At 40.5% G+C, this 62,257-nt stretch overlaps 3 protein-coding genes across 4 annotated transcripts in view; 2 read left to right on the top strand and 1 right to left on the bottom strand.

Annotated features, from left to right (window-relative positions):
* The first annotated feature begins 11,982 nt into the window (after nucleotides 1-11,982).
* Nucleotides 11,983-21,474, top strand: slc39a7 (solute carrier family 39 member 7). Its single transcript, XM_080442245.1, has 8 exons — nucleotides 11,983-12,131; nucleotides 13,603-14,051; nucleotides 14,412-14,580; nucleotides 15,490-15,570; nucleotides 15,867-15,995; nucleotides 16,320-16,442; nucleotides 17,063-17,265; nucleotides 17,926-21,474. Exons 2-8 carry the CDS (start codon nucleotides 13,614-13,616, stop codon nucleotides 18,178-18,180), a joined length of 1,398 nt encoding a protein of 465 aa, XP_080298371.1. The 5' UTR covers nucleotides 11,983-12,131; nucleotides 13,603-13,613; the 3' UTR covers nucleotides 18,181-21,474.
* A 7,779-nt stretch (nucleotides 21,475-29,253) lies between these two features.
* Nucleotides 29,254-50,550, top strand: LOC308095880 (chitin synthase chs-2-like). Of its 2 annotated transcripts, none has more exons than XM_080443014.1 (24): nucleotides 29,254-29,472; nucleotides 32,216-32,266; nucleotides 33,008-33,140; nucleotides 33,734-33,922; nucleotides 35,012-35,918; nucleotides 37,064-37,247; nucleotides 37,785-37,874; nucleotides 38,087-38,248; nucleotides 38,366-38,540; nucleotides 38,711-38,803; nucleotides 39,102-39,243; nucleotides 39,804-40,004; nucleotides 41,591-41,706; nucleotides 42,128-42,296; nucleotides 42,856-43,035; nucleotides 43,221-43,475; nucleotides 44,456-44,636; nucleotides 45,305-45,339; nucleotides 45,497-45,561; nucleotides 46,989-47,099; nucleotides 47,428-47,636; nucleotides 48,610-48,709; nucleotides 49,209-49,298; nucleotides 49,662-50,550. In XM_080443014.1, the coding sequence occupies exons 2-24, from the start codon at nucleotides 32,241-32,243 to the stop codon at nucleotides 49,767-49,769; spliced, it is 3,921 nt and encodes a 1,306-aa protein (XP_080299140.1). In that variant the 5' UTR covers nucleotides 29,254-29,472; nucleotides 32,216-32,240; the 3' UTR covers nucleotides 49,770-50,550. The 2 variants fall into 2 exon arrangements, with proteins under 2 accessions (XP_080299140.1, XP_080299139.1); XM_080443013.1 differs by having other exon boundaries at nucleotides 33,005-33,140.
* A 6,642-nt stretch (nucleotides 50,551-57,192) lies between these two features.
* LOC308095490 (uncharacterized protein) overlaps nucleotides 57,193-62,257 on the bottom strand; it is a 66,836-nt gene continuing 61,771 nt past the window's right edge. The window contains exons 14-15 of the mRNA XM_080442547.1: nucleotides 58,860-58,908; nucleotides 57,193-58,235 (exon numbers count right to left, since the gene is read on the bottom strand). Of these exons, the coding sequence (XP_080298673.1) occupies nucleotide 58,235; nucleotides 58,860-58,908 (50 nt within the window). The 3' untranslated portion in view covers nucleotides 57,193-58,234. The remainder of the gene's footprint in view (nucleotides 58,236-58,859; nucleotides 58,909-62,257) is intronic.

The following is a 62,257-nucleotide window of genomic DNA, read 5'->3' as shown; positions in this document are numbered from 1 at the left end:
TCCTACTCTCCTCCACAGTAATAGGATTAGGCACTGCCTCAGGAGAACATGGCAGGCCAAGTCCAATGCTCCATTTGACACCTTTTGTGTCCTGGCCCTGAGACGCCTGCACGCAGCAATAGGATGAGGGACAAAGGCTTTTTAACATTGTGTTGTAGCTACAAATATACCCTGATGGGAGAATGCTGAGCTCACCGGTTCCACAACAGATACAATTAACAGAGACCAAATTTGACGACTCAATCGGTTTTAAATTCATCTGCTTTGTCCTCGGATTGGAGTGTGTGTATTGCAGTGGTATATGGCCGTTTTAGAAGTCTCCTCCTTCACATGGTTGATGTTTTTCTGTCTATCTTGCATACTGCAGATAACTTCCAGAATCTGTCTGGAGTATTAATATTAGTCAAGTGAAACATCGGGACAATCAGAACGTGTTATTTTTTTATGTTCACTTTCACAATTTAAAATGTAGGCATTTAGCAGATGCTCTTATCCAGAGCAACTTACAAATGAATGAATCACCAGATAAACAATGATCCTATCATCTGTCTAAACAACATGCTATCTAAATAACATTGTGTACATTAAAACTAACTAACTAAGATACCAGGTAATCAATGAACCTATAGCATCCGTCTAAATAGCATGCTATCTAAATGAAGACATGAGAACGAGTGCCCAAGATATGTTTTGAAGGTGAGTCTTCAAATTATGGCAGAAGAATTGGGAGTGAGTCTGCACTTCTGGCTTTCACTCCAGAGCAAAACCCTGAATTTAAATAAGAGGAATTGTCTGAAATATCGGATTTATTCACTTTTTTCCCCCTCACTCCAGTGTAATGCAGGTAGTTCTGTGGTTTGAGAGCAGTCTGTATACACAGCAAAAACCCTTTTAGGTCCATTTTTGAACACTCATATTTGAAGTGACTCTCTCACTCGCTCTTTCTGAGTTATTGACATTTCTTTGTTCTGTATTCTTTCGTCTTTAGCGAAATGTACACCATCTTTGGTATTCTGCATGTATTGCCTGTTCAGCGCATCCCGTATTGGAAATGTGCTACCAATGAAGTTGGAACTTTTAACCACTTTAACCAGGGGTCTATACTCGGCAAACTTTCTTTTTTCCCCTCTACACCAAATGTCTTCACTGGAAATAGCTGATCTACAAGCTCACAATGCGTCGCAACTCAACCGTTTGTGAGCTTATAGATTGGATATCTTTTAACTAATGTTCACCTATTATAAATGTAGATGGGTGTAGAACGGCACAAAGTCAGTAAAAAATCACACCCTGTGTGAAGTGGGCGGTGTCTTGCTAGCTAATCACAATACTGAATGGAGTCAACCAATCATGTACAAAAGATAAATACATTTATTGAAACACTCTTTATGATGGACGAAACCATAACTTAAAACTAGAAAAAGTGCTCCTCGGAGCACAGGTCTCCGCCAGGTCAGGTAAGTTATTGTGGCCTCCTGGTGGCGCTATAATAGGCCAATGTGAAAAGGGTGGCATTTCTTCCTCGGCCTAGTGGGAATGTGCATGCAAATTTTCACGGAAATCGCACGCCGCGTTCATGATTTCAGACATTTTGTTCAAAACGGACCAATCCTGCAAACTTTGGAAGTCAACCTTAGTCAATCAGGATGGAATATGAAATATCGGACAGATGCGTCTTGATCACATGACTATAGAGATACTGTGTACCGATTTGTGTGATGTTTGGATAAAATCTGAAGGATTAATATCCCAAAATGTATTTGACATAAGTCGGCCTCCTGGTGGCGCTGTAAAAAGCAGATGTGAAAAATGCAGTGCAGATGTTTTTCCTTGGCCTCTAGGGAGTAGGCGTGCAAAGTTTCACGCAGATCGGTGCAGTTATAGTTAAAAATGCAAATCGGCCTGTTATAGCGCCACCATGAGGCTGATGTGAAAAGTTTTAAGTGCCATTTCTTCCTCGGCCTAGTGGGAATGTGCGTGTGCAATTTTATGCAAATGGCAAGCTGCGTTCATGATTTGAGGCAGTTTGTTCAAAACGGACCAATCCTGCAAACTTTGGATGGTAACCTAAGCCAATGAGGATGGAATATGGGAAATCGGACAGATCAGGGTTGATCACATGACTATAGAGATACTGTGTACCGATTTGCATGAGGTTTGGTTAAAAACTGTAGGAGTAATGGGAAAAAATGGGTTTTGCACAAATCGGCCTCCTGGTGGCGCTATAACAGGCCCATGTGAAAAATTTGAGGCAGAGGTTCTGAATTGGCATCCAGGGAGTGTGTGTGCACAGTTTCGCAGCGACCGGGCCAACGGTGCCGGAGATTTGGTGCTAACACACAGACAGGACACACGGACGGACGGACGGACGGACACACGGACACACGGACGGACGGACAGGGGCGAAAACATACTCTCTCGCCATGCCTTTCGGCCTGGCGGAGACAAAAAACATTTTTTTTTTTTAAAGTTATGGTTTCTTATAAAGGGCTATGCACATGTGTCATGTGACACTGGCCAATCACAGTCCTGAATAGATTGTGATTGGCCAATCACAGCGCAGGATAATTGTACACATTTCCAAACCTCACTTATAGGGGCTGTTTCACTGCCCAAGATAAATGTACAAATTTCCAAACCTCACTTATAGGGGCGGTTTCACCGCCCAAAAACATGAATGTTTCAAAAACGGAACAGGAGGCAGGCTTGCAGAATTCAAAAATCAAACAACACATATTAATGGCGAGGCAAAGTGTCAACCTTTCACCATGGCAGCCTATACTCCCAGTGAGCCGTTTCCCTTATATATAATCTGCAGACTCCACCCTTCAATTTCTAATCAACCAACCAGAGTACAATAGCAATCCACCCAAGATGCTCCCCATGTTCTAATCAATCAGGATTAACAGGCACCCCTCGATCAGATCTTCAGGCACCATCAATCCCCCAACTACACAGCTAGGCTTCAACAGGCCGCTTCCCCATAACAGCACCCTCCTGTACAGAAAAGACAAACAAAAAAACAAAAAAGATATTAAAGAGATTCCAGTCACAACAGAATGTACGCCTTCTGTGTGACTGGGAATACATGTTTCAAGCGTAACAAAACATTTCAATATGCATGTATACTGCTGAACAGAGAGACATTTAGTCTGTAAGAGGCTGCTCTGTCACATTTCTTACACCCTCTCCCTCCCGAAAAAAGGATGCTAGGGTTCATTTATGTGGTCAAAATGTTTTATAGACATCATAATGGAGGGTCAGGGATGTCACACAACACAGCTGATGGGCTACATTTGAACCCCTGACATTGCAAGCAAGCCTGTAACCTACAGTATGTGCGGTGGTATTTATACACTGTCGTATGCCAGTGTCGCTCAGTGTCGCTATGTTGTGACAACGCTGAGGAAGACCTGTTGAAACACGTCCGTTGCTCTGTCCATGGATAAATGGATCACAATAAAATGTGAAAAGGACATTTACTGCGTGCTGGGTGTTTTCTCAGTTTCATGACGTTGTTGAGCAGTGCACCTTGAGACCGTTGTTTAATCTGGAGTGTTGCAGGCATTCTGCATTGCAGTGCTTCTTTCACGCACAGGTTATTGACATTCCCTGCAATGTCTTCCCCTGCCAGGCCATGGTGAGGTGACACAGAGACCTCCTTTCTGCTCGGCCGTCAGTCCTCCTCCCCTCCTGTTGCACTCTGGGAGAGAGCCACCAAGGAGCAGTTTTACGAGCGAGAAACGCTGCCACTCACTTCCTGCCAAGAATCCCAGGGATGGAGTTCAAAGTGATCGGTAACACACACACACACACACTGACAGACGCATGTGCACGCACACGCATGCACGCACGCACGCGTGCACGCACGCGTGCACGCACGGGCGTGCGACTACAAACACACTCACATGTACGCGCACACACACACACACACACACTTATTTTATGACAACTTAACTTATGTTTTCTGACAAAATATCTGTTTTCTGAAAAAAATAGTTTTGTTTAGTTACAGTATATATACCCTATACGTACACACACACACACACACACACACGCACACGCACACACACACACACACACACACACACACACACACACACACACACACACACACACACACGCACACACACACGCACACGCACACGCACACACACACGCACACACACACACACACCTGCCAATGTCCCCAAAATGAACATTTGTTATTCTAATAAATGGGTGTGGTTTCATGCCCTGGTTCAGTTGACTGAAGATCAACTTACGTGTACCGGTATGTATTTATTACATGAATACAAAATGTGTTATTAGTCTTTAAACTTTATTAAACCATGGAGGGTTTTCATAGAATGCATGCCACAGTATGTTTCTGCTATATGTCCTGCATCACATTCATACACTTATTACACACACATTCACACCTGCACCGTAAAATCCTGAGTGTTCATTTGAATGTGAATGTGTACAAATGGAATCAACTACATTTGCTTCCATTTGTACACTCTCAGAGTTAAAAACAACACCCAGGAGTTTACACAGTGTGGGAGCTGCCCATTATAACCGTATAAAATATCCATGTCGAAATGCAAGGCAGTGTGGTTTTGAAAAGATGAAAAAGGAGTTTGAATTATTTGGTTTACGATGTTGATACACCACCATGTTTAATCTACAGTATGTGGGGGGCCTACATTTGGTCAGTTATTGCTAATGAAGTGTGTGTGTGTTTTAAGGCCTGTGTTTTCTCACATCTAAACCGTGCATTGTGTGCGGTAGGGCTCGCTAACACATGTTGCTTTAAACTTCTTGACACGCCCCCCCATCTCTTCCCACCGCTAAAAAGAGAATATGATGAATCAATAAAGGCAAAAAAAGGAGGGAAAATGTCAGAGACAGAGAGAGAGAGAGAGAGAGAGAGAGAGAGAGAGAGAGAGAGAGAGAGAGAGAGAGAGAGAGAGGGATATTGCTGAACAAGGGCCACCGGTCGGCATTGATTAAAATGGAAATTGGGAGAGAAAGAAAAGCTTACGTTTTCAAGGCAAAGTCGTGTTTCTTCCAAAAGAATCCCCCTCCCCCCAAAACAAAATTGTGTGAGAAAGTATGGAGATCGAGAAAAAAAAAAGAGCGGTGCATATGATTATCAGACAAGGGGCCTGCTGGACAGGGGTCGGGGGGCCGGGGGTCCGGGGCCATGCCCGCAGACGAACGGGGTGGACAGAGAGAAAAAAAAGGGAGACATTTTAGCCCATTTACCTTGAACTCCAATCGTCCCGTCTCTGGGGCGGGGTCAGGTATTGTACCCGCGGCCTGACAAGGTCAGGAGGGGACGGCGTAGACGGGAGAGGGTGGCGGGGACGGGGACAGAGGGTCCCCCCTCTAGGGTCGTGCGGCAGGGTTGGGGGTGACCCCAATGGAGAGAGGGGGGGAGGGGGGCCCGAGAGAATGTGGGAGCAAGGGTGGCGGGTGGAGGAGTGGAGGTGTGGGGGCTGGGGGGGAGGGGTTAGTATTGGCAGATTTTCGGGGAGGCAGATGCTCAATATGCAGTTGTCTAATCGAATTGTGTGTCGTTGAATTGGGGTCCCCCCCCACTTCCCTCGCTGATTTGCATGAGGACAATCCCTGCCAGTGGCCTGGGGGTCAGCGGAGTCGCCCGGACAAAATGAGCAGCAGCCCCTGCAGACGCCCCTGAGAACGTGTGAACTTGAAGTAGACTTTAGTCGATGACAGGGATATTGATTGATTCGGATTTTGGTCTGTCTGTCTGTCTGTCTGTCTGGGTGGGTGTGAGTGTCTGACATCTGCAACCCACCCCCAACCCCCCGGCCCACCCCCCCACCCCCCCCAGCCCACCACCATCACCACCAGCGCTGCACGCGGGCAATTTGTTTATCAATGAAGGAAATGTAAGAACGTTTTAGATTCTATTTAGCTGCCACTAAATCCTGTCCACAGTGCTGCTGTTCATTGACTTATAGCGGGTAGGGCAGGGGTCTTCAACGTTTTTCAGGCCAAGGACCCCTTAGCTGAGAGAGAGATGAAGCAGGGACTCCCACTACAGTACATATTGTATACAAATTGTGTTGCATATTAAACTTTTTCATAGATTTCATAGATAGCTTCATAGACTTGTTTGACAGCACTGTCATCAGTGTTGTGTAAATTAATGTTTTTGTTTATTTTACACACTATCTTTTTCTATTAATGTATTGGATTCATGTTAATGTGTATTTTCAGACATTTAACCACTTAAACCCTCAATACTCAGTACTTCTTTTTTTTCCCTTTACACCAAACCTCTTTGCCGAAAATAGCCGATCTACGAGCTTGTAGATCTGCTATTTTTAGGGTCTGCCTCAGAACAGGGATGCTAGGGTTCAAGTGATTAATGTAAAAAAAAAAAAGAATCCTAAGATTTTGTGGCCCCCCTGTAGTAACTCTGAGGACCCCCTAGGGGTCCCGGAACCCCTTTTGAAGACCGCTGGGGTAGGGGATCGTAGTCTTGCTTGAGGACATTTCAGCCTCTTGGTTACACTAACCACTAAGTCGACCTTCTACCCAGCACAGTACAATCATGTTAAAGGTTAAAAGGTCATTAAAGGTTTAATAGCTCACACAAATGTTAAATAGCTCTATATTCTGATAGTAGTAATTTTGTTCAGTAACAGGGTCACCCTGTCTCTCTGGCAAGATACACAATAAACAAGTGAAATAAGAAGTGATGAAACGAAAAGAAAAGAGCACATGGAACATGAACGCTAAATGATATCTTCTGATTAGATAAAAAATGTATCCCAACCAGAAAATGTATACACCAATAAAATCCTACAAAGCTTTGTGCATAATGTCATGAAAACCTGTTGTTGTTCCTAAAATGTGTACATCACACACACACACACACACACACACACACACACACACACACACACACACACACACACACACACACACACACACACACACACACACACACACACACACACACACACACACACACACACACACACATCGGCTATTTTTGGCAAAGAGGTTTGGTGTAGACGGAAAAGAACGGTCAGAGTACAGTTGTAACAAGTCTGTTTCACTAGAGGCATCCGTATGTGATGTGTTGCCAAAGCTTGTCGATCTTCTATTTTGGCTATTTCTTTTTTAAATGTAAAAAGTCAAATGAAATTTAGGACAAAATAGTTGACACCAGGGTTATTCTGTAGCGAGCTAGCTGCTAAACCCATTCACCTTGGTGCAGCTGTCTGGTTTGGCTGTTAATTACTGGTATTGTAGAAAATGCAGGTCTTGCTTGAAACATCATCAGGCACACGCTGTTCCTGCCGCAATTCAATAAACTTTTCTTCCAGCTCAATACAATAGGCATTATTGGTACATTTCAGGAATAAGATAATAAGGATACATAATAAGGATACATAATATTTCAGGGCCAGGTACTGCTTTGGCTCTCATTGGTTGTTGCTTGGCACTATCTTCAAGACTGTATAGCCTTCTGCATTATTTAGATGTCTTTTGGGCTTGTTCTGTCTTTATTGATAGTCCACACAGTGAAGAATTAAAGGAAACAGGCAGAGAGAGTCAGACATATAGCAACGGCCCGCCCGGAACCTAGGACTCGCTGTCAGACATCCGAGCCTATTTGGTACGCGCCTTAACCACTAGGAAACATTCAGACAAATCATTCCATGATGTTCAAAGTTAAAGTTTAATTTACACCTACCTACCAATGGCAACACAAGTGTGTGGTACCATACAAATACAATATTTCAACACGTTCATAAATATGTTGTGAGAATCTGCTCTGATTTCAGAATGCTCTGGTGTTAACATCATAGAGTCCATAATTTGGTGATTTTCTATGTTCGTCTTTTAAAATGCGTTCAGATGAACGTTTATCCCATGTATAAACATGATTATACCCTGTTTCTGTTTCTTTTGATGCGTGTTTAATTCGAATACTAGAGTAGCAAAGAAGCCACAACAACCATCGCATTTTGCAAGGAAACTTCATCCAACCGTCATTGTTGTCTTGTCACATCATTATGTTAAGACTATCAGAAAACTGGTCAGTGCTGTGAATCTTTAGCCTGGCATGGCCAGACTATATCACTGCACAGTGGTGTAAAGTAACTAAGTACATTTACTTAAGTACTGTACTTAAGTACAATTTTGAGGTATTTGTACTTTACTTGAGTATTTCCAATTTCCAATACTTTTACTTCTACTCCACTACATCTCAGAGGCAAATATTGTACTTTTACTCCACTACAATTATTTGAAAACTTAGGTACTAGTTACTTTTCAGATATAAACTATGATATAATGAAACATACATTAACCACTTTAAACCTATTTTATACCTAGGCTATTTGAAAATAGCTCACAACGCGTCGCATCGCTGCGCGTTGTGAGCTTGTAGATCGGCTATTTTCAAATATTTAGTACTTTTACTTTTGGTACTTTAAGTACATTTTGATGCCAATACTTGTATACTTTTACTCAAGTAAATTTTTTATTTTGGATTTTTACTTGTAACAGATAATTTTTATATTGCAGTATTGGTACTTTTACTTAAGTAAAGAATTTGAGTACTTTTTCCACCACTGTGACACTGCGTAGATTTTAGTCTGGAACTTCGGTGTGGAAGATTCATTTCCAAGGGGCGGTTACAAACAAATTCAAACGTCACAGTAAAAATAATTCCCACTTTGAATAGTGGGCTCTGATTGGTCACCCACAACTCTGGGTGAGCGAAATGTTAATTCAAACCGAGGAGTGCCTGACCAATCTGCCCAGGGCTAATTTAGCTGTGGCAGAATCGTCTGGTTTCCAGGCTAGGGAATCTTTGATAGGCGACACTCCGAGTTTTCAACCGACCAAGAGAGAGCACCCCGAATGTAACCTCGCGTCATCAGACTTTCCACCGTGGAGGAAAGCCTGGTATTCATTTTAAACTGAGCCGTGTGATCCGGTTTAGAATTTTTTTTTAAATAATGGTGGTTGCCGTAGTTGGTTCCGGTAGTTGGTTCCGGTAGGCGTCGCATTGTTTTTGTTCCCAACATAATGAGAATCAATTAGTTTAGTCTGGCTAGTCGCGCTACCAGTTAGAATAAAAGATGGACATACCAAACGATTATTATACCAAAAGAAAGGAAATGATTATACCAAACTAAACAAGTTTTAAACTAGGGGAATCATTTGAAATGCATGGCGCTGGTGGTTCCAGTCACGTGATGACGTAAAGTTATTTCCCCTCCTATGCATGTTTTTACCCTTCTGTAGTTTTAAACCTGAAAAGAAACTAGTCATTCTACGGTTTCTTCCCCTATATGTGGTGAATTCAAGGCTCAGATGAAGTTCTGGCAGGAATGTAAGGAATGATGTGCTGTCAGATGGTGTATGTGTACGTTGCATCCTTCTGATTTAACCAATCACATCAACAGCAGATCAGGCTGCCTCTTGCCCAGTTTAATGGAAGACTGTCTGTTGTCAAGGTTTGTTCTTTTTTTCTCTTTGAACAATGATATATGAATAAAAAGGCAAAGGACAATCAAAATAACTGTGTGTTGTCTTTGGCAGGAGATGTGGTGACACCATCAATCACATGGTATTCATTTTGAAAAGGTCCTCTGCTTTGTCTACCTATTGCTTGCCATTTTACATTTAATTTATGACAACTTATGTTTTCTGACAAAATCTCTGTTCTGCACGCACGCACGCGCGCACGCACGTGCGTGACTGCGTGTGCATGCACACACACACACACACACACACACACACACACACACACACACACACACATACTAACACACACACACACACACACACACACACACACACACACACACACACACACACACACACACACACACTCACACACACACACACACACACACACACACACACACACACACACACACACACACACGCACACGCACACGCACACGCACACACACACACACACACACAAACGGGGGTCTACAAAGTAACTAGTAACTAAAGTTTTCAAATCATTTTTGTGGAGTAAATAGTAGCCTACAATATTTGCCTCTGACTCTGAGATGTAGTAGAAGTAGAAGTTAAAAAAAAAGTACTGAAAATTGGAAATACTCCAGTAAAGTAAAAAATACCTCAAAATTGTATTTAAGTACAGTACTTGAGTAAATGTATTTAGTTTTACACCAATGCTGAGCAGTGACATGTTGCTACTGTCCTGTCCGGTCTGTGATCATTCTCACGTCAGTGTTCAGATTCAGGGTCATGTCACCCTCCAGTGGAAGCTTAGTGAATTACACACAAAACAAAATGTCCAAATAGTCACAGAAGGCTCGTGTAGCTATGTTTAATGTTTTAAAAGAAACACAGTGCATTGATTGCTTACGTAATAATGTGGCTGTGGAACTTTTGAAAAAAGAAAAGAAGAAAGAAAAAGGTACACAAAAAGAAAACTAACACAATCAGATTCAGCATGGAAGTTCAAAACGTCTCACTCACTGTCATCAAATGATCATGGAATAAGTAATGAGATATATGACAGTGATTTTGAATGACATTACAGTTTCTGTTTGTTGCATTGCTCTAGTCTAGGCAGGGCATAAGAAACAACATAAAAACAACACAAGAACTGCATCATGAAAAGAAAAGAAAAGAAAAGAAAAGAAAACAGCACAAAGGGAGGCAGTGATTGTCTTATGCATAATTCTTATTAGCTACTTATAATATCCTGTGATGGGGGCTGGGATGATGCTGTATTTTTTTTAATTTTATTTATTTAAAGGTAGGGTAGGTGATTTTCATTGGTTAAAATAAGTGTTAAATAGCTCTATATTCTGAATTCTAGTAATCATTGCTAGAGTTTGTTCAGTAATAGGGGTCTCCCTGTCTCTCCAGCTCTTTGTTAAAGAGAAAATGCATTTTCAGGTCAGGATACCAATTTTATACAATCAGGATAGAGAACTCAGATAAGTTACAGATTAAACAAGTGAAATTGGAGGTGATGATGACACAAAGAAATGAGCAGACACAATTGGAACTGGAACACTATAATAATGAAGCTGACAGATGGGTACTCTGTCATGAGTACCTGAAAATGTATTTTCTGTTTATTAAAGAGGTGGAGAGATGTTACTGAACAAACACTAGCAATGATTACTATCAAAATATAGAGCTTTTAACCTTTTAACAAAAACACTTTTTGTTTTTACAAAAAAATATCACTTACCCATGACATTTTACATAGACTGTGCATTTAAATAAAGATTACATCAGGTTTGTTAAGGGGGGTGGCTGGCTGGCAGTGGTCTGGCATCTGTCCTGTCCCCACTGGTGGAAAAAGTACTCACATTTCTTACTTAAGTAAAAGTATCAATACTGCATTGTATAAATACTCTGTTACAAGTAAAAGTAAGGAATTAAAAATGTACTTCAGTAAAAGTACAAAAGTATTGGCATCAAAATGTACTTGAAGTACCAAAAGTAAAAGTACTCTTATCATAATGTCTAAAATGTATAAGAATATTTTGAAAATAGCAGATCTACAAACTCACAACGTGTCGCAAAGCAACGCCCTGTGAGCTTGTAGATCGGCTATTTCCAAATATCCAAAGTATATAAGGGCTGAAGTGGTTAATGTGTGTTTTGTAATAATAATCTAAATCTACAAACTAACATTTTCAAATAATTGTAGTGGAGTAAAAGTACACTATTTGTAAAGTATTGAAAGTTGGAAATACTCCAGTGAAGTAAACATTGGCCTCAAATTACCTCAAAATGGTATTTAAGTAAAGTACTTGAGTAAATTTACTTAGTTACTACACCAGGATGCTCCTTGTCCGGGTTCTAAAGATGATGCTATTCATTCATTCATTGTTGGGATGATGAGACAAACTAAACGGACCCTTCTCGCGATGTTTAGATGGATGTGTTATTGTGTTATTGGGCTACGTCTCGAGGTCCCGCGAGATTTAGACCAGTTGACTTAATGCCACGTCTGTGTGACTGAAACAACAGACTTCATCCTGACTCAACAACAACACTGTCGTGGACCAACACTTTAACCTTTAGATAATAAACAGTTAATACACAGTTATAATAAACAGTTTATTCGACAGTCACTAGGAGCAGTCAGTCAGGTAAGAAGTGGAGCATAAGGAGTGATGCTGGAGCAATAACATGGTAGCAAGTTGGTTAGCCACTAGGCTAGCATGCTAGCAGCTTTATAGAACAACTTGATTGAGTGAGTGGGACTTTGTGTTTTGTTTTGTTTGTGATCAGACTTTGCGTTACAACGCAAAGTATCGTAGATGTATATTATCGGAGTCTGACTTTTAGTTTCATATCTACGAGAGTCTTAGCGACCACCCCCACAGATTGCCCTGGAATGTTACCAGTAAAGCCCGTATTTTTCCAAACATGGTACAAATGCAAAATATAAGGTGCTTACCCGCTTGCCCCAAATGTTAACCAGGTGTCCGGAGTATTTGTGCAATGTATTAGTCCATATTGTTCAATAAAGAAGTGTTTTAATCCCGTCTGTGGCCGAACGTCATCCCCCCCTCGTTTACTTTCTGTTTACATTGAGTGTAATTCCGGCTTTCACCGGATGCGCCCCGTCACTACCGCCCACTGGGAGCTTCCAACAGAATCGGCCACAGACGGGATTAAAACACTTATTTATCGAAAGATATGGACTAATACATTGCATAAATACTCCGGACACCTAGTTAACATTTTGGGCAAGCGGGTAAGCAGCTTATATTTTGCATTTGTACATGTTTGGAGAAATACGGGCTTTACTGTTGACATTCCTGGAGCGATTTACAGTAAAAACAAGGAAAACACGAGGTAATGCATCAAATGCATAGAAATAGTAATCTAGGATCATAAGTAGCCAAAACCAAGAACCTATCATCAGTCTAAACAGTAGAATATAATGATACAATAATCTGTGCATTGAAACCATACACACTATAGGATGCCAGGTCCACAAATGACCTGGCATCTGTCTACATAACATGCTATCTACATTTCAGCCTTACGCCTTAGCATAAGATTGCAAGGTTGTCATGGTTAGGGCAAGTGCTACTCCAAGTTAGAACATAATTCTGTAGATTATGCTGTATGTATGATCAACATATTAAACCAGAACTGTCAAATTATAAGTTCAGCACACATCTGTTCAGAATAAGGCGAGTTTGCTGCAATGCATGACCCTTTCTGTACAACAACACAACATTTCCAACTGAATGGAAATTTTACTCTAATCTGCTTAAAAATGGAAATGGAAATTTGACTCTAATCTGCTTTAAAAAAAGTTATTAAAAAAACAGGTGCTTTTCCAGAGAAGTCCCTGCTTGTAAACAGATTAGAATGATTAGATTAAAGTGATGAGATACGTCGAGAACTATTTCTTTACTTTGAGACAAAGACGAGAAACAGATTTGGCCACATGAGGCAGTAAACCAAAAGTGGCATAAAAACATCTCAAGGCCAATGACGGGGTCATTGCATTGCATCATCAGTCACACAGTGAGTCTGTGACTCTGTGTGTCAACTTTTGTTTCTTAACGGTTAACTTAACTTTTGTTGTTCTGTTTGTTACAGGTGGGTTAACCATGGCCCGTGTACGTCTGCTCACACTAACACTGTTCACATCCGCACTGCTGCTGCTGCTGCAAGCAACACAGCCGACAGTCGCACACAGCCACTCCCACGGGGGCCACGGCCACGCCCACGATCACCACGGCCACTCCCACGGAGAGGGCGGTTGCCATGGGCACGGGCCTCAGGTGAAGATGCACCACGGGGCCAGCAAGTGGAGCGCCCAGGCCAACCTGGAGCCGGAGGAAGAGGAGCACGACCACGGGCACGCTCACGACCACGGGCACGCCCACGACCACGGGCACGCTCATGACCACGGGCACGCTCATGACCACGACGACGTTGTCCGCGTGCACAAGGAAGAGGATGACCACGTGCACTTACATGGAGAGGAGAGGGTGAAGAGGGAGGCGGAGGGAGAGAAGAGAGACCTGCTGGAGCTCTGGATGCAGGTGTGTGATCACATTGAAACTAAGAGGCTTTAGTGTTATTGATTAGTTGTTTAGCCCAGTAAGACCTGAGGACCAAGTTGACCAGGTGAGCCAATAGGATACAACAGCAGTGACAACACAGAAATGTATGTGTGTGGGGAGGAATCAATTGGCATACAGCCTTCATCGGTGTGACTAAATATGAGCGAGGCACAAACAAGTCTCATATAGGAAACTATATTATAGGCTCTTTACCATACTAGTTTTGAGCAGGTGACTAGATAAAATACACACAGTGTATGTATGCTATAAAATATCCTGTATAACACCCCCTATGGAATTATTAATTGACATCATCATTGCGGTTGTGTTTCTCTATAGGCTATAGGGGCCACCCTGCTGATCAGCGCCGCTCCCTTCCTCATCCTCTTCCTCATCCCGGTGCAGTCCAACTCCGACCAGCACCAGAACCTCCTCAAGGTGCTGCTGAGCTTCGCGTCCGGCGGCCTGCTGGGAGACGCCTTCCTTCACCTGATCCCCCACGCCCTGGGTAGGCCTGTCACAATTATTACATGATCCTCTAATCGCAAGTATGTGAGATAATCGTTTCCATGTTGGAAAATGTTCATACATTTTCAAATACGTAAAGAAATAGCAGAAATAGCTGATAAGCTATTTCTGCTATTTTTTAAGTATGTAATTATATCCTTGTATATTTAAGTTATTTCTCATATCTGCCCTGTGCAATGTTTGATTCTGAAGCCTAAAGGCAAACAGAAATACAATTTGTATTCATATGTTCCAATGTTCAATGCCAACAGCACAATTAAATCGTTAATTAATCGCCATTATTTGTGTGACAATTAATCGTCAACTTAAGTTTGTAATCGTGACAGCCCTAGCCCTGGGTCGGTGGATGACCCGTTGTCTGTGTTTTCCATCCGTTTTGCATCCATCCACGTGTCTCTCTCTTTATTTTTCTCTCACTTTCTCTGTTTATAACATAGTCGTACGACTGTATCGCTCGCCTAAAACAGTAGATCTACAAGCTCACATTGCGGCGTTGGCTATTAGCTTGTCGATTGCTGTTTTTGGCACGTGAAACTCTCAAATGATGTATAAATCAGGCTTCCACTCTTGTCTTTTTTTTACCTCTCTCTGTTTCCATCCATCCCTCTCTCTCTCCCTTTTTCCTGGTTCTGCTGTGATGCTCTCTCTTCCGTTACCTAATACTGCATGCTCAGATGAGCGACACAGGGCTTTGCAAACAAGTGCAAGTGCATGTTTCACCTGTCTTCCTGCACACGTGCCCACACGCACAGTAATGGCCCCTCTGCACACAAGCATGCCCATTTACATTCAGCTTCTTAAATTGACAGGCATACGACACAAGCTTGCATTAAGTGAAGATGATCCTATATGAATGTGTTTTGTATTTCTTCCTATTTCCTCCTCACAGCGCCCCACTCTCACCATGGAGGCGAAGAACACGGCCATTCACACGCCAGTGAAGAGTCACATGACCACGGCCACTCCCATGGTATGGAATCATTATCTGATGGCATAGAACGGTGGTTCTCAAATTGGACCCCCAGGGTTCCTTGATTGGGTTCCAAATTGACCCTTACGGGTCTGTAACTCTGAGAGTGTACATATAGGACCAAATGGATCCTTACAGGTCCATTTGGTTCGGTACACACTGAGTTATGGGGGTCCTTGAAATAAAAAATATTGAGAACCACTGGCAAAGAAGAAATGCTGTGTGCTGGGGTCAAATGTCACCAGTGATTTCCCCCTGTACTCTCTAGTCTTAATTTTGTTTCTCTGTCTGTCCAGGTGCGGCCCACGACCACATGATGTCAGTAGGCTTGTGGGTTCTGGGTGGGATCGTGGCTTTCCTGGCGGTGGAGAAGTTTGTTCGCCTGATGAAGGGTGGCCACGGGCACGGACACTCCCATTCACATGGTACGCTGCTGGTAGCACTGTGCATTTATCAAATGTCCTCAGCGCCAGTGGGGGGGAAAGAAATGTCAATGTAGCAGTAATGGACTGGTAGATTTCTATTTTTATTTCTATTCCCCATTATCAGATATAATGGAGCAGATATGCAAATGTGCATAATTATTTATTGCTTATTTATGCAAGTGTATAACATGTATGGGCTCATGAACATGTGCACAAGAATGTTTACTACAGTGTAACCTACAGTATGAGCTCATCATATCGTATCATATGTCCATATTGTGTCTTTTTTACTGTTACCAAAACCACCATTCTGGCTGTTCTCAGCTGCTCCCAAGGCCAAAGACAGCGACACAGAAGAAGAAAAGGAGGAAGCGAAGGGTGAGAAGAAAGAGGTGAAGGAAAGCAAAGAGGAGACGGCACCAAAGAAAGAAGATAAGATCAGCACAGGTGAAAAGAAAGGACTCATTGATTCAAATTATTTATCTTGTTTCATTAACTATATTCCTAGTGAAAAAGAACTTAAGGAAAGATAAAAGATACCTGCACACTGCCACTTGCACGTTCAAGAGAGGTTATTTAATGTGAAGCAACGTTTCGGTCGTGTGGACCTTCCTCAGGCATGATTCAAAAAGTCTGACAAAATCACTAAATACATTTCAGAACAGGTACAAGCAACAAAGAGTCTCCTTTGTGTCGCCTACCGGTCCGCTGGTCATCAAATTATTGGCTTAGGAATGCGACAAAAAACAAAAAATATCCATGAATTCAAGTCTGGGTGACTAATCGATTGACTAATAGTACTTTTTTGGGTGAACTATCTCTATAAAGGTGCAGAACAGCCTCTGCACATCCTAATGCATTATTGGAAATACTAAATTACCATAATGTAGGTAAACATGTCATACTGCCGAATTAACAGCCAGCTGGCCCCAAATAAACTAAAACATCTGCTTCTGATCTCAAAACTGCAACTCCAAATTGAAGTGAACAAAAATGAACAGTATATTAACAAAATGTCAACTTTCATCCAGATTTGTAGTTACTAAACTTAGTTCATGTTTATCCAGTGCCAGACATTAAGGTGTCTGCTTACCTGAACCTGGCTGCGGACTTCACACACAACTTCACGGACGGTCTGGCCATCGGCGCGTCATTCCTCGTGAGTCCAGCGGTGGGCGCTGTCACCACCCTCACTATCCTTCTGCACGAGGTTCCCCACGAGATCGGAGACTTTGCCATCCTGGTGCAGTCGGGATGCACCAAGAAGAAGGTATACTGGCTGACATTTTATAATGGAAGGGGCAGTAAATGGGTGTTTAGCTTAATGTGTTTTTAACGGTTATTTGTTAGTCAGGAGGTTGTATTTGGAAATAAAGTGGAGAGAGTGGGGGGGGGGGGGTCTATGTCCGATTAAGGGCATGGATTAGAAGCCATGATGGTCCGACTTGGTCTATTCCTAACTGGGTTCATAAATAGGTCTGTTCCTAAAGTGGCGTATGTGGTTTCAGATTTTTCAGACTCAAAAGAACCTGACATGCCTTTTTTGTTGTTTCTGTATTAGTACAATGCCAGGATCTTATGATTCTAAAAGTGTGTTGTATTGTGTATATTGTACTTCATAAAAATGTTTCTTTGTTCACATGAATATTGGGCTTCTCTCTTCGAATTACTGTTGGTTCAATAATTGCATAAAAGGAATAGTAATGGGTGCAAACTCAAAAACATACTAATAGAGAGTAGTCCGCACTCACTTTTACAATAATTTATTGGTGCACAAGCAATAGTCAAAGACAAATGTCTTCAGCCTTCATCAGTGTCTTGCACACCTCATGAAAAAGTTTAAAGTCAAGTTCTTTCTGAATTGAAATATTGTGATAATCAATAGTGTGATTGACTGTTTGTTTGTCTCTTCTGATCCATTACCCATCAGGCCATGTGTCTGCAGCTGTTGACCGCGTTGGGGGCTCTGGCCGGCACAGCTTGCTCCCTATTCGCTGAGGGCGTGGGTGCCGCGGCGACCGCCTGGATCCTTCCCTTCACGGCCGGCGGCTTCGTCTATATCGCCACGGTGACTGTGCTTCCGGAGCTGCTGGCGGGCCGCTCCAGTTTTGGCCAGTCGCTGATGGAGATTCTGGCCCTGCTGTTCGGCGTGGGCATGATGGTGCTGATCGCCGAGTACGAGTGAGAAGCGGCAGAGAAAATGAGAGAGGAACTGATGATGCTAGGGAGGGGCAGGAGGGTAGACAGGGAGAGAGAATGAGCGACAGATGGTTGGAGAGAAAGACAGAGATAATTACAGATGGATAGAGAAAGAAAGCGACATACTTTACACAGATCGACCCACATACAGAGACGAAATGGAAGTTAAAAGGGAGGAAAAATGGGATTGAATGTAGAAATGTTAAAATAGCTCTTGAGGACATACTTTTGTCTTTTATCAATTCAATCCTTTCTGATGCACAGCTCCAGAACATCTTATTCGTAACGGGTAGATTTCCATTTTGTTCTCTTTTATGCACTCCTGCTCACGATTTGTTTAATTTTTACCTGTTGAATGAGAAGAGCATTGTGGGGAATTCAAAGAGTGAAGCTGAGAAGGTAACTGGCAACATGTAAAAAAGAAAAAAACACATTACAGCCTTTTTTTTTGGGGGGGGGGGGGGGGGGGGACTGGCGTCTACCGGCCATAATGTCTAGTTCATCCCAACAGACATTAGCCACTTTCACTGCATTTTTCGGAAAACGTAACTTGTATGCTGAAGCTGATATGCTTGTCTGCTCTCTGTTGGATGGCTTCACAATCAAGACAGAGGATATCAGTCGGTGACGTCAATAATATTTGGTAGTCTTGCGACCTCAGAATTGTACGGTTGTATTTATAGACATTCCAGTGAAAAGTAATTTGACATTGTATTGTAATGTGTTGATTTACTGATGGCTTCTGTTTCAGACATTGTTGACAGTAAAGAGACCAAAAATGTCCTGGTCGAGAGACATTGTGGCATATTGTCATCAACTTTAAAATGGAGGAAGGTTTACCTAGAAAGTGGAGTCAAAAGTCTATGCTGTAGTTGCTTTTGCCACCTTTTCACACCAGTCCACTAGAGGGCACTCATTTATTTTAGAAGGTCAGCTTCATGTGTTGGGTGTTTGAAGCTGTACATAGTTGTTCCAGATCCTGTGTTTGTGGTGACCATGAAGTCAAAGTCCAATATAATAAATATTGTTATATGAATACTCTTAATTGTCTGCAACAATATCACATTAGTTGTGGATCCTGACTCCTTGGTTGACAAACTATATAACGGTCTCAGCACACGTGTGGTTGGGGAATATGATCAGGCCTAAAGTCTTGTAATTGGGGATAAGGTTGGGGGGAGAAAACTTAATCAGCTTACTTACATGCACATGGTTACAAGAAGGTTGCTGGGAAGTGAGTGTCTTCAGAAAAGACTACATGATGTAATTGTAGACCCATTATCATTTAATTTTGTGATATCTGTATCTTAGCATCAGCTATAAAGTGATATGGCCTAGTTGAGCCATATCCCCAGTCACCATCAGTGCATCAACACCAAACAGAATCCAGTTAATACGGAAATGACATTTTAAATGTGTATTTAAAAACTGGATTAATGCATTGTTGCTGCACATTTGTAGACATAAGATTAGCAGAATGACTACAGTTAACTTGAAAATGGTCTTCTGATTTATTTCATTTGAATCATTCCAGACTTTATTTTCGTTTAATTTTTTTACTTTTGCAATACCAGAGTAGGGTTACTCAATTCAGATTCAGATAGTGATGTATTGGTCGTCAACAAAAAAAAAGCATAATAAATTGACTTATGCTAATCTCCCTTATTTTGTTTTTTTTGTGGCAAACTCCACCAATCCAAAATACCCCAAGTGGATAAACAGTTTTGTGCAAAGGCAATTTGTCTCAGTAAAGTCATGTCCAATTTATTTGTTTTTCTCTTGCATGTTTTTTTCTTTCTGTCAAATTGTGTACTCCAGTGACATTTTGCCTTGTTGGGGGTTTTCAAAAATAGCGAAAATGGCAGATCTACAGTACAAGCTCAAGCTTTGTACATTGGGTATTTTCACTATTTTTTAAAGTGAGGCTTTAGTGGTTAAAGGAGCATTTCACAATACTTAGCCTTCTGTGAAATTGTCTCATTTCTGTGGCATTTAACACTACAATGACCACTGGGAGGACAAATTTGAATTATTTGTCACCTCCGTTGGCAAAGGAGTTGAGCTAAGACAGTTTATGGTTTTGGGAATCCGTTTTTGAGTTAATGTTGGAGAATGTATGCACTTGTTTTGCTTGTGTCGCTAAATGACCTGAAGCTTTTTGTCAGATTAGATCGTTCCCTGCTCCTCCACGCTAGCTGCTATCATCAAGTACTCTGAAATGGATCTCGAACGTTACAGCGGCGTGGGACTGGTACACAAGTACTCTTGTGCAACACGTGCTATCAAACCAATGCTTTTATATCTGAGTTGACTTGTCCTAGTGGAAGGTTTCCCAAACTTTTCAGGCTGCGACCCCACATAAGAATCATATTTGAACTGGGGTCCCCCCCCACAAAAAATAATCATATTTGAGCTGGGTACCCCCCCCCCCCCCACCCCCACCCTGACAACTTGGAATTGTAGGAGTTGACTTGAGGCATTACATTTAGTTTGACTCTGTTCCACAGATAAATATTGTGAAAATAGCCAAACTACAAGCTCACAACGCTTCACACTGCGAGGCGTTGTGAGGTTGTAGATCGGCTATTTTCACAATTTTTGCCTCTTTCTTACGTAATATTTGGCTAATTTGGTATTAAAGTCTTAAAAGTCCTTACATTGTCACTTGAAGTAATGTGCAGATACCCTGTATACACTTATACTGTGTGTTGGTTTGTGTGCTGTTGAGTGAGAAAACAATGTTGCACATTAAGCTAATCATCTGGGGACCCCCCAAAATTATTTGGGGCCCCCCCTCTGGGGGTCCTGACCCCCAGTTTGGGAACCACTGTCCTAGTGCCCACTGAGGGAGAAGGGATTAGGCTAAATGTATCTGGGTCAGTTGGCTTGGAAGCAAGGCCGCCGTGGTGTTTCGACAGTGGCTGCCAGTAGCTGAAAGAATACACCTGTTGGGGCCAACAAAGAAAAGATAAGAAAGTTAACTATCTTTTCTCCTCCCAAATATTTTACCATGACCTTACCACAGACAAACCCGTTTTTTTTGTCCCGTATTTTGTCATGGAGGAATAAGTAACACAATTTCATCACATTGGCATTACCGTGTGATGGTGTTGAGGCTTTTCTGTGTTTTCTTTGAGGAACCAAATGAGGATGACATTTTTAAATAGTTGATTAAGGCGAGATTGTGGGGCTGGGCCGGGCGCATGTTTTCTTTTCTTTCTTCATTTTGTCGAGTTCTTGTTTTTTTGCAGAAAATATTAAAATGAAAATGTGAACACAATGTCATATTGATGTTTCTCTGTATTACAGTATATCGGCTGCATCAAATCAAACATATATACTGTACCAATGACAGATTTGCATAACTGAAGCCAAGACATCCAGCTCGCAGCTATCGTGTAGTTCCTACAGTATGTGGGATTGGAAAGCCTAGAATTGTCATTTTATGTAGCTCTAGGTACATTATCTTTTCTCATATCTCTGAATTGATATAAAACAGGATGTGAAACTAAACCATCTACAAGCTCACAGCCCTGTAGACCTGCTATTTCTGCTGTGTATATAGAGGGCTTAAGTGATTAAAATCCAGAAATTAAGTTGTCGGATTGCATGTTGATTGTACAAATGCTCTCTTCTGTAACCACGTATTATTTACCACTGCTCTTCCTGGCTGGATCAAATCCAGCAGAGCTTTCTCTGTCTGCACACCACATGTTCTGTACCGAGAGGGCTGAGAGGGAGAACATGTCCTTTTCGGTACCGAGTAGGAGGACAAAATACAAAGGGCAGTTCAGTTGGGCCAGAGATATCGATTATGTTCTCGAGACAGTATGGACGGTTGAAATGGCCCATATGAACCTTGGTGTCAGAACATTAACAGGTGGAATACTTGACCACTTACAGAGCAAACGCTATATATAGCCTACAATCAGTGGTGGAAAAAGTACTTGATTTTTTTTACTTAAGTAAAAGTATCAATACTGCAATGTAGAAATACTCTTTTACAAGTAAAAGTCTGGTAATCAAAATGTACTTGAGTAAAACAAGTAAGTGCACAGAGGTGGGAAAAAAGACTGCCTTACAGCAGGTTCTCTTACAGGTTGTCAGTTGCCAGCGTCCTTTAAACAGCATGCCAAACACCATTGTCATCTGAAAAGACAACTATGGTATTACAATGCAAAATCTTTAGTTTCCTGGTAGTCTGACACATCCTTTTTTTGCAAAACAATAGACTGGTGTGTTGTTGTGTTCCTTGGGAAAAACCTTTTAAAGTAGTAATATTCATTTCCGCGTGATTTTGTGGAAGCTGAGTGAATTCATGCACTCCCTTTTAACAATTTTTCATTCAGCACAATGCGCATCTGATTGGCTGCTGGTGTGGCACATGCTCACAGCAGCAGCAGCTGTGTTTATTGTAATTGATAATCAATAGGTTTTTGGTTTACATGATCCTAGATTACTGAGGCACTACACTGTCTCTATGCATTCGATGTATTACCTTGCGTTTACCTTGCTTTCTGTAAATCGCTCTGGATCAAGAGCGTCGGCTAAATGCCTAAATTGTAAATTGGACATGCCTCCTGGTGGAGATTTGTGCTCCACTGAGTGCCCCTTTTTAGTTCCGTCTGTGATTGGCACCCTCTCTGATGCGTTTCTTTAAACTAAAGCCTACTTTTCTCTTATGCAACGTTATTTAGTGTTGAAAAAAAGGTGTGCTTGTTAAGGTGTGTTAAGCCAGTGTTTATCAACCTTTTTTGTGCCAAGGCACACCTGGCATAGCCAAAAGATCCCAGGGCACACCTAGATATACGGTATATATATATTTATAATTATATATATATATATACGGTATATATATATACACACACACTAGGGGTGTGCCGATACACTAATTTCACGATACGATACGATATTGGGCACACAACTTCGATACGATTTCGATACGATACGATACGCATTTTTTTATTATGAAAATATATGAGGGAGAAGAAAAGCAAATGCAAACAAATATTTCTGTTTTTGCATTATTCAGACATGCAAACTTGTAGCTTTTCAGCTTCCACTAGCCGTTTTGAATCCAAATAGGGCAATAGTGTGACACCTGACCCGGAAAAAAAACAGCATGTTGTCACCCTTTTCACCTCGGGGCTGTTTGCATGCCTGATTATTATTATTGTAAAAAAAAAAAAAAAAAAAAAAAACTTTTTTTTTTAAAATATTTTTTCAAACCTTCTTCAAACGGCGCGGCACACCTCAGCAGTAGCCCCGGCCCAAAATTGGGACGTTTGCCAGGGTTGATAGACACTGTGTTAAGCACTGAAATAATTATTCCTATCTATTGCGGCTGTTTAAAAGGCCGCGAGGAGCTAAACATGGGAGAGAGACACTTGTTTGACCCGCATGCACAAGAATTCAGGTCCACTCCAATCCTTGCGTTTTTGATCATTTATTCTCCACAAAGCACGTTAAGTACAACAGTTCCCAGCATACTATTATACCTAAACGTGGATGTTACTGTGCGATATGAATGATACGTTACTTTGTTGCGTTTCAAGCGGTCAACAGAAAATGTCCTCTCCCATGCTCACCCCCCCCTCTCTTTCCAAATTCCCACACTCTAGTGCCCAGGTGAACGCCATCACACCATGACTGTTAATAGCGTGGCAGCGCCCCCAGCTCCTGTGATCACGCCCACCACCTACTATCAGTGCAGTGCCCAATCTGTCAATCAAGTGAAACACTAATGTCAATAATAATGAAACACTAGACTAGGCAAAAGCGCACATTCTGGCTCCTACACTATCCTTTTTTCTTTTAATTATTATTTTTATTAACTTTTTACAACAATTAATTTACATACAATTTGGCACCAAAAATATATATAAATGATTTTACAAAGTTCATTATCTTCATTTAATTTCATGTCAAAACCCCAACTCCACCCAGTACAAAGATTTAACAATGCATGATTCTCTTCTCACAACTATTTATATGAGAGTGCAGGTACTGATATTCAATTAGTCTTCTCTAATTCACTTCTCATACTTGGAATGTAATCCATTGCCCGACCTTAAATCTTTTGGAAATATAATGGTTTTCCCTTCAAATAGTACATCATTTATAATAATAATTACAATTAGCAATTTAGGCATTTAGCAGACACTCTTAATCCAGAGCGATTTACAGTAGGCCTAAGCAAGGACAACACAAGATAATACATCAAATGCATAGAAATAGTAATCTAATAATAAACTAATACATAAGTAAACCAAGAATCTAATAATAAACTAATACATAAGTAAACCAAGAACCTATCATCAGCCTGTACATTGAAACTATACACACTATAGGATGCCAGGTCAACAATGACCTGGGATTTTGCTATCTAAATTACATTTTAGCCTTTGCTAAAATGTAATTTTAAAACCTGCAAGGTTGTCAAGGCTAGGGCAAGTGCTGCAGGCTTGCCCTAGCCTTAAGATTCTCCCTATCCTGATTCCTGACACACCTGTGGTATAGCCTGCACCAAATGCACTTCTAAACAGTGCATTATGGTAAGCCTACAGGAAATAAAAACATGAATAGACTTATGTAATCTGACTGGAACAGGAAGTCAGCAATGAAAGAAGGGTAGGTCTATTCCCCAATCCACAGATGATAAAAGGCATTCCCCAGATGATAAAAGGCATTCCCTATCCCCATTCGGAAAGCATGAATTGGCATGACGACTAAAATTGAAAAAAAAAAAAAACGGGGGCTTTGGTAGCGCTACTACCCCGGGATAATCAGGGGAGCTTCGTGGAGAAATACCGAAGTCCTATGGATAAACTGAGGGGCCAAACACCCGACACGCGGCACGATGAAAGAACCAGCCCACCAACACACAAGAAGCCCAAAGCCAATAACGACGCAGAGGCTCAGGCTAAGGGACTCCCCCCCCCCCCCCCCCCCCTCAAAACAACAGCATTAGATGTTCTAATGTCCAATGTCTAATACCCTCTCGTTCACATAATAGCATCATAACACTTGACTGTATCATGCTCTTTAAATGTGTTAGTGTTGGGCCTAGCTGCATGGGACCAGAGCCATGTAAACTGGAAATAGTTACAAGGAGCTGTAGACTTCAGTGCATTCCATAAACTTCCGGTTTAGGGCTTTGTCACTACTCGCCAATAGATAGATGGCTATGTAGAAGACCTGGCCCGATGAAGTGAACGCGAGTGTCAGAACTCTCTCTCTCTATGGGTCTGGTTGGGACATGTGAGATTCCTTACATAAAACATAAAAAACTAGTTGTAGGCTACCAATTTATCGGGCCCAACTCTTGCAAAAACCAGGGCCTGCTCTATTCATAAAAAGTATAATAATTTCTTAATAAATGTACAATATATCTGCAATAAATAGGTCAGCATCTCATTTTAGTAAATACAGTAGATCAGCTTACAGTATGTGAGCTACGGATGGGGGGCGCTATTAAAGTTTATGTTGGGGAGACGGATCACAGGTGAGGTCACGACAGAGTCAAAGAAGTAAAAAGGCCAGATCTATGGACAAGACAGCTTGGCAAAATGGAATACGGCAAGAGTTTAAGTGGAGCACCTTAAAGAAAGCTTGGAAAATAAAAAGCACCTGTGCAGTGTGTTCAGTGCGCTTTTCTGTGCACAAACTGAGACCAATGACTCAATGTAATTGAGAAAGCTAAAGTTCTGGCATCTGCATCCATGATCTGACCTAAATGACAAGTTAGACGATGAACATAATTCCGTTCAGATCTTTTGTTAAGCCTGAAGACGACACAAGCCCAAAAGGACTGCTCCGAATCATCCTAGCATGGTGACCTGCAATAGTGCAATCTGCGTTTCCCAATGTTTATGTAGCGCTGCCTGCGGCTGTTGCTGACTCTGGCTCTTTTGCGTGTCGTGCCATCGCCCATTTTCTTTATCATAATGATAAATGATAAACTGATATGATAAAAACACCATAAAGCCCTAAGGCTTATTTCCATTGTGGTCCTCTAAAAACAAAAGTGAACCTGGTGCCTGCATGGCCCTTGAGATCTACTAAAAATAATTTGAGTATTGTTGTGATTTCGGTTGACCACATATGGTCCCTAAGAGTCTCCATCTATGAGGGTGGTGGTGAGTGAAGGTTTCTGTTGAGACGCAAGCGTGGAGAACCAGTTGACACCAGGCAGTATCACACGACAAGCTCTAAAGTTTAAAACACACATAGAGAATATATATAGTATTGCACAGTGGATACATGACGTGATCGGAAGATATGGAACAAGGACAAGAACAGAATGGATAGGAATAGAACATACATCTTGTATCATTGTAAACAGACGTCAGTCTCTCTGATAAAGTAGTTGATGTTCATCGTATCACGGATAACAATATGCTTACGTAGATGCATGTGCATGCTGAGTCAAGCAGATGAAAGTCATACATCATGACAGTTCCATCATTTGTTTACAAATACTTGTGTAAGCATGATACAGTTCAGATTACATAATGACAAGAAATATAACATAATAAAAGAACCTTTTACAGGGTCCACACTGTCCCTGTATGCTGTAGGAAACACAAACACAAACTCACTACAAGCTTAGTATAGTATTGAAGTGCTACTATAGATTTAGATAACAGGAAACCAGAGGCGTCAATTGGGTATGGCAGGGTATGGCAGCTGCCATACCCTGGCTCCAGGAAAAAAAAAAAAATATATATATATATATATATATATATATTTTTTTTTTTAAATAAAAAATAAATCCATGAATGTCTCTGTCTATCTGCGTTGATTATTCTTTCACAGGGTATTTCATTCTTCACAACTGCTTGTATCTCCCCTATTCTCCCCTATCTTGTCAAGGTTCAACACAGGTGCAATGCATTATTGTTAATTAGCAAGCAGCAGAGGACAAGCCGTGCGGCCGAAAAAGGGCCCCCCAAAAAAGGGGCCCCCAAAAAAAACACAAACTCTCTACAAGCTTAGTATAGTATTGAAGTGCTACTATAGATTTAGATAACAGGAAACACTCCGTTATGCTGCAGGAAACACTGCAGGCTCAAGCAGATTTACTTGACCACAGTCAGAAATACTCTGCTGCTCTAGAACCAATCTACAGGCGTATATGGTACACTACCATATCTCTGCTGTCCAGCGCAAACCTGCTAACGCCAAAACGCTCATTGTTCAGGAAACGAAAAAAAAGTTTTTCAGGAAATGAAGAAAACCTTATATTTTTTAAAACAAAGCAATACTTCCTCATCAAAGTTGGTATAGTGACTTTATATATTGTCAGATATTTGCATGTGTCATTATATTATCAACACTTTACCCAAATCCAGCGCAAGTGGAGTTAGTAGTTTCAGATGAGCAGAAATCAAGCTGAATTGGAGTTAGGTGTCCAAACAACAATAACTCCACTCGCTGCTGAGGGAGAGGTTTCAAAAGGGTACAAATTCCCAAAAGCTAACAATGGATCTCCAAGCTCACAATGCATCACGACAACGTGTGAATTAATGTCCTGATGCTTCATGACACTTATTATATAGGCCTACAATAATAAACAGGACTTTAAATATTATAATAACTTCTGCAAAGAGGTAGTAGAACTAGCGTGACAGAAATGCTATGAACGCCTTTCTTCTTGGCACATTGCTCTCCTCATTAAACACTTCATAGATTTTAGAAATATAATGACTTGTTTTCATAACATTAGCGTCAGTGCTAAGTTTGATAAACAGGTACACTGCATAGTTTTAACAGACTACGGGGAGCTTGTTTACGTGTTCCTCCTCCTCGCTTACTGCGCAGCGCGCTCTACTCATGCTGTTAAAAGGCAGCACTGGAGAGGAGAGGGAGGGGTTGTTTGTTTTTGACGGACAGTTTGAGGAGTTGGGAGTTTTTCTCAGAGGCGCTTTTTAATACTTTTCATTGGTTCAAATGTTTAGATTTTTTACACAGACGTAAACGGTGTTCAATAGCGTTGATTTATAAAAATAGGCCAGGAAAAATATTGCCTAGGGCGCCAAATTGCCTAGCACCGGCCCTGGGGGCAGAAACCCCCCTGGAGCATTCTTCCACTGCCGAACAGGAACGCCGGCTTGGGACTTATATACATAGAAACTGAGTCCAAACGGCAGGGGAAAGGGGCTAAAACCCCCCTGAGCTTTCTTCCACTGCCAATGGAAGACAGGATCCGAATGGGGAAAAAAGTGGCCAGCAAGGGCTCTGGCACGCCTTGCACGGGTCATCATGACGACGCTCAACGTGGAGCAGAGGGCACATGTTGGTCAGTCAGGGAGGACAACCAGGACATCAGGGAAGACAGCCAGCCAGGGCTCCGGCACGGAACATCCGCATCGATGCGGAGCAGAGGGCACAAGCTGGTCGCCAGGGCAGGAGGGCAGGCAGGGGTCTCCAGGCTAGAGGAAGGCCAAGGTGTGAGGGTGCTTTCCGCTGGGTCCAGTCTGGTCGGATCATCCTGTCACGATCTCAGTTTGGACCAAATTGTTGTGATTTTGGTTGACCACATAATGGTCCCTATGAGTCTCCATCTATAAGGGTGGTGGTGAGTGAAGGTTTCTGTTGAGATGCACGCGCGGAGAACCAGTTGACACCAGGCAGTATCACACGACAAGCTCTCTTAGTTTAATACACACATAGAGAATATATATAGTATTGCACAGTGGATACATGACGTGGTCGGAAGATATGGAACAAGGACAAGAACAGAATAGATAGGAACAGAACATACATCTTGTATCATCGTGCACAGACGTCAGTCTCTCTGATAAAGCACTTGATGGTCATCCTATCACGGATAACAATATGCTTACGTACAGTAGATGCACGTGCGTGCAGAGTCAAGCAGATGAAAGTCATAAATCGTGACAAGTATTTTCCACTGTACCAGCACATCTGTATGACATAAAAGTGTCAGATAAATGTGCTGGTACAGTAGAAAATACTATGTCATTGTCACATAAAAGAGTTATTATTAGAGCATAATACAGTAGTTCATGTGGCACTTCCTGGTGGGAAATGTGTCCACATGCACTGTAAATTTGATCCCACATAAAAGAACACTTCACAATGACTCATTCTTTGGCTAAAGTCTGCATGCCTTTTATGGTGTTAACAGGGGCGTCACCTATGCAAATACTGTGAATAGAACAGGCACTCACATCCAATTTAGTGGTATACCTGGGGCAAGAACACATCTAGGGACACTGCATGTTTTTCACAGGCTCTTCTAACAAGAAAAAAGGTAAGAAGTATTTTAGAAAGGTTTTGTGAATGAGGCCCAATGCTTGTTTTATGGTGATAGGATGTACAGGGAACGCGAACAGCTTATTTATTAAGCACTACTTTGTTGCAGTGATGGACCATTTGGAAATTCATGAATGTAAAACTGTTCATTTAAAAGGTAGGGTAAGTGATTTTCTTTGTGTTAAAAAAGCTCTTCTAGTACTCATTGCTATAGTCAGTAACAGGAGTTTGCATCTCTCTCCAGCTCTTTATTTTTTTTTTAAACTCTTTATTTTTCAGGGTTTTATCAGACATACATACATACATACATAAAATCAAAAAGTACAAAAAAAAAACAATAGAAAAACATCAGTAAAAATAAAAATATAAACATACAAAAAAAAAAAGAGAAAATAAAAAGAGGTCGTGGGAACATTTGGTACCAGTAACAAGATTGAAATATGAGGACAACCAGGATCATCAGAGATCTGGCACGCTATCTAAATAGTCCAGCCATTTCCCCCATCTTTTTTCACCCAACTCCTTTTGGAGCCTCAAAGAGTAGGTCATCTGCTCTAAGAGATGCAATTGTCTCACAATACTGACAAATAGTCCCATAGTAGGGCAGTTTTTCTGCAACCAGTTCTTTGTAATAGCTTTTTTGCTTGCTGCAAGTAGGATCTTAAGCAAATAACAGTCATTCGGACTCAGTCCATCCGGGGTTTGTCCAAGATACAAAGATTCAAATGTATTATCGATACTGAAACCCAGGATTTTTGAGATAAGTGTTGCTATCTCCTTCCAGAAAGGTTGAATTGCAGGACAAGACCAAAAGACATGTGCATGATCAACCATAGTATCGCCACATTCCCTCCAGCAGTCCAGCTGATTCCTAGTTTGTTTAGACTTCTGTTTGGGAGTGATAAAGAAGCGGATTTGGTTTTTCCAGCAAAAGTCTCTCCAGGTCAGGGAGTTAGTGGTCGTTGATTGTGTTTCCCATGAATCCGACCATACTTCATCACTTATGTCAATGTCAAGTTCTTTTTCCCATCGTTGTTTCACATATATCGTAGAGTCCTTATTCAATGACACAATTCCATTGTATAGTTTACTTATAAGACCTCTAGTGCTCCCTGAGTCATAAGCATCAACAAATACAGTTATTATAGGTGGTGTGATCCCCGGATTAGACCTTTTTATTTTTTTCCCGAAAAAATCCCTTAACTGTAGATATCTGAAAAAGTCCTGCTTAGCCAGCCCGTATGTCCGACTCAAGTTTTCAAAACTGTCAATATCCCCTTTTTTAATAATTGTACATATGGAGGTGACACCAAGATGAACCCATTGTCTATATCTGCCGTCCAGTAATGCTGGTACGAAGGCAGGATCGTATGCTGGCCAGCTTAATAGCTTAGCTTCCTTCTGGAGTTGGAAACGTTTAACCACTTCTAACCATATTTTAAATGAAAAATTTACCCATTGGCTCACTGTCTGAAACATTCCTTTCTCTCCCTCAGTGCAACCTAGTAATGACTGTATTGGTTTATCCATTAAGGATAGCTCTATGTTTTTCCATTTAGCAATATAGGACGGGTTACACCAATATACAAGGGGTCTCAGCTGTGATGACAAATAATAATCCCTTAAGGAAGGGAGGGACATGCCTCCTCTCGCCCGGGGCAGCTGTAAGGTAGAAAATTTCACCCGTGGCCTTTTCCTGTCCCAGATGAAACGTGATCTCCAGCTCTTTATTAAACAGAAAATACATTTTCAGGTCCGGATACCAATTTTATCCAATAAGGATAGAGAACTCAGTCAGGATACAGATTAAATAAGTGAAATTGGAAGTGATGACACAAAGAAATGAGCAGACACAATTAGAACTGGAACACTATAAAGAAATTCAGCTGATAAATTGGTACTCTCTCCTGATTGGCTGAAAAAAATTTTTCCGTTTATTAAAGAGCTGGAGAGACAGACCCCTGTGACTGAACAAACACTATAGCAATGATTACTAACAGAATTTTGTGCTTTAAACTTTTAACAAAAAACCTTTTGTTTTAACCAAAACATATCACTTACCCTAACATTAAAGTTTGGGTAAAGTTTTGTCACATCCTGGAAACCAGAATTGTCAGTGCCAAGGGCATTAAACAGCGTAGATGTTTTATTCTGTTCTGGAAATGTTTCAAAATGTACATTAATTGATGGGTGTGATTGGCTGCTGACAGTAGAATGGAAGCATAGGATGATATTATATAGAGCAGGGGTCTTCAACCTTTTCAGGCCAGGGACCCCCAAACTGATCGGGAGATGGAGCAGGGACCCCCTACCTCGTAGGGTAGGGGGGGCTACCACATATATTGTATATTCATGTATACAATTTATATTGCCTGCTCCTATACGCACCTTCCCCAGTAGGCGTGCAAAATAAAAATTCTCTACAAAATATGTATAAACATACCATGTTATTGTGCATTGTGCCTCCATTTATCTGTTTGCTATGGATTCATGTTATGTTTAAAGACAATTTGACATTTTGGGGAAAAAAAAGAAAACAAAATGTTTTTTTTTTTTCAAACAATTTTTTTTTTTCAAACAAAAATATTGTTTAATCAAACAACAATTTCGCGGACCCCCTGCAGTACCTCCGCGGACCCCCTAGGGGTCGTGGACCCCCTGTTGAAGACCTCTGATATAGAGTATTAAGAGAGGCATTCAGCAAAGCAAATATAAATATGTATAACTCATCTGTTGCTCAGGACACGTCCATCATCCATAGCTGGCATGTCTGAAGAAAAGCACATAGTGAAGTAAGTGCGCCTTTTGAATATTTGCCTGCACACGCAGTCACACACGCACACACACACAGACGGTATACTATTTCCAATGTACTGTATATGTGACATGCAGGGAATATGGATTTAGTCATTGCAGCAATGTCATTGCTATTGTGTGTGGCACACAATAGCAATGCACATAATTATGCACACATGCACACGCACAGCCACGTGGAATGCTGTTTTTTTTGCAAATTCCCCAAGAAATGTTAATATTTCCTGGCAGGTTAGGTTATATTATCATTCCCTAAAAACTTTCTCAAGGAAGAAACTGAATATTTAATAGAGTAGTGCATATTGCAGAATACAGGTATATGGTTTACTAAAGAAGAAATTACACTGATTACGAGGAAATAGTCCTATCGTGCAACTTTCTTTAAAACAAAATAAATCCTTAAAGGGATGTTTCACTTTCAAATAAAATAAACATTTAAAAAATATATTAAAAATAAATGAAAAAAGTAATGGAAAAATCACGACCCCCTCACGCATTAGAGTGTCCTACTAATGTGTGAGGGGGCCGTGATTTTGCCATAACTTTTTTCATTTTTTAAAAATATGTAAGTACAAATTATTAGTAATAATGATGTGTGATGTAAATACACTGTATTTCTTCATTTGTTTCCATCCGTTGTTTTGCTTTTAAAATCAAGCAATACCTTTTGTGTTTAATAGTTAACCAGTACTAAATGTTAATCCTTTATTCATTAGTAGACCTTGGGACACTTGCCGTCAGGTGCCAGTGGTCCATGATGAACAGACGCCCTGGAAAGGGATCAAGTTGCTTAAATTTGTCACTCTGTGTGTGGTGACACTGCTGGTGTTTGGATTGGCAATATGCAGCAAGGTACAGGATTCATATTCAGAGAATATACAATATAAAATATACAATATGTTAGTATTATTTTGTGTAATATATATATGTCCAAAACTGTCATTTTTCAGAATTCAAATTCAAAAGTATCAAAAGTAACAGAGCTCAAAACGCGTCGCTTCGCGCCGCGCTTCGAGCTTGTATATCTGCTACTTTTGATGCTTTTGTGTGACGCAGTAGTATGATCAAGTAGGGCGTTAATTTACAAAAACACACAAAAAGTCAGAATATGGAGATAAAAGGTTTCTGCCCGACATCAACGATATACAGTATATAGCAACATACAGGGGCGTAGCACCAAATTCTGGGCCCTGGGGACAAAGATTCACTGTGGGCCCCCCAAAGATTTTTTTTCTTTAATGTTTTTTTACATAACATTACAAAACATAGGTTTTTCAGAAAACTGATTTAGAAGGCATTTGTACAATCGGCCTCAGGTCTTAATGGGTTAATGCTCATTCAGTGATTTCATTTTCTCATTAGATACTGTGGAATGAGTGGTAACTAAATAACCATGTAAAACTAATTACATCAGCCTGTTTAAAATGACAATGATGTGTTTTCAGACCTCTCTCCTGCTGCTCGTCACGTTGTCGGGTGAGGCCATGCACACGGTCCCAGCGGAGCACAAACCCTTGATCCTGCTGTGCGTGGGATGTACCTTGGTCACTCCCAGCATCCTTCTGCTTTTCAAGAGCCTCTGGAAGGCCTGCTTCAAAACCTCCAAAATACCAGCCAGAGCGACCGCTGTCTTTGTAAGAAAAATTGATATTAATCCAAGTGCTTGGATTGCAAAATAGGTATAGAGTACAAAGGTGAACACAGTAGAACGATGCCCTACTTGTAATAACTACTGTATGTATGCAGTTAAATTTCAGCGATGAAAGAGTAGCATGGCATATGATTACCAGTTGCATTTTGTCTCTCCCGTCTTCCTTCCTATGACTCAATTACACAGTCATTGTCTACCTCTCTCCATCTTTCTCACTGTCTGGGTCATGTGATGACAAGGTTTTGGGGTTGTGTGTGAGACTTTATAAGTATGACAACTCACAGGGCAATGGAGGGAAGGAATGTAATAAAGGATTCTGATTACATGTATGGTGCAACCAGAGTAGGCTATTCTTTGACACACACATAAGGGGGGTATTTGAGGGGGGGGGGGCATTTCTGCCATTGTCTTGGAGGTGCAAATATCACAGGTATCAGCATTGCGTTTGTGAGACGAAACGTCTTTGGTGTTAAAAAGTAGATACAGTATCTTTTGCTGTCCTATAGCGCAAAATTATTCCCGCAATCTCTGGGTCAATTGTGGAGGGTTGGCCACCACACCATTAAAACTAATATAGGCCTACAAGATAACCCGATAAAGGTCCTTGCTACGAAACGTTTTGTGTGTGTTTAATCGCAAGTAAAGAAGACAGGGTGCAAGATTTGTTTCTTTGATGTCGACCCCCAGGGTCTTCTCTGACGTACCTGTGTACTGAGAACACTCATAGAAACGATTTGATGTTTAATTTTATACTCTTGTAAAGCAGTGGTGTGTACTAGGTTTTTTCGGAGGGTATACGATAATTATTCCCTGCACGACATGCGCGTCGTACAATTAGAAAGACTGGCAAAATATTAGTCCTCCATGTTGGGTTTTCAGCCTAGGGGTCACTGTGACACTGAGGGCCGTATTTTGCGCGTCTTAAGTACCAGGTCTTATGACTTAACTTCGGAAAATATGTGTTTTATAACATGTATTCTTGTCCACCTCATTAACCTATACTTGGGTCTTCTCCTTCTTATTATAATCTTCCTCTGATTCATGCTTTTCTCCGTGTTCTTCTGATCTCCAGGTTCTCTTCATAGACGTCCTGGTGTCACTGGGTTCAGCTGTCCTCCTCATCGTGGTGATGCCGTCCCTGGATATCATCACCAATGTGATGCTTCTTAATAGCATTGCCCTCCTTTCCGCTGTCTTCCAGGTGGCAGCCCAGTGCTGTGCTAGGGAGAGGAACCGTTTCCTTTTGCCACCCATCTCTGCATTCCTTCTCATCCTGCTGGGACACGTTCTCTTTCTCCTCTCACTGCTGCTGGACGAGAAAAGTGAGGAGATGGTTCTATGGTCAGGCGTGGCTGTTTTCGCGACCTTCTTGGTTTCACTCAACTGGTGGGAGAACTATGTCAGCTTGTTCAGCAACAGCAGGAACAGTGTTGGTACTGCAGTGGGTGCAGGTGGACAGGGCTTCTTCTACCGGTTGTCTGAAGATTTAAAACACTCCCAGAACATGCAACATATCATGTCCAGCCTTATGAGGATCCTGGTGACGGCTGCCGTGCTTGGAGCATTTGTCCCTCTGTCCGGTAGAGAATGGACCTCGCTCGCCACCGTCCCTGATGACGTGAAGAAAGTTTCACTGACCCTCACCGGGGTCCAGCTGGTCTCTTCGGTCCTGTGTCACTGGTTTGCCGTGATGGCCTGCAAGATGCATGCCATGCGGCGGAGTTTCCTCCTGCCCATGTACCTCGCCTCCCTGGCCGTTCTGGTTCTTTTTGTTTGTCCGGTGATGATTTCCTTTCAGAACCACAGAACCGACAACAAACTGGCCCATAACTTCACCTTCACAAATTACTGCAATGACACTGTTCGCGTTTGGAACCAAGATCTGCAGGGCGATTGGTTCCAACTGTTGGTCTTGGACACGACGCACACTTTGTGTGGTCGAGACCTAACCCAGGTGACTGAGATGGTTCTGTTGGGAGGTATGAGAGTAATATTTGTCAAGAATTTGCTATTTGTATTAAATCATATACAAGTTTCACGTTCACAAATACAACTGAGAGAACTTGACTCGACTCTAATTGCCTTTTTTGGTTTGTAGATCTGCTATTTTCACTAGTTTGGGTCCCGGGGAGACCTCTTTTGGGTCTCAAGCTAAAAGGTTTGAGAACCACTGGTTTGTCAGGTGGATGACACCAGTTTTAGGGCTTCATGTGGAGAATGAGGAGAGAAGTAAGACAGGCATAAAATGTGGGGGTCAGCATTAAGTGAGTCTGTTCGATGATTGATGATTGGAAAAATGGGAGAAGGATATTCCGATGTCGTCAAACCTTTTTATCAAAGTCGGTGACGGTGTCGGTCTAGTTTGTATTTGTTGATGAAATTCACAGTATATTTAGTCATAGTTTTAGTCATCATAGCTTAGTTTACAGTGAAAAAAAGGAAATGAACATTGCACCTGAGACGTGTTTGCACAGCTCCGAAGGATTCAGATAACCAAGGAGCTGGCAGATACTGCGGTGCTGGCTTGCAGGAGAGACGGCAGCGACAGTGAAAGGAGATGAGGATGTTGCTGAGTCAGTCTAGTGGGCAGGGAATCAGGAGAGGGACGAGAGGAGAGGATAGAACAAAAGAGAGAGAGAGGATGGGGTTTTAGAGAACTCGTGACAGTTTGAGGTTGGGTTTAAGAGTGGAGCCAGAAAGATGGATAAAGTTATAAAGTGGTCATCTGAGACACCAAGGGGAGTATAAGAGAGATCAGAGGGATAGCAGAGAACACTGGCTCCAATACATCACCCACTGCCAGCCCTACTGTTGGAGGAGAAGGAGATAAGGAGAGGTTAAAGGAAGACAAAAGAAAAGCAACATGAATATCTGTGGGCAGGTGCCATCTTTTGGGAAGGAGCTGAAAAGAGCTATTCAGTTCTTCAAGAATACAATAGACATGCCGTTTGCCCTTATATCAATGAAAATACAAATGTACAAAATCAGCTGTTTCTTAATTTTTCTACTCACTTTGAAGCACATTAAGTTTCTCTCTCTCTCTCTCTGAAATGTGCATCACTTTAAATAGATTTAGTCTGGATGGTATCATGTTTTAAAGCCACTCTATTGTGCTGTTCTATAGGTTCAGCATTGGCTTGGTGGCTGGGTCTCCTGCTGTCCACCATCTACATTAGCTCTCTGAAGCTGCAGCGTATCCAGAGGACCGAGCATCTGTTTGTCAGGAGAATGTATGAGGGAGCCTTTCTGGAGCAGTCCATGCTGCTCAACACACGCTTTGAGATAAAGAAAACGGGGACGCGCAAGTTGTAAGTGTGTGTGTGTGTGCGCGTGCGTGTCCGTGTGTACATGTCCGTGCGTGCGTGGGTGTGTTGAGGGAAATTGTACAGTATATTGTGCATGTGCATGTACAAGAGCTCTTCTCACGTCCCGACTTGAACCCTATAATGGACCCGTGAAATTTGGTTCCAAATGTCTTTTTTACGACAGACCTGTACCCTAATGGACTCGTTCCGAGATCTGATTGAGTCTAAAATGTTTTGATCTCAACCCCCTATTTGGACCCGTGATATGATCTGAGATATAACAGAACCGACCCGACAATTGGGTATTATATGGACACGACAAACCTAATAATTACATTTGCTAATAAAAATGCTATTCCACCAGTAGGTGCCAGTTATACTTATATCTAAGGCTCTGATCCGACCCGGACCCAATTGACCACAATAAAACACAAACCCAAACCTGTACAGGTCTCGGGTATTTTCTCGGTTCAGGTAGACCCGTGAAGACCTCTAGAATGTACACTTTCTTTTCTATTTCTTCATAAAATCTTGTTCTAGTTTCACAGACTCAGTGACAGTGTTCGTGTGTGCAACCATGTGGCACGAGAATTGTGATGAAATGATGAAGATTATGATTTCACTATTCCGGTGAGTTATGTTATTATAACACAACATTGATGAAACAATAGTCTATGAGACAGAATGTTTTTTAATGCTTCCGCCTAACAATCAGTACAACGGAAACGCTAAGAATTTTTGTAAAGAAAGAGGGCATTTCATGTGAACAGAAATAACATTTGTAAGGCAAACTTGTCATGAGCATCATCTAAGCATCTCTGTTTTCTTACCTGCCCCTACAGGTTGGACAGGTACAGACCAAAGATGGCTCCAAAGACTAGCGATGTGAGCTTTGAATGCCACGTCTACTTTGATGATGCTTTCAAAGACGTGCCAGGAAGTCAAGGCCGCCATGTCAATGAATACGCAGAGGTCCTTGTGGAGGTCATCAAAGAGGTGTACAGGTAAAATGTCTTCACATTTTAGTCAATCATAAAAAAAGATTCTTTGACTTCTATTTGAACGGGTTAAACACAGAAAATTCAAGCCATATAGCTAACTGTCTTTGATTTGGTGGTCAGTATTTTCACACAGGTCAGTGGGAGACTGTTCACATTCAAGCCACCGATACCTGGACAGCGGCTGATGAGGACACCGTATGGGGGTCGCCTGGAGGTCACAATGCCTCACGGGAACAGCCTGGTGGTTCATTTTAAGGACAAACACCTCATACGACATAAGAAGAGGTGGTCCCAGGTATACAGATTAAATGCTTAGAGAGAAGCAATCTATCCACCTTTTCATGGATTAAATAGTTGATCGAGCAATTTGTGAAATAGGATAGAGGTCAGGAAATGCTATTCATTCTTTCAAAAATATATTAGTTTTATTTCTCAATAAAAATCTGTTGGTTTATTGTTTTCTAGGTCATGTACATGTACTACCATCTGGGCTGGAGGCTAACAGCTAAATACTGGATGAATGGACGGAATATGAATGAGCTGAAGAAACAGATGGAGGTACGATAAGTAGAGAACACACATGCTCTTATATCAATAATACAAATACTAATATTACTACTACTAGTACTACTGTTAATGTAATAGGTAATGTAATAATAATCCTAATATAAATGCGCAAAATCTCTGCGTGTGTGCATGTCTGTACTGTAGTTCACACATCGACTTTACAAACTATACATTTCATAAGTTTTCTTTTACCAATTCTACGTGTGGTTTCAGATTCATGTACATTTCCATTGAACATTAAAAAAGAAGTTAAGAATTGATAACAAAAATGTTGTTATTACCCCCCCAGAAAGAGAAACAGAATACTTACATCCTGGCTTTAGATGGAGACACAGACTTCCAGCCATCTGCAGTGATGGTGCTTGTAGACCGACTCAAACAGTACCCACACGTTGGTGCAGCCTGTGGACGCATCCACCCCACAGGAACAGGTTGGTACATGGGAAAAATAGGAAGAAAAAAAGAATACAGACAGTAATAAAACAATTATATACCGCTACTTCTACAGTTTTAGTCTTTTTTTGTTCTCACATATTCCATTTATTTATTCATTCATTCATTCATTTATTTATTTATCTCTCTCTTGTAAATTGGTCTTTTTTTTTCTTTTATTTTGTATTACTACAGTAATTTTTTTTGAGCTATAATAGAATAACACATGTGTTATCATTTAGATAATATCTGTACTGCAATTATTTATTTTGGGACCGCAATGGAATTGTCTTCTGACTTTTTGCGCTATCTGGATAATTCTACTGCACTATGCACCTTGGTATCATGAATTTAAATCAAGTCAAATACAAAAATACACAAAATAAGAATAGAGCAAATACTTGATTGCAATTAAAAAAAACAAGAAAAACAAGATACGATGAAGTAAGGCAGGCAGGACTCATATTCTAAAGTACGTTTCAAAAAAAGAGAGGGGAAGGGGGGGTAATTTATATGTATGTCATCATGTCACCCAAGCTCTACTGTCTCTCTCCATTAGGTCCCATGGTGTGGTTCCAGAAGTTTGAGTATGCAATGGGACACTGGCTACAGAAGACAGCAGAGCATGTGTTGGGCTCTGTGCTGTGTAGCCCAGGCTGTTTCAGCCTGTACAGAGCAGCTGCTCTCATGGATGATAATGTCATGAAGACATATACCAGCAAATCTACAGAGGCCATACACTATGTACGCAATGACCAAGGTAAGGGAGATGTCATGACTCATGATGCTTATTTTGTGACTGGGGTAACCAGTCCTACATTTACCCGACAAAAAGTGGGCGTTTCTTCAAAATGTGGGCGTTTCACAGGACTTTTTGATGATTGGTTCGCTATTGTTGCCCAAGTTCCCATGCTCTGGAGGGGCGGTCAGAGATTTCGATATCTATCTATTGTTTATTCTACCCTTCTGTTACTATCCTTTGGTCTAGGGAATGAAGGACCGTGACAAAAGGTTGGCAAGTGAAATGTAGTTTTATTGTTTTGACCTTTTTTTTTGTTATTGTCCAGAAAGGGACACAATAATAGTACGGTTTTACATTACATGTGAATTAAACTTAAATTATATAAACATGGATAACTGACCCCAGTGCTAAATCAATAAATAAATATAACAACCTAAGTAACCTATGCTTTGAAACCCCTACTTAAAGGGATATTTCACTTTCAAAAAAACTTTTGGTCATTTTATCATCTACTCAGGCCTTTGTGAGCCCCCCAGACAGTTTTTAAGTTGCTCGATTCAGTATTTCTACATTTGATAATCATTTTATCAGACACGCCCCCTTCCTATACAAACCCATTGTAACTTCAAACTCCATTTTAACCATGTTAGAACCATCGAAAACACCCGTCCTTGGTTCTGCTGACTCACCCTGCCCTCCTAATGCGTGAGGGGGCCGTGTTATTCCGATATTTTTTTTCATTTATTTTATATAATTTTTTTATTGTATTTTATTTTTTTAATTTTCCAAAAAATATATAAAAAATAAATGAAAAAAGTAATTGAAAAAACACGGCCCCCTCGCATATTAGGAGGGCAGGGTGAGTCACCAGAACCAAGGACGGTGTTTTTGATGAATCTAACATGTTTAAAATGGAGTTTGAAGTTACAATGGGTTTGTATAGGAAGGGGGGGTGTCTGATAAAATGATTATCAAATGTCTAAATACTGAATCAAGCAACTTAAAAACTGTCTGGGGGGCTCACAAAGGCCTGAGTAGACGATAAAATGACCAAAATTTTTTTTGAAAGTGAAATATCCCTTTAACCTTACCTCTAACAAATCAAAATTACATTAATTCCCTAATCTAACTTCCCTAATCTAAAGCAAAACAGGTGACTGGTTCACAAAAAGCTGGTGGTCAAACACTCTCCACAACAGGGTTGTGGTTAAGCTTACTCTTTTAGAACACCCATTACTTTATCTCAACACTACTTCAGCAGGTTCAACTTAAACAAGGTGTCACAGAGAGTATAAAATACAAAGGGTTACTAAACTTTTAGCCCCAAAGTATTGACTTTAAACTCATCGACAGCATGTAGCAGCACTGACAGCTTGCCACACACTGCTAAAGAACACAGGTGTTTCCAGCTCTTAAGTAGGGGGGAGGCGTCCTCTGATTGGTCCAACTTCTGATTGAAGGTCTCCTCCCGGCCAGGTCTTCTCCCATGCAGATCCTGAACTGAATGCATGAGTCAGTGGACTACCAGAACTGTGCAATACATAAAATCATATGAAAAGAACCCTCACATGTAACACCTTCTCTGTTCTTTTATTTCTATTCAGGTGAGGACCGTTGGCTGTGTCTTTTGTTACTTCGGCAGGGATGGAGGGTGGAGTACAACTCTGCATCTGATGCCTATACCAATGCTCCAGAGGGCTTCAAAGAGTTCTTCAATCAGGTGAGGGCTAACTAGTTCAAGGCAAACCTTTTCTTATGGTGTGTGTTATTGCAAACTAACATAATGCAATGATGTTATTCGCGATAACTTATGATCAAGTGTTCTATTGCTTTTATACAACAGTATTAATGATTGGTGTCCTGTCTCTCTACACTCCCTCTACACTCAATAAACCCAAAATAATTATTTAAAAAAAAAAGATTATACCAAGCATGTTATCTAGATAATATATAATACATTCAGATGCTATGTTTGATGTCTTCCTGGTATCCTAGTAACTTTATAGGACTTAATAGTTTTTTTGCACTGTCTTTACTTGTCCATTTACCCTGTTGTTGGTTGATTAAGAGTTCTTGCTGTTCACTCTGATCTTTCATTTTGTCACTTTGCTAAATGCCTAAAATGTATTGTAAATTCCTAGCGTCGTCGATGGGTCCCATCCACTATGGCCAACACTGTGGAATTGCTAGGCTCCGGCTTTCTGACATCTAAGAGGAACCCATCCATCTCTAGGCTCTACATCTTTTACCAGCTGATGACCATGGTTACAGCCATACTGGGGCCTGCCACCATGTGCATAATGATTGCAGGTTGAATTCTATTTGTTTGTGTTAAACAGAGGAAATAATGTATTTATTGTTTAGCAAAACAATAAAGATAAAGAATGGGTTAATTCTATCCACACCCAAATAACTGCTTGAAGTAAAGACAAATGAGGTATTCTTTAATGTGTCATTATGTGTGTACTTTTTTAATTAGCAATAATTTGAAATTGCCACATGAATCATAGATTGATTTATTGACGACTCTAAAGAAAAAGCCAGTTCTGTACAGTTTAAGGGTAAAATAAAAACTGTATTTGGGTATACTCACACTGCATGCAATTTTGACTTACAAAATATTATACACCAATCAACTGAACTAAACCTAATCTAGACCAAGCCTATACATCATCCACTTAATCAAAACTGCAACCAATCTACTTTTAAATCTAACCTAAACAAAACTAACTCAAGCTTTACCTAACCGACAGTTAAACTTAGCTCTGGTCCAGAGCATTAGCGAGTTCTCGCTAACGCTCTGGGTCAGAGCTAAGTTAAACTCAACTACTGTACTTTTTATTTATGTATTTATCTATTTTTCTTTCAGGAAGTTTGACATTGATGTGCAACATAGAATTCAACGGTGCATTGATCCTGTCAGTAATACCCCCTGCCGTCTACCTGGCTCTCTGTTTCAAGCTGAAGTCAGATACACTGGTCACTATTGCTGCCATCATGAGTGTCTGCTATTCTATATTCATGTTGGCTCTACCCATGATCTTAATAGGCAAGTAGTGATTAAATTGCAGATTTGATGTATACGTATAATTATATATGATGTGTGTAATAGGCTTTAAGACAAGAAAAGAGATTTGTTTTTATTTATACTTTAAGAATAATAATAATCTCTATTTCTTTAAGTATACATTCTTGTTTTCAGTGTTTTATTTTATAACCTTACTGTTCCAACAGACACCATGATAAGCGAAGACACCATTTTGAGTCCCAGCAGTCTTTTCTGCATCTCCATGGTGGCAATATGCTTTGTGACCGGGCTGATGCATCCTCAGGAGATGCACCTTTTGGCCTACGGCGTCCTCTACATCTTGTGCACCCCCAGTGCCTACCTCCTGCTGATCATCTACTCCATCACCAATATGAACAACATGTCCTGGGGTACCAGGGAGGCCGCACCCTCTGCTGGGGCACAGAGGACTGCACCTACAGGTAGTTACCACAGTAACTACATTAGTAGCAAATTAGAAGCTGGTCTGAACGTTATATTTTTATGGCGTGGCGCTGACTGGGCTCAAAGGTGCACAGCACACCGGTCCTTGCGAGGTGCTAGCCTTACGGATTAAACACTGAAGAATAAAAGAACATAGCCGCACACTTGTAGCTGCCGATGCCAATAATTTATTGTGGCCACAGAGAGACTGAAAACACACCAACGTTTCTGACAGACTAGGCTGCCTTCTTCGGGTCGGTGCTGAATGGGCCAGCCATATAGAATAGGGGTTGTCTGTATCTACTGTATATGTATGTCTGTCTCTACAAAAGTAGATAAAGGGAAGAAGCAATCCGCACTCTCTGTAGAAGTCTTAGGAGTCTTTTTTAATAATGATGATCCGCAGCAGCAGTCGATCAAACAGACGTGTTTCGGCACGATGGCCTTTGGCAGTGTTCTTCCCTTTATGTATGATCAGAATCTGCACACAGTTTATTCAAGACCTTCTCAAGACTGTCCTCGAGTTTAAGCGTTGAAGTGAGTCTACAAAAGTAGACCAATCACCCCGCCACATGCATGCAGCAAACCACAGAGCTGACGCTGGTATTGTGCCAATAATCACTCATGGACGACCTTGGTCTCAGATTGTCTAAGATGGGGGAAGGAACTAGCCTGGCTCCACCCCCTGAATCCTTTGCTTCGCATTCAGGGTCTGGTGACGCTGTCGAAGGCGGGTGTTTCTCGGTTGAAAATCTGTACGACGAATCGGGATCGGGATAATCCAGTATGAACCAATCGCGTTGGAAAAGGAAAAGCTAAATCATGCCACGTATACATTGAACCACGTTTAGCTCAGCTACGCCAATCACAGCTACGTATGTGCACACAGCGAAGAACAAGGCCAAGCTCTGTAGGCAATGTTATGTTAGACCATTAAAAATGTAGAATAGTAATTTGACATTTTCTATTTCTTTTTTAGCTTTGGGTAGCAGATTCCTTCATGCCCTCCCAGATACAAGTACAAGCTTGACCAAATGCTGTAACTGCCTCTGCTGGAAACCTGGCAAAGAGAACATGGTATCTATAGAGGTAGTGGAGCCTGTGGACGGTCCCCATCCCATTGTAACAAAGCACATAGAACGTTCTCTGGGGGAAGAGAGGCAAGTACTCATTGTTGGATAATGGGCATTTAGAATGTAGACAATGTCACTAAAAAACATTTATGTTGATTTGAAAAAACTAAACTAAACAAAAAGAACATAGAATTTCTGTTTGGAAATTGTCTTGTACATCATCAAGCACCTTGCAATATATAGGAATGTTACTATAGAGTCTAAATATTCAGGGTACAAGACAAAAAAATACGGAACAGCATCCACAGTACCGCAACAGATTGCTGGGGGAGTGGTGATTTAATAACTTTAACCAGGTCATAAAGGTGTTGATGGATGTTTTGCTAGTTAGTAGTGGATGAGATGATGTTGGCTATGATGTTCTGATATTTATTTATTATTGCTTGTGATGTGAATGAGGTGATTTAGACACATACATTTTACATGTTAATCATTTTGATGAGATAAGGACTTGGTGAATTGCTCACATTAAAATGAATTAAATATAATAGGCATGTAAGCTGGTAAATACTGTATACTATAAATACAAATAAATAACAGCTAGAAGGAATACAAATTATCTGCAATGTGCACGTACAGTAACAGCCTATAACAGGACTATAGGTTGTATTGATTAGAGTCATGGATGACAGTGATACTGTAAGAGCGATATCATAATATAATAAAAATAATACTTTAATATGTTTTCGCCTCAGGGAAGAAGATCCTCCTTCGACACGTGTTCATCAAGGTAAGACCACAGATATTCCCTCTACTTGCTTAGAAGAATCACATTGAATTTGTCATAGATGTTGACACCATAAAAGGTCTTCAGATATCAATGATGAAATATAACTAATAATAATTAATTTACACTCTTGTTTCTCCCTCTTTGACTTTGACCACAGACTGGATCATGCAGTTACAGACCATGTCTGATGAGATGTCCCTACATGAACATACACTTGACGCAGTGAGTGGACCATTTTCATTGTCTCCGCCAGGCCGAAAGGCATGACGAGAGAGTATGTTTTGCCCCCTGTCCGTCCGTCCGTCCATCCGTCCGTGTGTCCGTCCGTCATTCTGTCTGTGGACAGCTAATCTCCGGCACCGTTGGCTTGCTCGCAGTGAAACTGTGGACACAAACTCCCTGGATGCCACAGCAGAACCTCTGCCCCAAACTTTTCACATGGGCCTTTTTTAGCTCCACCAGGAGGCCGATTTGTGCAAAACATATTTTTTGACAGTACTCCTACAGATTTTGTCCAAAGATCCCGCAAATCGGTACACAGTATCTCTATAGTCATTAAACAAAACTATTCTTTCCGATTTTTACATATTCCATCCTGATTGGCTAAAAATGGCTTCCAAAGTTTGTAGGAATGCTCAGTTTTGAACAAAATGCCTCTAATCATAAACACAGCGTGCAATTTCCTTGAAATTTTGCATGCATATTTCCACTATGCCGAGGAAGAAATGCCACTTGAAAATTTTCAAATCAGCCTCATGGTGGCGCTATAACAGGCCGATTCGTGTTTTTACCTATAACTGCACCGATCTGTGTAAGACTTTGTAAGCGCACTCCCTAGAGGTCAAGGTCAATCTTTGCCCTGCATTTTTCACATCTGCCTTTTATAGCGCCACCAGAGGGCGGACTTATGTAAAACACATTTTTTTATATTACTCATTCCGATTTTATCCAAATTTCACGCAAATCGGTACACATGATCTCTATAGTCATGTGATCAAGACGGTGTGTTTGATTTTTCATATTCCATTACTGATTGACTAAGATTGACAACTAAAGTTTGCAGTTGTGGCTTGTTTTGAACAAAATGCCGCAAATCATGAACGCAGTGTCCGATTGTGGTCAAACTGCACGCACATTCACACTATGTTGAGGAGCAAATGTCACCCTTTTCACATTGGCCTATTATAGCGCCACCAGGAGGCCACAATAACATAGCTGACCTGGCGGAGACTTGTGCTCCGAGGAGCACTTTTTCTAGTTCTTTTTCTTTTTTTTACCTCCTTTTTTCTCCCCAATATAGTCATTATGCCAATTAAGTCCTCCCCATACACACGTGTGTGTGTTCACTGGTGTTGTATCCTACTGACTCACCTGCCTGTGAGGAGCCCCCACCGAGAGGACGTAGAGCCTTCGTCCTACTCCTCCCGCCCAACACTCCATGCTAACAGGTGCCGCCCCAGCCCGTAGGAATACGTGCAATGATATCACCCGCCCTGCCCGGCTTCTCTCCCCCGAACACGGGCCAATTGTGTTCGAATAGACGCTCGACAAAGCCAGATGCGCCACGGTGGACACCTGACAGTACAGTAGGCCTACAGTATACGTAGGTGTTGCACCTCATTTAAGAGTTGCTTTGTGTTTCTCCACAGGACGAGGAGGAGTTTTGGAAGGAACTACAGAAGAAGTATCTTGAACCACTGGCAGAGGACAAAGACAAACAGACGAAGATCAACAACAGCCTCAGAGAACTCAGGAACAAGGTATTAAAATGTCCCAAAATGAAGCAACTTGAAACATATTTATGGAAACCTTTTGCATTATCACATCCAGAAATTGTGGATGATATTCAGTGTACATTGTGCACCACAATGTACACTGATTAATAATTTTATATACAGTATTTAAAGGATTGTGGATTATTTCTGAGATTAGAGCTGCAACAATCCCCCTTTCTTTTTTTCTTTTTTTTAAACAAATGGAACCCTGACCATGTCCCCACTGTAGAGTGAAATCTCATTAATAATAGACTATATTGGCTGGTCTGTGGCCACAAGCATAAGAATGTAATCTTATTTTTCTGTCATGCAGGTGTCTTTTGTGTTCTTTTTCACCAACTCCTTGTGGCTGGTGGCAGCATTTATCCTCCAGTTCATCAACCTGAAGGTTCCCATCCCTAAGCTTAACCAGACTCTGGAACGCACCGGGGAGTACATGCACATCGACCCGGTTGCATTCATGTCTCTCTTCAGCTTTGCCTTGTTGATCGCTATTCAGTTCTTGACCATGTTCTATCACAGGTGAGCACCTCTGCTTCACTGGATCAGACACGTTTCTTTGTTTCGCTCTCAGTAATTATGTTCTGATTCAGTGTGAAATTATCACACCTCATAAAATGTCATAAGGAAATTGAAAGATTGGGCTCAGTACAGAATATACATCCACCGTCAATACAGTATATGCCATTTCCACCTGAGGACCACATTCAAACACAGTGTTATCCTTGGTATGATTTATATTGTATTTTACTTGTATAAAGTTTATACCAAATAAATTCCATCCATCCATCAATCCAGAATCAGAATTTGCCCAATTAACTTGACCTTCTTTGCGACTTTATTGGCAACAATTAAACACACAGCATCATCAATTAAAGGCGTTAAATGGAATGAACCAAAAAAGACGTAGCATTTATTTGTATTTTTATTATTTAAATACTTTGAAGGAGAAAATGACACAGCCACCACACACATCGACTAGTCATTGTAACCACACTGTTCTCTCACCTCAGTAGCACCATAGGTTTGTGCTTTGCAACAAAACTAATGTATTTCCAACTGACGAAAATGTCCTGTCAACATGTTTTAGTAATCATATCAACACGATTGTTGTCACGTGTTATAAATTGTCTTTTTCACCAGTGACCACACACTGCATCTGTTACAAACACAGATTTTCAAAATATGTAAAACTTATTTATTGTTTACGAGACTGCTATATTATACCAGGCAGAAGTATACTTTTATTTCACATGATTTGCGATGATCTGTTGCCCTCTCTTGAATGATCTTTTGATTGATTGAATACTTTATTAACATGTTTATTAACTATACAGATAGTACAGTCAAAGGATAACACAAAAGCCCCAGGAGGCTTGTTTCCATTGTGGTCCATCTAGAAATGTAATGTTTTACCAATGTTTTATGCCCTTGAAATCCATACTTTTTTTTAAAAACATTTTTTTATTGAATTGTCTGTTTCTTGTCTGTCCAGATTATACACACTGATCCATTATGTGGCCTTTGAGGACACTGAGTCCAAGTCGAGAAAACAAGCTAAACAACATCTGGTATATTTACCACCAGACAATGAGGTAAACTACTGCAACTACTACACTCAATGGCAACAAGTAGTATTCAAACCATTGTCAAATATCCCTGTTACTGTTTATTGTTAGACTTTGATTTTCTGAAGTAACAGGTGGATGGAACAAAAAAATCAAGTTTTCATCAATTAAAAACAATTACAACATTTTCCAAAAGCACTAGGCTACATAAATAAAATGGAATAATCAAATAATTTCCATAAATAAGTGTAAAAACGTTTAAGAAGTTGTGAAAATAGCGGATCTACAAGCTCACAACGCAGCGTGAAGCGACGCGTTGTGAGCTTGTAGATCTACTATTTTCACTAGTTGGGGACCCGGGAAAACGTCTCATTTCTCTTTTGGTTCTTGAGCTAAAAGTTTTGGGAACCACTGTGCTAGAGTACCAAATTGGCAGTTATCGTATTGCCTTTTGGGGGAAAGCGTCAACCATCGGTGTAATCTTTGACTATTTCAATGAATAATTTGCTAATTCTGTTTGATCCAGGTCCATCCAACTCTTTCTAAGATCCTGAAATCTAAGATCCTGAAATCTAAGATCCTGGAATCTGACCTTGAGGATGTATCACTATCTGAGGTATCATTCCTAAAACTATACAATAGCGTTTCAGGTAGAAATATGTTCTGAAGTCCAGCGGCTTTGTGAATTTTACTTTTGATGATTGACAAAAGATGGCACAGATATTTTCTGCTCTTTAGTCACGTAATTTATTCAAGAAAGATTCAACACAAGTACAGTACAAGCTACTAACACAAGAATGGACAGTAGATCCTTTCTTTCTAGGCTGTTTGACTAACTTTGTCCTCTTAAAAAAGATTTTTAGGTTAATTCTGTCTTATTAATTTGTTAATTTAGAATGTCTGTTAGTTTTAAATTGTGTTTTGTTCTGTAAAGCACTTGCCACTTGGTGATGTACATTGTTTATCTCCTTTTTCGTAGATCCCGGACTCTGACTTTTACGAAGCCACCACTGACATGTCACTCTCAAGCCACTACAGTGGGTCCCATGATGGATCGAGCATGGCGTCATCAATCATAATCAAATGAAGATCACACACAGCAAACCTTTGCTATAGGAGCGAGGTTTAGTTGTGACTTCTGTAACAGAAAGGCTCTCTGATGATCACATCCCTATCCTGTGTGATCCTGTAGCCTTGACTTTCCTTGTGTGTAAACCAGGGGTTCCCAAACTTTTCCATGCCAAGGAGGTCCCCCAAACAGGTCTAGCCTCTGTCTGTCAGGCTCCTCCACAACAACAAGTGTTTTTATTTGATTTTCTGTCTTTTCTTTTCTTTTTCTTCTTCTTCTTCTTTCTTCTTGTCTAGAAATGTCCAAATCAAAGTATATTGAGAAATGTCTGTCTCATCACCTGATTACTGTAACAAATTATCTTCTTTTTAAAGGAGCAATTCACTCCAGCATTCAATTTTTTGTATTTATCATTGCTGCATATTCTGAGGAAGGATCCAAAGATATAAATACATTTGTTTTGTTTGTTGTGCATAGATAATGTGATTTTGTAAAACTGCATATACATTTATATAGCTCATATGTACTTTTTATATTTGGTACAGTAAGTGCAAGGTCAGTGGAGGCCACTACGTTTCCAATGTCTTTGTGCTTACTTTGAATATAACTTAAACTTATATACTATAAGGAGGAGGTGGTCACCTCTATGCAACGTAGTACAGTGGAAAGGAGAAAAACATATACGTATATCAGCTGTTGTCAGCAATGCATGTAGAAGAAAGAAGGTCTTTGACATATACACTTTAGGGGTTGATGAAACCACCCTCATGCACTCTCTTGCCTATTGTATTATAAAATATTATCATATAAACTATTTGTGTGGGCCATTTATATTTCGGCATACAGGTCATCATCTTATGAAAGGACCATTAACACATCGAGTCTGAGTACAATTGAAACACCACTGTAAAACTCAATAAAAAGAGACAAAGTCAACAACTCAATAAAGAATATTAATTCCCAACGAACCACAGCCATTGGACATTTTGAGATAATGATGCCCACTCAGTTCATTAAAGGTGAAAAGAAGAGTACTTGCAGTGCTGCAGATTGTAATTTGTTGGGAATTACACTGTACTAATGTCCATCTCAAGTGGTGACCTGTGAGAATTCAGTCTGGTCAAACTAGTTGATTAGATGATTGATTGATTGATTGATTGATTGATTGATTGATTAAATACTTTATTAACAGTTTGCAATAAAAAAAAAGTAAAACAAATTAAATACAAGGTCTACTAAAAGGATTAAAACCCAAGAAAGCACTATGGCTTGTTTCCATTCGGGTCCTGTGTATTCAATTCATCAAAATGTTTTATGACAAACAAATATACAATGCAAAAACATCATATACACCACGAGTAGTAATCAAAAAGAAATTGGGGGGAGGGGGGGGGACAATACACTAAAAAGTACAGATACTCAACATTTGGATACAGTTCCATAGCACGTTCATGTCTTATTTCTACCACTGGATGGCAGCAAAGACCATATTGTGCCCATACAGTCTATCGTGCCAGGAGCGTTGATGAAGGTTTCCTAACTTTCGTTTATGCCTAACCATAGATTACAAGAAATCACGTGGTTTCCCCCCCCCCCCCCCCCACACCTCTCAAAACCGTGACTTTTTCGTTTGATCCCCCAGCGTGTGTGTTGTGTAGTGTAGCCAGTGGTGAAGTAACTAAGTACAATTTTGAGAACATTTTTACTTTACTGAAGTATTTCCAATGTTCTGTACCGAAGTATTTCCAATGTTCTGTACTTTTACTTCTACACCACTAACAGACTATTTCTACATTGCAGTATTGATACTTTTACTTAAGTAAGTAAAACATTTGAGTAAGCTACTTTTTCCACCACTGAGTGTAGCCTATTTACAATAGAGACAGGAGTTTTTATATTTAGAAACTGCAGATTCAGCGAGTTTGACATAATGTAGGCCTAGCCTAGGCCTAATGGTAACAGGATAGGTGGGCACCAAGGAAGAAAAGGCCCCTCGGTGTTAAATTGGCTATTTTTCCCCAAAAGTTGAAAAACAAAATATTTGGAAAATGTTACTCAAGTGCAGTACTTGAGTAAATGTACTTAGTTACTTACTTTGACCACTGCCTAAACTCAGAGTTTGTCCTCATACTTGACCTCTCACCATTCTCATTTTGGATACCATGTGTTTATTTGATATGATGCAGGTTTCACAAATCAAACAGGTTATGCTGTGTACACTATGCAGGCCATTTCTATTTCACTTGGTTGTACATTTAAAACGTTTCACTGAGTTTCAGCTCTGCTCTATTCACAAGGTTTGATTAAAAATGTTATTAGGCAAAAGAATGTAAAACAACACAGTTACATTTATAATACTTTTGTCTAAAAGGTCCGACCAAAAAAGTCCTTGCGGACTTGTTTCCGTTGGGGTGTAAAACACCACCACTATTCAGCATTGTGATGCTGAATACAAATTGCGATACATCACACAAACTCATGCAATAATATTAACACTGCACTCAAACTATTTAGGCAATTTAAATAATTATGCTATTTAACTAAGTTTACGTACAGTATTATACAAATACTGGATGTAATTCATTCCTCCCTATAAACAATCCAGTTTCTGTAGATTTAATGATGTAGGAATACATTTTATACATGGTAGCTACAGCCCATGTATAAAATGTATCTGCAGGCAGCCCTACTGTATGTATCTGCAGGCAGATACCCATACATAAGACTGATAGGACTAATATGTGCTGGAAGCGGGGGCCAGGTCCCCCCCTTAATTAGCACATAGGCCTATTAAGCCTTTACATGCTCTGCGCTTCATTACTTTTGTTCTGATTCATTACTAGGCATTCTGTTCACTGTACAGTAGGTTGTCATTTGCCATATTGTGATTTTGTAACACGTAAAGTAGAATGTTAAATACTGTACAACAGGACGTCAGTAAATACATATAAATGTATCTATAGAAAGGACCTCTTTCATTTTTTAAGAAATGATTTGCATGCATTTTACCTGCAAGTAGAAAATATAAATATTGTTCAACCTTGGGATGTCTTAAAGTGCCCTGCCAGAGGAGAAGATCTGTGGTACATAGTGTGTACTGTCTTACAATTTGTATTAAAAACAATATTGCATAGTTGATCCTGATGTGTTGATATCTCCATAAAAAGCCATGTGTGTCCAGTACACCAGTAACCCCAGCATAAGTCCTTTGGAAGACAGTGTCAGCTAAATGCCTAAAATGTAATGAAATGCGTTGTATCAGACCCACAGTTGTTGCATTCACTTGGCCGTAGCTTGGCTGAGTCAAGAGCTGAACTACAAGACAGATTAAATGAAAGTGAAAGAAAGCAGAGAAGGGGTTTTCCAGTGTGTCAGTATGGTATGATCTTATGTGTGTTGCTGACAACTGGTACATTGTTGTGGTGCTGTTTTACCAAACTTCACATGCAGAAATAAATAGACTGGGAGGAGTTTGATACTTTAGTCTTTCATGTTGGGTATTAACTATTAACCCATTCATTCCGGGGAACGCATCTGTGTCATTTTTAGATTTCTTTGGGCTATTCAAAAATACCAGATCTACAAGCTGATAGCACGGCACAAGTGCTGCGATTTAAAAAAATATAGCAGATCTACAAGCACTCGGTGCCGCGCTATGATCCTGTATATCTGCTATTATTTACTGCTATTACTACAGTGCAATAATAACTCAACTCAACTCAACTCAACTTTATTTATAGAGCACATTTCAAACAACCACAGCTGCCACAAAGTGCTGTACAGTGCATAGGTAATAAGTAAAACAGTAGCTAAAAACACAGTATACAATGACAACACACAAAACAAGAAAAACTGAGGGGGGGGCAGCACAGGGTCAGAGGTCTCATGCTATGTTAAAAGCCAAAGAATAAAAGTGCGTTTTAAGAGAGGATTTAAAAATGGCCAGAGAAGGGGCTTGCCTAATCTGCAGGGGAAGGTCGTTCCAGAGCTTGGGGGCCGCGACCGAAAAAGCTCTGTCCCCTCTAAGCTTCCGCTTCGCCCTCGGAACCTCCAGCAGCATCTGGTCAGCTGACCTGAGGGAGCGGGCAGGAGAGTAGGGGTGGAGGAGCTCAGAGAGGTATGGGGGGGCGAGACCACTTAATGATTTAAAGGTCAAAAGCAGAACCTTGAACTGGATTCTAAAGTGCACGGGCAACCAGTGGAGAGAGGCGAGGATGGGAGTTATATGCTCTCTCTTGCGCGTGCCAGTTAGAAGACGGGCAGCAGCATTCTGTATTAACTGGAGGCGTGCAAGGGAAGATTGACTGGCTCCAAGATAGAGGGCGTTACAGTAATCCAGCCGAGAAGTAATAAATGCATGGATTACTGTCTCAAAGTGCTGTGTGGTTAAAAAGGGTTTTACTTTGGCCAGCTGTCTCAAGTGAAAAAAGCTAGACTTCACCACTGAACTAATTTGGCGATCTAACTTAAACTCGTTGTCCATTTTAAAACCCAGGTTGGAGACTGTTGGCTTCACAAACTGAGCCAGGGGGCCTAGATCAAATGGAGGGGGGTTACAAGAACCATTTGGGGCAAACACCACCACCTCAGTTTTCTTTTCGTTAAAGCTTAGAAAGCTTAGGGCCATCCAGGCTTTAATGTCGTCCAGGCAAGAGAGAAGAGCTTTAGGAGCAGCGTCTTTCTTCTTCAGGGGGACGTAGATCTGGCTGTCATCAGCATAAAAATGGAATAAAATGCCATGTTTCCTGAGGATGGACCCTAGCGGCAGGAGATATAAAGAGAAGAGCACCGGAGCTAAAATTGAGCCCTGTGGAACACCATAGGACAACGGAGCCGGGGAGGATTCTGAGCCAGCGGCGCTGACAGACATGGTTCTGCCTGTCAGGTAGGACCTGAACCACCCTAGCGCAGTGCCACAGATACCCACTAGGTGCTGCAAACGCCAGAGCAGGACGTTGTGGTCCACTGTGTCAAATGCAACGTCCTTTGTCTTTTCTTTTTATTGGTAAGCAATTCAGATGAAACGTCACTTCCCGCCATTTTGCATCACAGCTTGGCCTGTTGGCTTTGTCGACAGCATGGATTTAGATTCTTTGGGTGCCATTTCGTTGCAGACAGTAGACGTGTTGACAAATAACCAACCATGATGTTGCCTCATCCAACCCTTAAAGTTGTCGATAGGTGGTGGTGGTGGTGATTTCCCATGGTGCTGACTGTCAACCATAGCAGCACCTTTATCATTGCATATCAACCAGGAAAAGTGCCAAAAAACATCAATAAAAAGCTATTGTTGGATAGGGGCTTTCCACTGTTGCCGTGGAACAATACAAATCCAATCAAGCCATATTGTCTGAACTCATAACTCTTGAAGAAAGAAAGTATAAGAATGAAATACAGTCAAATAAAAAACAGTGCACTGTTAGATGCTGTGCACACTCAAGTGAGGTGAAGATGTGGTGTTATGTTCTGCATGACACCCCACCTTTGGGATTTAATTTCGACAACGCATCAAGGTATGGCTTTATTTATTACATTTATCATCAATATTCAGCATAGTAACGAGAAAACATGTAAAATGAAATGGATACTGTTGTTCAGCGTTGAACAGGATAACAAGCCAAAGTGTTATCTTTTAGATTTGAAGTCAAGTTACACAACACAACTACGGTTTAAGGTAGAATATGCCTATTTGTGCACTTTCTTAAACTCTGTTTAGTTTTGTGCAGACATCTATTATCACTATCACTCTCCTTCCCTCCTCTCAACTTGTGTTCTTATAGAAACACTGTTTAGGCTCTTCTTGATGGAGGACAGACCCCCAAACGTCTAAAAACAGGGACCACTATAATAGCAAGGCAAGTAGTCATATTCAACAGTATCAGTGATTATTAGCTGTATCAGTATGAAATAGGAGGCACACACATGCACGCGCACACACACACACACACACACACACACACACACACACACACACACACACACACACACACACACACACACACACACACACACACACACACACACACACACACACACACACACAGGCAAAAAACATCCCTGGCCTTCGACCTGGCTAGTGGAGATCTAATAAAATTGAACTTCTGTGACATCATTTGTTGCCAGGAAGGATTCAGTGTGGCAGGTTTTTATTTAGGCCAGGGGAATACAGGAGACAAAAGACACGTGAAGTTGAATAGATCTTAATGAATGACATTCATTAATTATGGATGGACACTATTAGAATATCCATAATAAAATATTATTAGAATATAATAAGATCAAGTAGGCCTAGATTATTCCTGTGCTGTGCTCCTTGTGGACACACACACACATAAAATATACCACATGAACACAGGTGACACATCTGAATGCATAATGGAAAGGACATAAGATGAATAACAAGATGCATGAGGTGGAGTTTTTTTTGTTAAATCTAACATGATAAAAGAGTGTGTTTGGTTTCACTTTCTGGTTGGCAGAATGTTCGGTCTAAAGGGAGCGGTTCACATTCAGCCCACATGGAGAGACAAGACATTCACCACGTCTGCTGAATCCTAGAGACCTTGTTTGTTCACACGCAGGTTTACAAACTAGGATATTTTAAGGCGAGCAGGTGACGGTTAATTTGATGTGTAGTGAAGTGTAGACCATCCTACCTCTGTTCACATTATAAATGATATATGCAGCTGATAACTATAGTTTCTTACATGGAGATTAGAGATTATGAGTTTGAGAGTGTATATAAAGATAACATGATACTTTAAAGTAATTAATCTACTGTCTTCATTTATCCAACACAGTGCCAAGTGATTTCCAACTTGATCATCCACTTCAATTCTGTTGTGATGTGAATGTTATTTATAGAACATAATAGAACTTCAAAAGTTATGACCAGTCACCAGACAAAGTGTCTAACACATCAGAAGGTTTAACCAAAGATAAAAAACACATATCTCACCCTGAATTAAAGGATACAGTAGTCCCTATGATGCTTAACAAAGAAAAATGTGAATTTGGCACTATGTAACTTTCCTCTTCTACCCCAGATTTGAAGCCGGTTTCCTGCACTAGTGCTGAACCATCATGTAAATTATTTTGTCAGATCCTGTGTCTAGGTGAGACATGACCTTTGACACAATCTAAATGTCTCAATAGAAGAGCAGGGAGACACAATACAACCACTCCAATAGTATAAGTTATATTGTATTACCATACTCTACCATACAGATTGGACAAAATTACATTTTATCCATTAAAAAGGTTATATAGTGCTGTCTTAATGTTTAACAATTTAACAATAATGATAACATTTAGATGAATTGTTTCAAAACAATGATACATTTTCTAAAGTGTATATGGTCATACTGACTACTCTGACAATATCCATATTTGACACAATCACGGCTATTTATTTATGATTCTAAAAGAAAGAGGCAGACTGTTAAGAGTATTTGGGTCTTTATTAAAAATGAGATTAGCAGTAGGCCTATAAATGAATGCAACAACAATGAAAATCATCTGGCCTTCATTTAGTAGACACGTATCTAAGTCTTTAACATATTTGAAGCATTCTTCATTATTTTCAATATGTACAAAAAACTTAAAAGAGATCAAACACATCCCCTCATAACCAATCAATTAAAGTTTTTTTTCTTTTTTAAAGACAAAAGTTTAAAAACACACAGTGAAAACGCAATAGGAAAATAAAATTCAATTATTTACATCATGGGGAAATCAATGTTGAACTCACATTCTTTTTTTGTCCAAATAAGTATTGTGTATGTGTGAGCATACATGCTTGTATGTACATGTTCTATGTTGATGTGCATATGTGTTACAGTGTGTAAACAAAAGTGTACATGTATAAGTGTGTATGTATGTGTACAATGAATGAATGAATGAATTACAGTTTTATTTTCGTGTCAGCATTTTGGCCCATAACGTCATAATGACACAAAAACATCATCTATTCTATCCTTCTCTTTGAGGATATAAACTGCTTTGTGTAAAGGTGTAAAGTGGACATCTTTAAAAAAAATTATAAGGAATTATTAGACATGGCTTGTAAGCCCAATTAGTATTCATAAAGGATTTATAGAAAGCTTAAAAATCTAGATTAAAAGGGTGACTTTAAGTAATCCATGACTGAATACCTACAAAACACTTTAATGACAAAAAATAGCCCAACTCGATGATTGTGATTATCATCTTCAACCAATCATATGACATTAAATGTGAGTTTATTCTAATTGACAATACACTGAAAAGCATTGTGGTTGTCTATAATATAACTCACAAATGATTGCCTTTATTTTGAAAGTATGAATAATGTAATTATGTTTTATCTGCAACTGTAATGGATTACTGACCCTTGTTTATAAATGGTTGAATGAATGGTTTATAACCCACTTCTCACAGCATTCATAGAGAGAGAGAGAGATGGTGAGAACGTCTCTACTTGCTCCAGTGCATCTGTCTGCAAACCTAAAATGACAAGAATTAACACAGAGAAAACAAAAATACTGATCAACTGATCATTAAAAAAATCACTTACATTTCAACATTATATACATCAGTTTGGGGTGGGGGGATATACATTCTGTTAAAAATATCATCATTTGATTAATTTAAACAGTTTAACTTGTTGTAAAAGCTGTTACTGTTAAATATTGAGGTTTCCTGAAAACACAGGAAACCTCAAATTAAACCGTTAATCAATAAAATTACAACAAATGGATGAGGTGATCATTACATCTAAATAATGCTGCTTGTAATTATACCATACCTCCTTTATTTCAATAACGACAGTGAGAAAGAGACAGGAAAGGCAGACAGAGTGCAGAATGACACACAGCAAACAGTCTGGTCAGTCAGGAGTTTAACCAGGGGAATGCTGAAGAGGGCATTTTGTGGTATAATGTGCCCAAACCATTCGGCTATCGGGTCGCCCAACTTATAATATTTCTAAGCTCTCGTCCTGGAGTCTCATAGTACAGCTGGCTTTCATTGTAGATTTCGACATGGTCCACTGAGTGCATGCAATGAACTACCTAGAATAGAAACCCCTGAGACAAGAGAGAACCACTACCTAATATTAAAGTGACTTACTATGTGCAAGAAGGTGTCTCTGGATTCAGTTTCATCATGACCTCAGAATCTGTAATGTAAGAAATACATAGTTAGGATACGCCATCAACAGGGGTGTATTGTTATTTGTTTAAACACCTACTGTATGACACATGCATACACACACACACACACGGTTATGTTGTGGTTATGTAACTAGGGTGACAGACGCCCCGGTTTGGCCGGGATTGTCCCGATTTCAAGCTGCGTGTCCCAAGTCCCAACAAATATCTCTAAAACGTATGTTTATGTATGTAAACACGGTTTTATTTAATTGAGTGAACCTGTAACCATGTGACAACCTCACGGCACGCCAAGGGGGTGCCACAGCAGATCTACAAGCTCATAGCGTGGCACCGAGAGCCGCGCTATGAGCTTGTATATCTGCTGTGGCACCCCCTTGGCGTGGTTACAGGTTCACTTGAAATTAAATAAAACACTAATATGTCCCAGTTTTCAACATTCACTACAGAATTAAAATAATAATAGTTGTTTTCAGTGGCTGCATAGACGTTCAATCACCTAATCAATCAGAAAACATGAACAAATGCATTGCCTGTCTGAATGAAACACTGAGCTGAGGCTGATGTTGTCAATCAGTCATTGTGATGCCCCACTCCCTTGTATAGAGCTGCTGCCTGGCTACTAATCATCTTCCTAGGTGAGCAGGGTGGGGCAACCTGCATTCCTGCTATAATGGCTCATTGGAGAGCACCTGGGCCGGTGTCTTCAGGAGCCTATAAAATGGCAGTACTGCCATTTCAGGGAGAGAAATCCAGGGAATACATACCTGCTGTCTTCCACCAGCCTCTATTCATTCCCCATGCGTCTTTGTTACTTAAGGTTTTGACTGTACTTTCCATCCACACACCTTGCAGTACTATATTCCACTAATGTTTACATTGACACACACTACTGATTGACTCCACACCACATTGGATCATTAGCCTTATCATGTTTTGCTTCCACATCCTGTTATGCTTTGGCTGCATTTTGTTAGGAATTATTTAATAAACTGCATTTGTTATATCTTTACCTTGGTTTCCCTTCCCCATTATTTGTCATGGCAAGAGCCAGCTATGACAGTCACCCTATACTGTATGTAACCACTGTTCCTACGGTGGTAAGTTTACATAGAGCCTACATGTCAACTATAACTGACAGCATGATTAAATGTTAGGCTGACTTTATGCACTTTGACTAATATGAAAATATGGTGACAATTATCTCCGGCACCCAAACAGAGACGTTACATTGACGTTTTTATTTGCTCTGACGTTCAATTTAAGGATAATCTTTACTCCTTAATGCAATTGTTTGTGTCAGTAATGTTGAATGTACTTTGGGGTTAGTGGATTATCAGACCAGATGAATGTGAAGTAAAAAATAAAGTGCTACTTACGAGATGGAGTGGGAGGAGGTGAAGCTGAAATAAAGAGGTAAAGAGATATCACAGTGGTTAGCTCAGTATGAATGAAATTATATCATTTGAGAAACCAAAATGTACATCATTCTACTGCCTCACCTGTCTTCTTCTTGTACACGACAACTCCGAGGCCAACGAAGATGGCGATGACAACCAGAACCACCACAGCGATGATGATGACGGTCATGTTGTCTTTGGGTTTAACTGGAGCAATAAAAAACAGAAAACCAGTGGTGTAAAGTAACTAAGTACATGTACTCAAAAAGCACCAAGTACAAATTTGAGGAATCTTTACTTGACTGGAATATTTTACATTTTCAGTACTTTTACTTCTACTCCACTACCAAAACTTTAGTTACTAGTTACTTTGTAGATCTTTATTATTATTACAAAACACGCATTAACCAATTCTTCCCTATATACTTTGGCTATTTGAAAATATTCGATCTACAACTTACTGATACTTTTACTTAAGTAAAACATGTGAGTACTTTTTCCACCACTGCAGAAAACAGAAATGAAATAGAGGAAATATCTATCTATCTGTCTGTCTGTCTGTCTGTCTGTCTGTCTGTCTGTCTGTCTGTCTGTCTGTCTGTCTGTCTGTCTATGGGTAGAGTCATTTAAATCACTGTGTTCAGTAGGGGACTCACTCTGGTCTAGTCTATTTGACATCTGTGATTGGGTTTTAAAGATTATAGTCATGTGATCCAGCCAGTGACCTCTTTGATCGGCTGTAGAAACTTGGTTTAAACTTATATGAGTCATAGATGTATTGGTGTCTGGCTTTACCCACAATTCATAATGCATATGACAGAGTCAGGTTAATAATGATTTGATGTAACTTCTTGTCAGCACATCCATTCCTCCTTTAGTCCTATAATAACAGTCTTACCCCAGTTGGTCTTGATCAGCTCTCGGTCCAGTGTGTACTTGAAGACCTCTTTGACCCCATAGAGCTCAAACACACAGTCGTACTGCTTCCAGTCTTCATGTTTGACTGAGGTCAGGTCCAGGTCAACGCTCATCTGGAAGGTTCCATCATGGTTGGGGCGCTCTCCGTAGTCACCGTTCTCCTGGCGCTCCTCTCCATCTTTAGTCCAGGACATCATGGCTCTGCCTGGGTAGAAACCTGTAGCGTGACACCTCACTGGAGAGGCTGGAGTCTTCTGGAGGAAAGATACAGAGGGAAGCTCTGAGAGAGAGAGAGAGAGAGAGAGAGAGAGAGAGAGAGAGAGAGAGAGAGAGAGAGAGAGAGAGAGAGAGAGAGAGAGAGAGAGAGAGAGAGAGAGAGAGAGAGAGAGAGAGAGAGAGAGAGAGAGAGAGAGAGAGAGAGAATATATTATAGGGGTTGTTTGTATTTGAATGTGGATTTGTTGACTTTGCTTGGATTTATTGAGCTGTTGTATTTCATAACAATGAAATATTTGAACAAATTAAATGAGAGACATAAGAAAAATCTACTATAGTAAGAGAATGGACAGTGAGAAAAAGAGAAAATCAGGGATGAAAAATCAGAAAGAAACAGAGAGAGGGGGTTAGAAACAAAGACAGGAGAGAGAGAGAGAAAATAACAAAAAGACAATGTAGGGGTGTTGGTCAGAATGACAGACAGACAGAGACACAGACTTGTCTTGTCGTGGAGACCTTCTCTCTTCATGTTAACCCATTTAGACCTGAGGACGATTCTAAAAACGCCTTCTAAATCCTAACCGTCTGAGAAGCTTACATTTTGTTTTAAAGAATGTAAAACATAAATAAAAATCATGTAGCTACTGTATATCTAATAGCAAAAACTAAAATGACACAGATGCTTTCCCGGATTGAAAGGTTTAACAACGTAGAGGCTTACCAGGTCTAAATCCTGAGGCTGATTACAAATGCCTTCTAAATCAGAAGTTCTATTTCGTGCCAAGGACCCCCAAAATGATATGTATTGTATGTATGTAAAATG

The sequence above is a fragment of the Gymnoscopelus braueri genome (assembly GCF_963280865.1).
Source record: "Gymnoscopelus braueri genome assembly, chromosome: 11".
Taxonomy (NCBI): domain Eukaryota; kingdom Metazoa; phylum Chordata; class Actinopteri; order Myctophiformes; family Myctophidae; genus Gymnoscopelus; species Gymnoscopelus braueri.
The sequence above is the reverse complement of the archived record's forward strand: the minus strand, read 5'-3'. Positions and strand labels throughout refer to the sequence as shown.

Excerpts from the sequence above, each read along its gene's own strand:
- slc39a7 (XM_080442245.1), top strand. The coding sequence starts at position 13,614 with ATGGCCCGTGTACGTCTGCTCACACTAACACTGTTCACATCCGCACTG. Across the intron at positions 14,581-15,489 it reads CCTGATCCCCCACGCCCTGG|CGCCCCACTCTCACCATGGA; the intron begins GTAGGCCTGTCA and ends TCCTCCTCACAG. Across the intron at positions 17,266-17,925 it reads CGGGATGCACCAAGAAGAAG|GCCATGTGTCTGCAGCTGTT; the intron begins GTATACTGGCTG and ends ATTACCCATCAG.
- LOC308095880 (XM_080443013.1), top strand. The coding sequence starts at position 32,241 with ATGTCTGAAGAAAAGCACATAGTGAA. Across the intron at positions 33,141-33,733 it reads GATTGGCAATATGCAGCAAG|ACCTCTCTCCTGCTGCTCGT; the intron begins GTACAGGATTCA and ends ATGTGTTTTCAG. Across the intron at positions 45,340-45,496 it reads TTCGACACGTGTTCATCAAG|ACTGGATCATGCAGTTACAG; the intron begins GTAAGACCACAG and ends CTTTGACCACAG.